The 60,948-nt window shown below is 38.6% G+C and overlaps 1 pseudogene; it reads left to right on the forward strand.

Moving 5' to 3' along the window:
* Window positions 1-38,097: 38,097 nt before the first annotated feature.
* Window positions 38,098-48,972, forward strand: LOC127129227 (auxin transporter-like protein 2; annotated as a pseudogene).
* The last annotated feature ends 11,976 nt before the right edge of the window (window positions 48,973-60,948 follow it).

Here is a 60,948-nt window from a genome sequence, read left to right on the forward strand (position 1 = left end):
GGTATCATCAGATACGTGTGAAAACTGAGGATATTCAGAAGACTGCTTTCAGAACAAGGTATGGACATTATGAGTATTCTGTAATGCCTTTTGGGGTGACTAATGCGCCTGGAGTATTTATGGAGTATATGAATAGGATTTTCCATCCGTACCTAGATAAGTTTGTTGTGGTGTTTATTGATGACATTTTGGTGTATTCGAAATCTGGAGAAGAGCATGCTGAGCATTTGAGAGTGGTTTTAGAAGTTCTCCGAGAAAAGAAGTTATTTGCTAAACTGTCTAAGTGTGAATTTTGGTTAGAGGAGGTTAGTTTTCTTGGTCATGTGATTTCAAGAGGTGGTGTTGGTGTTGATCCTTCTAAGATAGAAGCGGTGTCTAAGTGGGAAGCTCCGAAGTCTGTTGCTGAGATTCGAAGTTTTCTTGGTTTGGCTGGTTATTATAGGAAGTTCATTGAGGGATTTTCTAAGTTGGCGTTACCGTTGACGATGTTGACTAGAAAGGGGCAAGCGTTTGTTTGGGACTCGAAATGTGAAGAAGGTTTCCAAGAATTAAAGAGAAGGTTGACTACTGCTCCTATTCTGATATTACCGAGTTCGTCGGAACCATTTGAGGTTTACTGTGATGCTTCATTGTTGGGTTTGGGTGGTGTGTTGATGCAGAATAAGCAGGTTATAGCTTATGCTTCGAGACAACTGAGAGTTCATGAGAGGAACTATCCGACACACGATTTAGAGTTGGCAGCTGTGGTATTTGTTCTAAAGTTATGGAGGCATTACTTGTATGGATCAAGATTTGAAGTTTTCAGTGACCATAAAAGTTTGAAGTATTTGTTTGATCAGAAAGAACTGAATATGAGACAGAGGAGATGGTTAGAATTTCTGAAGGATTATGACTTTGGTTTGAATTACCATCCGGGTAAAGCAAACGTAGTGGCTGATGCATTGAGTCGGAAATCATTACATATGTCTATGTTAATGGTTAGGGAATTGGATTTAATTGAGCAGTTTAGAGATTTGAGTTTGGTGTGTGAGAGTACTCACAATAGTGTTAAATTGGGAATGTTGAAGTTAACGAGTGGTATTTTGGATGAGATTAGAGAGGGTCAGAAATCCGATATGCTTTTGGTTGATAAGTTGACTTTAGTGAATCAAGGTCAAGGTGGTGAATTCAGAGTTGATGAGAATGGTGTTTTGAAATTTGGTAATCGGGTGTGTATTCCGGATGTTACCGAACTTAAGAAGAGTATCCTTGAGGAAGGACATCGTAGTGGCTTGAGTATTCATCCTGGAGCTACAAAGATGTATCATGATTTGAAGAAGTTATTTTGGTGGCCGGGAATGAAAAGAGAAATTGCGAGTTTTGTTTATTCCTGTTTGACGTGTCAGAAGTCGAAGATTGAGCATCAGAAGCCGTCTGGGCTAATGCAACCGTTGGCTATTCCAGAGTGGAAGTGGGATAGTATCAGTATGGATTTTGTTTCTGGTTTACCGAGGACAAATAAGAATTTTGAAGCTATTTGGGTGATTGTCGATAGACTGACAAAATCGGCTCATTTCATTCCGATCAGAATGGATTATCCGTTAGAGAGACTAGCCGAGTTGTATATTGAGAAGATTGTAAGTTTGCATGGTATTCCGTCGAGTATTGTTTCGGACAGAGATCCTAGATTTACATCGAAGTTCTGGGAAGGTTTGCAGAAGGCTTTGGGAACTAAGCTGAAATTGAGTTCTGCATATCATCCGCAGACTGATGGTCAGACTGAGAGGACGATTCAATCACTAGAGGATCTTTTGAGGGCTTGTGTTTTGGAAAAAGGAGGTGCTTGGGATTGTTATTTTCCTTTGATTGAGTTTACCTACAACAATAGTTTTCATTCGAGCATTGGTATGGCACCGTTTGAAGCTTTGTATGGTAGGAGATGTCGGACACCGTTATGTTGGTATGAGTCCGGTGAGAGTGTTGTGGTTGGACCGGAGATTGTTCAACAAACTACGGAAAAGATTAAGATGATTCAGGAGAAGATGAGAATTGCTCAGAGTCGTCAGAAGAGTTATCACGACAAGAGGAGGAAGTCACTTGAGTTCCAAGAGGGAGATCATGTGTTTCTTCGTGTTACTCCGATAACTGGCGTTGGTCGAGCTTTGAAGTCAAAGAAGTTGACACCTCGATTTATTGGTCCTTATCAGATTTTGGAGAGGATAGGGGAGGTAGCCTATCGTATCGCTTTACCGCCATCACTTGCAAATTTGCATGAGGTTTTTCATGTGTCTCAGTTGAGGAGATACATTCATGATCCGTCGCATGTAGTCCAAGTAGATGATGTATAGGTGAGACATAACCTGACTGTTGAAACATCGCCTATGAGGATCGAGGATCGAGAATTGAAGCAGTTGCGGGGTAAAGAGATTGCCTTGGTGAAGGTAGCTTGGGGAGGACCAGCAGGTGGCAACGTGACTTGGGAACTGGAGAGTCAGATGAAGGAGTCTTATCCTGAGTTATTCGCTTGAGGTATGTTTTCGAGAACGAAAACTCTTTTAGTGGGGGAGAGTTGTAACACCCCGATAATAATAAAATAATTATTTAAATTGAGTTAATAATATATTTATTAATTTAATTAAATAATTGGAAATTTTATTATTATTATTATTTGGAAAATATATATATGTTGGAAATAAGAGGAAAGTCTCATTTTGGAAAAAGGTTTTCACGTGAAACAGAGAAACGATCGTGAAAGAGGAAAAGGGCACAGAGACAGAGCAAAGGCTGAAGGTTGAAGAGAGAAAAGCTTGGAGCTCAAAGATTTGCCGGATTAATCAGGTAAGGGGGGTTTATCGTCGTTTAATGGGTATTATGGGTTAGCATGTAATGGGTAGTGATAAACCGTGATTTGACCCTAATTGGGATTTTGAAATGATGAGAAATTTTGATGAATAAGTTGGGTTAGACTGTAATTGAATCTGTGTTTGGGTTAGTTGTGAAATTCCGAACGTATAGCTTTTTACGGAATCGGAATCGGAGGTCCGGAAGTCCTCCAACGGCGGAAAATGCGGAGAATTCTGCATTCTGCCTTGTGTTAGCGCAGGAACTGCTGTTTTGTCTGCGTTAACCGGTTAACCCAGGGTGTTAACCGGTTAACACTGTTACGAATTGAGAATTGGTGCTGTTTTGCCTGCGTTAACCGGTTAACCCAGGGCGTTAACCGGTTAACACTGTGAAGTTTTGGGCAGTGAGCGTGTTTTGCCTGCGTTAACCGGTTAACCCAGGGCGTTAACCGGTTAACACTGTTGCAGAGTGGAAATTTGGCTTTTTAATGTTGTGTACATAATTGAGAGTTGGCCTATGTTGGCGTATGATGTAATAGGGATTATTTCCCGCTGTTTTGAGCAGTATAGGTATTAGTAGAGTGTGCTAATACTGTGTTTAATTGATTGACATGATAATGATGTGTTGATACATGTGTTGATGATGTATGATGATATGCATAATGCTATGAATGTATATATTATGCATGTAATTGTGAATGGACTGTTGTATGGCTTAGAGTGTGAGCATGTGTCCATTGTGAATTGTTGTTGATGTTGCATTGCTAGATGATTAGTGTGCATAGCATAGCCTTTGGGGCTGTAGCTAATTCCCATGGTGAGGAATTAGTGAGTGAACCATTGTGAATTGTTGTTGATGTTTGCATGCTAGATGATTAGTGTGCATAGTCTAGCCTTCGGGGCTGTAGCTAATTCCCATGGTGAGGAATTAGTGAGTGAGTCACTAGGTCTCAAATGAGTGGGACTAGTGAGCTTAGTAGCCGTATCTGGAGGGATCGGTGAGCTTGAACTATATGTTCAAGAATAGTCGGTACCGCATGTGTGGAGTCTCATTGCATAAATTATGTATGGCGTATAATATGAATGGATGTATTCCAATGTTATACGTGTGTGGTGTTGCTAGTGAGTATGAATATGAGTTGTATTGGTGTTGAGTATGATGTTTGAGTTGGTGTGCCGTTACTGAATGTGTGAATACGATTAGGGTGATCAATGTGTTAAATTGCTTAACATGACATTATATTCTATAATGCTTATTATATTGATTGAGGAACTCACCCTTACAACTATTTTTCAGGTAACGAGAAATGAGTTGAGTAGAAGTGAATGCTTGGAGTCTAGTGTAGTCTCCTTAGTGGGTCGTGCTCTGATAGATGTAACATCGGGATGGGATGTTTTATGTTGTTGAATAATTTACATGTGAATGTTACATGTTTTACATGATTGAGGAGATCTCTATCCACTGCGTTTTATGCAAATGTTTATGTTTTGAATAAATAAAAGAGCATGACCGTTATATTGTTGAATGGTGTGAATAATTGTGTGACACCCTTGAATGGCATAATTACTCTGAATTGTTATATGTTTATTATTTTTAATTAAATATTTGGGGTATTTTAGAAGGGTGTTACAGTAACTGTCTAGCAAGTTCTCCAGGTACTTCACAATCTTCCTCGCTTCCATCCTCAGCTTGGTAGATCGGATTTTCAAAGTCATAATGAACAGTAGTAGAACTATTGTCAACAGGATCCAGAGTGGGTATGGATCTGCAATTCGTTACGTGAGTGTGTGTAAGAAAACATAGCCCGTTTGGAAGATGACAGAAAAGATAAAGAGCGCAATATTTGAATGCAAAAAGTCCATTGATTTATTGAATATGAATATGCTTATGAAGATGACAAAACCCTTAGCAAATTAGCTATTGTGCCCCGGGCATAGACACAACGCTTGGAGAAGTTCAATTGTAAAAAAACAAAAATTTGCAACACTAAAATAGACAATAACAATTACTCCTGACTAAAGGAAATCGGGATAGTGTCTTCAGCCTTCCAATTATTGAGTCCGTCACCAATTGTTGGGAAAATCCAGCTATCCAGGTCGCAATCGCTGTCAGCATCTTCTACAGCATTAATTTGACTCTTGTCAGAGCTGAACCCCAGGCCAAATTTGTCAGCCTTGTACGGTACGTCGATCAATTGACCCCAGCCAGTACGACCACCATCTTCAACCACGGCTTGAGCGTCCTTCAGAGAAATCATAGTAGGAGGAGCACGAATAACCTTGGGTACACAGGAAGTTGGCTTAAGGACAGGATTGGTCGGAGGAACTACTTCAAATAACTGACAAGAAGTCTCAATGAATTCACCATCCATCTCGACGTATCTGAAGGTATGCACACTACTGACAATGTACTCTTCTTCTCCACACACGGTGACAATTTTTCCCTTTGTGGGATACCTCAACTTTTGATGGAGAGACGAGGCTACAGCGCCTGCCCCATGAATCCAAGGGCGTCCCAGTAAGCAGGAATAGGCAGGACGAATGTTCATTATATGGAAGGTAGTATTGAAAACTTGAGGTCCTATCTTGATAGGGAGGACTACTTCGCCATGGACAACACTCTTCGCACCATCGTAAGCACGTACCACAATGTCACTAGGTTTCAGTTTGATGCTTTTACAGTCCAGCTTATCCAGCACAGCTGTTGGCAGCACATTCAAGGAAGAGCCATTATCGATCAACACATGAGACAAAGTGATTCCCCTACACTCAATGGAGATATGCAGGGCTTTATTGTGATTCTTTCCTGCTGGTGTCAGATCAGCGTCGGAAAAGCCTAGGCCATTGTCAACAGCCAAGTGAGCAACATAATGTTCGAACTGATCGACAGATGTCTCCTGAGGTACATGAGCGGTCTTCAAGAATTTTATCAATGCATTGGCATGAGGTTCAGAAGATAACAGTAAGGATAACATCGAGATCTTAGACGGGGTATGCCCCAACTGTTCTACAACATCAAAATCACTCTTGCGAATGATTTTCAGCACTTCTTCCATTTCTTGTTTGGCAACATCTTCGGGAGTAACTTCGACCGGTGTCTCTGACTGAGAAGGATTGACTGGTTCCTTTCCCCGAGTTTCAAGGACAGAAGGTGAGATTTCTGGAGAGTAGATCCTTCCGCTTCGAGTAATTTTACTAGTCCCAACAATGCCACTAGTATTAGCAGCATTATCCACTTGCTTCACGCCATGGACGTAAACATCACCGCCATAATTCCACGGAATAGCTTTGCTTGAGGAATACGGGATCGGGCCAGGTGCAGTGATGATTAGGGGAGCAACCCTGGGCTCAGCAGTAATCTTCACAGGCGCCCTGGTAGCGGTAATCTTCACTGGCACTTTGGACCTAGCAATCACAGATATTTCTTCAATGGGATTTTCCGCCTTAGGCATCCTTTCGAAGAGAACTGTACGATCATCCATCAGCCGTTGAATACCACTCTTCAACTCCCAACAATCATCTGGTTGGAGTATGCAGAGATTGCAATCTTCAGCACAACCTGGAAATAAACCAGCTTGCAATAAATTCCTCTTTATGATCTGGAGAGGAGACGTTAAGTCCGCCACATTGGAAACGTGATCGTCGTCATCCACAGCATTAACAGTCTTGTCATGGTTAGGCATAGGAGCAGTGATGACATAAGGAGTCTCCGGAGGCTCAAACTCAATTTCTCCAGCTTCGATCATATCCTGAATCTTATTCTTCAATGACCAGCAATCGTTTGTATCATGCCCGGGGCTATCGGAGTGATATGCACACCTGGCATTGGGATTATAACGAGAAGAGGTAGTGTTGGGATTTGTAGGAGGATCTCTAAGGGTGATCAAATTTGCCTTTAGCATTCCCTGCAGTGCCTGTGCCAAGGTCATATTGATCCTGGTGAACTGCCTTCTTGGCCTGTCTTGTTTGGGCTGGAAGTTTTGAGATGGTGGTGCTGCAATCGTAACTGCTCCAATGTCGTGGTCACGGTTTTTCTTGTTACGACCCTTTTGACCGTACACAGCATTTGATTCGTTCCTCCCCTGATAGGACCTTTTGGTGCTTGCAGAGGTAGCCGCCTGTATCTTTCCACTTCGGATGCCGCTTTCAACACGTTCACCTGTTAATATAAGTTCAGTGAAACCTGATGAAGAACTTCCTAGTAGATGGCTGTAGAATGGGCCGGTCAGTGTGCCCATGAACATGTCCACCAATTCTCTGTCAGTCATAGGGGGTTTGACTCTGCCAGCCAAATCTCTCCACTTTTGAGCATATTCTTTAAAGCTTTCTTTAGATCCCATAGTCATATTCTGCAACTGTAGCCGGGTAGGTGCTAGTTCAGAGTTATACTGGTACTGTTTATAGAAAGCTGTTGCTAAATCAGTCCAGGTGCGGATGTCAGAGCTCTCGAGCTGATAATACCATTCCAACTGTGTGCCAGACAGGCTCTCTTGGAAGAAATGGATCCATAGCTTCCTGTCAGTGGTATGCGGCTGAATCTTTCTCACATAAGCTCTCAGATGCATCTGAGGACAAGACGCACCATCGTACTTAGTGAAAGTGGGGATTTTGAATTTGCGAGGAATGGTCACATCGGAGACCAGACCCAAACTTTCGAAATCCAGACTGGGCGCCTTCTGACCCTCCATAGCTAGCATACGTTCTTCCAGCAACTTGTACTTATCATCTCTTGGAGAGTACTGTTCATTTTCATAATCTTCATCGTCATCCTCAGGGTTGGAGAAATCAGCATTCTCTTCCTCTGAATCATTCTCCGCCCCCTCTTCTGGACCATTCGGGATTCCAAACTTGACTCCTGCGGCCTGTCCTTTACGCCTTCTTCCCGGGTTAATGAAACTCACAGCTTTCTTGTCTTTCTTCTTTTCGAGCAAAAGAGCCTTCAGTTCCTCCTGCCCCTTGGATAAGCTTAGCATCATCTCCTTGAATTGAGCATTCTGAGTCTGGAGATCTTTGACAGTTTGTTCGAGATCCATTTTTCTGTTTGTAATGAAGACCGTGAGAACATTGAACTTGTAGAATACCTGTTATGCAGTGTTATGTTATGCTATGCAATGTATGAAATGTTTTCAAGGACTTTTGGAATTTAACTTTGCGTAAATCACCAACAAGAGAGACATGTTTATTGCTGATTTCTTTGATCAATGTTCATTACAAAAGGAATAATAATAAAAATACAATGAAAGCTCAAGTCTCCCAGGGGCGACTTCTTTTTGGGCGAAGATACGCATTGAGTCTTCGTTCCTCATTAAGCTGACTGGTAAGTTCTAGCACTTTCTTCCTTTCAGCACTGAACTGGGCTTCAAAAGTATCCCTTTCCTCTCTCAACTGAGTCCAGGATCTCTTCAATTCTTCAAGATCGGTAGGCATATCTGGATAAGGAATGATCTGAGGAGTACCTCCTTCAACTCCTGGTTCAACAATCAATGGTCTGACTGCAAGATATGGCATGACAAGTTCACGAGCTCTGGCGCGTACCCATCTGAGATAAGGTTCCATAGGAATAGGGTTTTTCTGTCTTAAAGTGCTTCTTTTCACCATGCCCCAAGCTCGTACAAACCTTTGACGGAGACCATGGGGATCGTTGTCATAGTCAAACACAATGCCTTGGATAATTATCTCATGTGGACCATCTCTTCGAGCATAACCAAATTGACGGAGGGCTAAAGCTGGGTTGTAAGTAATGCCTCCTCTTATCCCCAAGAGCGGTACATTAGAGAATTCTCCACAACGGTCGATTAGGAGAACATCTTCTTTGAGATGAGGACACCAACGGATGTCTGAATGGGAGAGCGACATTATCCTTTGAGACCACTTCACATTTTGATCATTCTTCAAGACTGATTGAGGAAGGTGCGAAATAAACCACCTAGCCAATAAAGGTACGCAGCACATGAGGGTCCCTTGTCTCTTCATAGTACGAGTGTGAAGGGAATGCAAAATGTCTGCAAGCAAGGTAGGCACAGGGTTACGAGTGAGAAATATCTTAATAGCATTCATGTCTATGAATTGGTCTGGATTAGGGAACAACACCAAGCCATAGATTAGTAATGCTAGGACATCTTCGAAAGCATGGACATCCATAACTTTTAAGAATTCTCGGGCTTTATTTATCAGAAATTTGGCAAGTAAACCCTTAACTCCACTTCTTGTTACCCAATTGGTCTCAATATCGGACTTCGTCATGTGTAAAGCTGCGGCAACTTCTTCAGACTTCGGAACCTTTTCTAAACCACTGAAAGGTATTTGATCAAGGATAGGTATCCCAAGCAGTCTGGAGAATTCTTCCAGTGTAGGTACCAACTGATAATCTGGGAATGTGAAGCAATGATGTTTAGGATCGAAGAACTGGAATAGAACTCTCATCATATCTTCTTTGGAACCAGTGGTAACCAGGCTGAGAAGAGAACCATGTTTCTTGATGAACTGAGCAGGATCAGGAAGTTCTGACACTAAATTCTTGAGTGGAGGAGAGATTGCTACAAGATTAATCCGGACGGTCTTCCTGGAAGCCATAACCTGTTTAACAGAGCAAAGCTAAATCCCTAAGTCCTTGAAATGGTTAGTACAATGTTATGATGTCATGATGTTATGATGTTATGATGTCATGATGTTATGATGTTATGATGTTATGATGTTAAGTAAATAACAAGCACAAGCAAGTCATACAACCATCATTCCTAGGTTTTAAGGCTTGCATGAGTTCCATAGGTAAGTACCCTCCCCACTGAAGTTTAGTTGGTTCAACCTGTCCTAGAATAGTAACCGGATTCTAAAAGGATCTCCAATCATTGACCTTCCTTCAAGTCCACTTCAGTACAACACCAAGTGGTTGACCGAAGCTTCCCTAAAGTCCAATCTCAAGGAGTGTAGTATCGAGTCTCAACCAACCCCAGTCGGAACCGAAGTCAGTTATCTCACTACTTTCTACTGGCTAGGATGAGTCAATTAGGGTTCTAAAGGTCTGATTAATGCTTTGATGACACCACGCGAACGCCAAATTTTTCCTCAAGTAAACATGAGGAACATCAGGACATCCAAAGTGTCACATTAACCGTAGCCATCACTTTAACCATTCCAGTATACGCCGGATAGTCGCGATGATCTATTGCTACTTACCTAAGGTACACTAGATCCGGGTGTAGGATCTTTCACTCAAAAATACCCAAGCAATCCCTTGAAAGTAAATCAGATAATTTGAATAAGTGATCTTGTTTTTAAGGCAACCTCTCTTTTTAAGTTTCCCCAGCAGAGTCGCCAGTTCTGTCATACGGTGAACTGACTTGGGGTATTTTGCTTTTTATTGCAATGTCGCGGATAGCAAGAGTCGCCACCGACTTTTCTTTTATCCAATAAGGAAAGGTGGAAAAGAACAGGAAAGACCTCAATAGATTTTGGGTTCGGGAGGTACATTATACAAAGGGAAGGTATTAGCACCCTTTGTATCCATGGTTATCCATGGGCTCTTAATTGCTGGATCACTTATATTTTTGTCTGAAAAGTGTTGGTGAATTGTTTAAAAATGTTTCGAAAAGAGAGTTTAACTTTGTAATGATTCTCGTATGAATGTATACAAAGTATTTATCTCGTTTGATTTTGAAAACGGTTTAGAAAAATGTAACTTGGTAATGATTCTAGTATGAATGTATACCAAGTGGTGATTTTCTAGGATTTGCAAAGTGTGAGGGGTGGGAAATGTTTTAGGTTATGATCCAGCAATTGAGAGTTATACCTTCCTAAGGTCGTTATGAACGTTTCCTATCCTTATGAGGGTAAAACTGTCCTTACTATTGAGAAGTAAGTAATTTTACCCTTTGGATGTTTAAGGGTCATCGTAGGGTCATCGATAGGTCATTGAAGGCAACAGTTGTAAGGATACCTTAGCATTCGAAGGGACGATCATCATTTAACCGTAGGCTACACCGAAGGGTCATCGAGGGACGAAATCATATATTCGAAGCAACATCCGAGGGACCATGATTTATTTTATGATGATTTAACCGAAGGGTCTTTGCTAAGTGTATCCCTACATTCGCGGGACATGACCGTTATACCGTAATACCGTAGGGCAGCAAAGAGGGGTCCAAAATCACATGTTTAAAGGTCATATTTTAAAGTCAATTAGGTGATTAGGATGAATCTCCACATTAAAATCAATACATTAAAATTAATACATTAAACTTAATACATTAAAATTAATTAAGCAATTTAGGGTGGATCTTCATAAGGGTATCCCACAAATAAAGTGGAAGGCCTAAACAGCACTCTTTTCCTGGGATATGTGAACCTTTACAACATTCAGCAAACAGGTTAGAATACCAATCAGGGTGCAATCGAGGATTACACCGCAAAAGAAAAACACAGCAGCATGAATGTCAGGCAAAACAGTGCATAATTAACATAGAATAGATCAGGTTACGCATGGGACATAACAAATATCAACGGCTGTCCCGTTCGTCTCTGCCTCGCCTAGCGAGGTCCTAGCGAATGCTCGCTACATGCTCGCTTAGCGATGTGCTAGCGAGCGGCTGCGGGTTTTGAATTTCAGAACAGTATGATCTCAGCATGCTGCATGCCTTATTGCATTCAATTACAGAAATAATATGGTCAAACACTCAGGATATTCAGGCGTACTGGAATTCACATGCAAAGTCTAATTACATATCCAAAAATTCAATCATGATGTATTATGTATTTAGAGATTTACAAATTGGAAGCATAAAACAATAATGATACACAAACCTGTTTGCAATGGAGTGGTAATGCTGAATTGGCAAGTCACTTTTGGTATCGGGTTGAGTTGGGCGGCGGTAACTTCGGTGCGGATGAGCGGCCGTCAGGGTTTCTTCACTCCGACTTCTCTGGGCTACTCTCCGGGGTTGCTATGCCAGGGTTTCCGACCGTCTCCGTCTCGGTTTTTCGTTCTCTTTTCGTTCTGGAGTTCGGGGTATTTATAATACTCCTTTGATGACCTAATGGGCTCAGAATGAAGCCCGAAATTTTCTGTTGTCTGTCAGCTTCGCTAGGCGAGCGTGTAGCGAACGTGTAGCGAACGTTCGCTAGGCGAGCGTGTAGCGAACATGCCAGTTTGGGCCATTTTCTGGATTGGGCCATTCGTGAGTTGGGCCTTTGTTCCTTTAAGATCAGTGTCATAAAAATGAGTCGGAATGCCCTGAAAAATGTCTTAAAATATTAATGGGCAAATTTTGGGGTATGACAGCTGCCCCTGTTCGATATTCTTGAACCGAGAGAGTCAGAATGGTATGTACGCCATTCATGGTCTGGAGGTGGAAGATTATTGAACACTTAGAACGCCCCAAAAATTTGCACTTGTCAATTAGTTAGTCTTGATGGAGATGAGTTTAAAGATGCTATCTAGGAAGTTTGATGATGAGAGCTTCAGAGTGCATCGTACGTTAGAAGATATCTGAAGTCATGGGTGTCACTGGGTCATATGCCAGATCGTATAGTGAGTCATTCATTAGGCCGTCGACTTCACTGGGGAGTTAGAATGGGTCATACGCCGCTGGGGATAACAGATCAGAATGGATCATACGCTAGATCGTATCTGAGTTGCAGAATGGGCCGTCTGTTAGGCTGTATCTGACGAAAAGTAGTCGTACGCTAGACTACACCTCAGGATGTACCGTACGCTAGGTAGTATCTGAGGAATGAAGATCCGAATGGGTCGTACGCTAGACCGTATTGTTGGAGGAGTAATATGCTGGGGATAAAGGATCAGAATGGATCGTACGCTAGATCGTATCTGAGTTGCAGAACGAGCCGTCCGTTAGGCTGTATCGTTACTGGGGGTGAAGGATCAGAATGGATCGTATGCTAGATCGTATCTGAGTTGTAGACTGAGCCGTCCGTTAGGCTGTACCTGGTGATGAAGGGGGGTAGTCATACACTAGACTACACTTCAGAAATGTACCGTACACTAGGCAGCATTTGAGGACTTGAAGGTCTAACTGGGTCGTACATTAGACTGTATTTGAGCAGAATGAGCCATCTGTTAGGCTGAATCTGATGAAAGGGGTAATCGTACGCTAGACTACACTTCAGAAATGTACCGTACGCTAGGTAGCATCTGAGGGATCGAAGGTCTAACTGGGTCGTATGTTAGACCGTATTGGAGTTGTTGAAGGCCAGAATGGACCGTACGTTAGATCGCATCTGAGTTGAAGGAGTCATATGTTGAGATGAATCAGGATGGACCGTATGCTAGGCGGTACCCTTAGGAGGATGTCAGAATGAATGTTGACATGGAGTATATCTGAAAGATGTAGTTGAATCATGAACGTAATCGATGAAGATGTCCGTCTGAATGACTCTCTATTTTGACTGTATCAGGAAGATAATTAACCTGAAAAATAAAATTAGCTTCATGCCATGTCATGATGCATGAGATGTTTTATGCTTCTGAAACTAAATGCGAACAATGTATGCATGCGTATGTTGTGAAATGATGTAATGAATGAATTATGCATCGGAAAAGTTCTTCCAGGGGACTCTACTGGGGAAAATAAATCTCAATCTTCTGGTTGGGAGATACTGGTATCGATGCCCCTTTCTTAGCCGGGGATGCTTGATTTCTGTCTGATGGAAGAGATGACCCATTTGTCTAGTAATGCCACTCTCTTCTGGAATGACTGGCTTTGCTGGGGGATAGGATTAGCAACGGATTCATTGGAAAGCATGATTAGACCTTCTCCTCGATCCTGAAGTCTAGTAGTAATCGCTATTTCTATTTTATGCACGCATTTTTGGTAAACATCGATCATATCCAAATGCATATATTAATTCGAATTAAATCAATGGACGTTTATGCAAACAAAACAGAGAAAGTAAAACAAGAGCATTTTTTTTTTGAAACTAAAATTATATTGATTTCGAAAGAGGGCCTATAAACAGGCAATTTGTGTACAAGGAGACAAAAATCCTAGTAAGAGGAAATTGTCAAGAAACAAAGAGAAAGCTATGCAGAAAAAGTCCTATCGATTCTAATTCCACTACTGTCATTATGTCTTCAAGCCTCTCATCTCCCGCTGTCGGATAGAAGTGATTAGCTTGTTCAGTCCTTTGAACTTGGATGAAGCTGTCTGAGAACGGGACATAGTCATACGCTTTAATCCCTAATTTTTGCCTGGACCGCCTTTTCAGGTTTTCAATCCACCAGGATACCCCTTTTTGCCCAAGCCGCCTTTTCAGGTTTTCGACTTGCCGGGTGCACATTTTTTATGTTTATCCCTAATTTTTGCCCGAACCTTTTTGGTTCGCTGGGATGCCCTTACTTTTGCCTAGGTACGTCGACCTAGCGGGTCTCTTTTATGCGTAGTATTTTTTTACTATGTCTGCGTTCACGGGATGTGGGAAGTCTTCGCCATCCATCGTAGCAAGTATCATGGCTCCACCGGAGAATACCTTCTTAACTACAAATGACCCTTCGTATGTGGGAGTCCATTTTCCCCTGGGATCACCTTGTGGTAGAATGATACGCTTGATCACCAAGTCACCAATTTGATACACCTGTGTCCTGACTCTTTTGTTAAATGCCTGGGTCATGCGCTTCTGATATATCTGTCCATGACAAACAGCCGCAAGTCTCTTCTCATCAATCAAGTTTATCTGATCGAGTCGAGTCTGAATCCATTCCTCTTCATCTAAGCCCGCCTCTTTCATGATTCTTAGAGAGGGAATCTGAACTTCCACTGGTAAAACGGCTTCCATTCCGTAGACTAAAGAGAAAGGAGTTGCTCCTGTCGAAGTGCGTACTGAAGTGCGATAACCGTGAAGAGCAAACGGTAACATCTCATGCCAGTCTTTGTACGTCACCGTCATCTTTTGTATGATCTTCTTGATATTCTTATTAGCAGCTTCTACAGCGCCATTCATCTTTGGTCGGTACGGAGAAGAGTTATGGTGCTTTACGTTGAACTGCGTGCAGAGTTCAGTAATCATTTTGTTGTTCAAATTAGTACCATTGTCGGTGATAATCCTTTCAGGGATGCCATACCGACAAATAAGACTATTCTTGATAAACCGTGCCACCACATTCTTGGTGACAGAAGCGAATGAGGCGGCCTCTACCCACTTTGTAAAGTAATCAATAGCAACGAGGATGAAACGATGCTCGTTAGAAGCAGTAGGTTTAATCTCCCCAATCATATCAATGCCCCACATTGCAAAGGGCCAAGGTGCTGTCAACACGTTCAATGGAGCAGGAGGCACATGTACTTTATCCTCATATATCTGGCACTTGTGACAGGTTCTGGAGTGATGATGGCAATCAGCTTCCATGGTAGACCAATAATACCCTGATCTCAGAATCTTCTTGGCCATCGTATGCCCACTAGAATGAGTCCCAAAAATACCCTCATGCATGTCTTCCATAATCTTTTCTGCTTCCTTTTTATCCACACAGCGAAGCAAAGTCGAATCATGATTACGTTTGTATAATAATCCATTACTCAAAAAGAATTTAGCGGAGAACTTCCTCAGAAATTTTCTGTCATTGATAGATGCCTCTTCAGGGTATTCCTGAGTTTCCAAATATCTTTTTACTTCGTGGAACCAAGGTTTCTCCTCTACTCCATCAGCGTTAAGTTCATAACAATACGCTGGTTCATCTAACCGTTCAATGGTGATCATGGGAGCTTCGCTGCCCCATCTGACTCTGAACATAGATGACATGGTAGCCAATGCGTCTGCCAACTGATTCTCTTCTCGTGGAATGTGTTCGAATGTAATCTCTTCGAAGTATGGGATTAATGTTAACACCCGCTCTCGATAAGGGATGAGATTTGGATGTTTAGTATCCCATTCTCCTTTGATCTGACTGATTACCAAGGCTGAATCTCCGTACACACTCAAAAACTTGATTCGCAGGTCTATAGCAGCCTTGAGTCCCAAAATACATGCTTCATACTCAGCCATATTATTGGTACAATGAAAACATAGTCTAGCAGTGAAAGGTGTATGGTAACCCCCGGGAGAAATAATTACAACCCCAACACCATGGCCCAATGCATTAGAAGATCCATCGAAAACCATAGTCCATCGGGGTCCAAGTTCTTCATGATTGGTAACAAACATGACATCTTCATCTGGAAACTCAAAATTCATAGATTGGTAATCATCCACCGCTTGATGAGCCAAATGATCAGCTAGCACGCTTCCTTTGATTGCTTTCTGAGTAGTATACTGGATGTCATACTCTGTTAAGATCATCTGCCATCTTGCTATTCTTCCGGAGAGAGCGGGTTTCTCAAATATGTATTTGATAGGATCCATCTTAGAAATCAATAAAGTGGTGTGATTCAACATATACTGTCTCAGTCGGCGAGCAGCCCAGGCCAAAGCACAACAAGTTTTCTCGAGCAGTGAGTATCTTGTTTCACAGTCGGTAAACTTTTTGCTAAGGTAGTATATGGCATGCTCTTTTCGACCAGACTCGTCATGTTGTCCCAACACGCACCCCATTGAATTTTCTAACACGGTTAAATACATGATTAGAGGTCTTCCTTCAACTGGTGGCATCAGAATTGGAGGTTCTTGAAGATACTTCTTGATTTTGTCAAAAGCTTCTTGACATTCCTCATTCCATATCATCTCTTGATTTTTCCTCAGTAGCTTGAAGAGGGGTTTGCAGGTGGCGGTCAAATGGGAGATAAATCGGGCAATGTAATTCAAGCGTCCCAAGAAACCTCTGACTTCTTTATCTGTACTGGGAACTGGCATTTCTTGAATAGCTCTCACCTTGGCCGGGTCAACCTCAATCCCTTTACCACTGACAATAAAGCCCAGGAGTTTGCCGGACCTTACCCCAAAGGTGCATTTGTTCGGGTTCAACCTCAACTTGTATTTCTTCAACCTCTCGAACAGTTTGTATAAATGATCGAGATGTTCCTCCTCAGTATGAGATCTGGCTATCATGTCATCCACGTATACTTCTATTTCATGATGGATCATATCATGGAACAAAACCACCATAGCACGCTGGTACGTTGCCCCTGCATTCTTTAAACCAAATGGCATTACTTTATAACAGAACGTGCCCCATTGCGTCACAAACGTAGTTTTCTCCATGTCCTCAGGCGCCATCTTAATCTGGTTGTAACCTGAGAATCCATCCATGAATGAGAACAACTTGTGTTGAGCGGTGTTATCTACCAGAACATCAATGTGCGGGAGTGGAAAGTCATCCTTGGGACTCGCTTTATTCAGGTCTCGGTAATCTACACACATTCGCACCTTACCATCCTTCTTTGGCACTGGTACCACATTAGCAACCCATTGAGGATAAGAAGTAACAGCCAGAAAACCTGCATCAAATTGTTTCATCACCTCGGCTTTGATCTTCTCAGACATTTCAGGACGCATGCGACGAACCTTTTGCTTAACAGGACGACATTCTTCCCTCGTTGGCAGTCGATGCACTACTATATTGGTATCCAGTCCTGGCATGTCTTCGTAAGACCAAGCAAAAATCTCTACATAGTCATGCAACATCTGAATCAACCTTCTCTTGACACTGTTTTCCAAGCCTGCTCCTATTTTGACTTCTTTCTTGTTTACTTCAGTACCCAGATTTACAGTCTCAACTGACTCCTCGTGTGGCTGTATAGTCCTTTCTTCCTGCAGTAACAGTCTGGCAAGTTCTCCAGGTACTTCACAATCTTCCTCGCTTCCATCCTCAGCTTGGTAGATCGGATTTACAAAGTCATAATGAACAGTAGTAGAACTATTGTCAACAGGATCCAGAGTGGGTATGGATCTGCAATTCGTTACGTGAGTGTGTGTAAGAAAACATAGCACGTTTGGAAGATGACAGAAAAGATAAAGAGCGCAATATTTGAATGCAAAAAGTCCATTGATTTATTGAATATGAATATGCTTATGAAGATGACAAAACCCTTAGCAAATTAGCTATTGTGCCCCGGGCATAGACACAACGCTTGGAGAAGTTCAATTGTAAAAAAACAAAAATTTGCAACACTAAAATAGACAATAACAATTACTCCTGACTAAAGGAAATCGGGATAGTGTCTTCAGCCTTCCAATTATTGAGTCCGTCACCAATTGTTGGGAAAATCCAGCTATCCAGGTCGCAATCGCTGTCAGCATCTTCTACAGCATTAATTTGACTCTTGTCAGAGCTGAACCCCAGGCCAAATTTGTCAGCCTTGTACGGTACGTCGATCAATTGACCCCAGCCAGTACGACCACCATCTTCAACCACGGCTTGAGCGTCCTTCAGAGAAATCATAGCAGGAGGAGCACGAATAACCTTGGGTACACAGGAAGTTGGCTTAAGGACAGGATTGGTCGGAGGAACTACTTCAAATGACTGACAAGGAGTCTCAATGAATTCACCATCCATCTCGACGTATCTGAAGGTATGCACACTACTGACAATGTACTCTTCTTCTCCACACACGGTGACAATTTTGCCCTTTGTAGGATACCTCAACTTTTGATGGAGAGACGAGGCTACAGCGCCTGCCCCATGAATCCAAGGGCGTCCCAGTAAGCAGGAATAGGCAGGACGAATGTTCATTATATGGAAGGTGGTATTGAAAACTTGAGGTCCTATCTTGATAGGGAGGACTACTTCGCCATGGACAACACTCTTCGCACCATCGTAAGCACGTACCACAATGTCACTAGGTTTCAGTTTGATGCTTTTACAGTCCAGCTTATCCAGCACAGTTGTTGGCAGCACATTCAAGGAAGAGCCATTATCGATCAACACATGAGACAAAGTGATTCCCCTACACTCAATGGAGATATGCAGGGCTTTATTGTGATTCTTTCCTGCTGGTGTCAGATCAGCGTCGGAAAAGCCTAGGCCATTGTCAACAGCCAAGTGAGCAACATAATGTTCGAACTGATCGACAGATGTCTCCTGAGGTACATGAGCGGTCTTCAAGAATTTTATCAATGCATTGGCATGAGGTTCAGAAGATAACAGTAAGGATAACATCGAGATCTTAGACGGGGTATGCCCCAACTGTTCTACAACATCAAAATCACTCTTGCGAATGATTTTCAGCACTTCTTCCATTTCTTGTTTGACAACATCTTCGGGAGTAACTTCGACCGATGTCTCTGACTGAGAAGGATTGACTGGTTCCTTTCCTCGAGTTTCAAGGACAGGAGGTGAGATTTCTGGAGAGAAGATCCTTCCGCTTCGAGTAATTTTACTAGTCCCAACAATGCCACTAGTATTAGCAGCATTATCCACTTGCTTCACGCCATGGACGTAAACATCACCGCCATAATTCCACGGAATAGCTTTGCTTGAGGAATACGGGATCGGGCCAGGTGCAGTGATGATTAGGGGAGCAACCCTGGGCTCAGCAGTAATCTTCACAGGCGCCCTGGTAGCGGTAATCTTCACTGGCACTTTGGACCTAGCAATCACAGATATTTCTTCAATGGGATTTTCCGCCTTAGGCATCCTTTCGAAGAGAATTGTACGATCATCCATCAGCCGTTGAATACCACTCTTCAACTCCCAACAATCATCTGGTTGGAGTATGCAGAGATTGCAATCTTCAGAAGGTATTTCATATTGCCTTTGGGTTCTGACTGCCTGAAGCTGAATTTCCACTGGCAACACTGCGTCGTGCCCATATACTAATCGAAATGGAGTTGTTCCAGTTGCTTCTTTTAGTAACGTTCGACACGCCCACAAAGCTTGATCTAATGTCTTATGCCAATTTCTTGGCTTCTTGCCTATATGTTTCTTTATTAGGCTGATGATCACCTTATTGGCAGCTTCGACTTGGCCATTTGCCTGTGCGTAGTAGGGGGTAGAAGTCAGTAATTTGATTCCCATTTCTTTTGCAAAATCTTGCACTTTTCGATCAGTAAAAACTAACCCCTGGTCGGTTGTGATTGTTTCTGGGATGCCAAATCTGCAGATGATATGACTTTGGACAAAATCTATCACAGCCTCTTGGTCTACATTTGTTAATGCCACGGCTTCGACCCATTTTATGAAATAGTCAATACCGACCAAAACATACCTTTGTTGTTTCGACGAGGCTGATTTTATTTCTCCGATAACATCCAGTTCCCACCCTCGAAAAGGCCAGGGCTTCATAATTGTATGCAACTCGCTTGCAGGCACATGCTGTATGCCCCCATGCAATTGGCATTCCTGACAGCTTTTAGCAAATTCAATGCAATCTTTCAACATTGAAGGCCAGTGAACTCCTGAGTGCATCAAGAGCCATTTCATCTTCAAACCCGCTTGATGCGCCCCACATGCTCCACTATGTACGCTGGACACAGCCACATATGCCTCGCTTTCTCCTAGGCATTTTAATAACACTCCCTCGACTGTCTTTTTGAATAGTTCATCATTCACCAAGACGTATCTAAGGGCCATATATTTTATCTTTCGATCTATCGACCCTACAGGATTACGTAAATAATCGACTAGCGGTTTACGCCAATCACTTTCCCCCTCGTCGTCGATGGTCAGAATTTCAAAATGATATTTATCTACAGCTCCCAACTTTATGATCGACAAATCTGATGGTGATAACAATGTCGCTCGTACTTTCTCTCTTACTTGGACCTCTTCGTCCTGGTCTTTTGACACTTTGTACCCTAAAGCCTCATGCGCCAAATCATTCACTCTCTGGTTCTCTTTCCGTGGTATATGCTGGAGGTTGACTTGCTCAAACCTCTTGAGTAATCTGATGGTAACCACAAAATACATGAATAAATTTTCTTTAACACACCTGTATTCTTTTGATACCTGCTTAATCACTAACTCAGAGTCTCCCATAATTACGACATTCCTTGCCCCCAATTCTAACAGTAGTTTAAGTCCTGTAATCAACGACTCATATTCTGCTTCATTATTTGTGCATACCCCTTCAATTCTGTATTTGAACTCTGCTGGAATTCCATCTAGAGAAATTATGATTCCTCCTATCCCAGATCCATGCTTATGTCTTGAACCGTCGAAATATAATCTCCATGGCACTATGTCTACGTAATTTTGCGCCATTTCGACCATTGAATGGTCGACAAGGAAATCTGCCACTACTTGCCCTTTCATTGCTTTCAAGGGTACGTATGTCAGAGAGTACTCCGTTAACGCCAAAGCCCATTTCCCAATTCGACTATGCAAAATTGGTTTAGATAACATGTGCTTAATAATATCAAAGTGAGAAGATACGTACACATCAACAGGCTTGATATATTGCTTTAGTTTCATACAAGAGAAATACAGGCATAGACATAGTTTTTCTATATCACTATACCTAGTTTCAGGATCATTAAGTATTCGACTAAGGTAATACACAGGTCTTTCGACACATTTTTCATCCTCTTGGACTAACATACTTCCTATAGTCGATTCTGAGGCTGCAATATACAACCTCATTGGCTTATTCCTAACATGAGGGGCCAGTACTGGAGGCCTAGTCAAATACTCTTTGATTTTGTCAAAAGCCTCTTGGTGCTCTTCTAGCCACTTAAAATCCTCATTCTTCAGTCGAAGTAGTGGGGAAAAGGCTTTTGTTTTCCCACTTAAATTTGATATAAATCTTCTAAGAAAATTTATTTTGCCCAACAAAGATTGTAGCTCCTTTTTGGTCGACGGAGGCTTGACGTGATTTTAGAGATCTAAATGCTGCTACCCCTAAAGATGAGTATGCCATGCCCGTAGCGGAAATGCTGGTCGATTCGGCCGCTGGTTTCAAATATTTAAGTAACTTAGATGGTTATGCTGGATATAACCAAATTTTTATTGCAGAGGACGATGTGCCGAAGACGGCGTTTCGATGCCCAGGAGCCTTCGGAACATATGAGTAGGTTGTCATGCCATTCGGCTTGAAAAATGCCGGAGCAACATATCAGAGGGTAATGAACTCAATGTTCCATGATTTTATTGAAGATTTCATGCAAGTATACATTGGTGATATTGTGATAAAATCAAATGGTCGACATACTCACGTCGAACATCTTCGAAAGGCCTTTTTAAGGATGATGAAATATGGATTGAAAATGAATCCATTAAAGTGTGCGTTTTGTGTGCAGGCAGGCGATTTCCTTGGCTTTGTGGTGCATAAAAAGGGTATTAAAGTAAACCAAAGCAAAACAAAAGCCATTATGGAATACATACTCTTAAAGACCCATTTTTCTTAATTACTGGCACAATATTTTCCAACCATTCGACATACCTTGCAGTTTGTATAAACTTGCTTTTCAGGAGTCTTTCTACTTCTGCTTTTATCTTTGCCATGATCTCTGGTGCGAAACGCCTAGGTGTCTGCTTTACTGGCTTTCTTCCAGTTTTTATTGGCAGCTTTAGCTCGACCAAATCTCTACTTAAACCAGGCATTTCGTTATAATCCCAAGCAAAACAATCTCTAAATTCTTTAAGTAAGGATATTACCTCAGATTTTAGTTCTTTGTCGATGTTGGCCCTGACGTATGTTGGTCTTTTCTCGCCATTTTCGCCAAGGTCGACCTCTTCCAAGGGATCCTTTGGTCGCATTTTCTCTGGTGCCTTTGGGTCTTTTTCAAACCCTAAAGGTTCATCGTCATAAATACAGTCCAAATGCTGCATGTCGACATTTCCTTTAGCCAAAACTGGCTTATCTGGAGGCTCTGACCCAATAGCCACATAACCCTCTTTCTTTAACACACAGGCTTCGACAACCACGTTTTCTTCAGCCTCTAGAGCCGATTTTATTTTGTTCTCGGCAACGTATGCCGAAATCCTTTTTAGAGCGTCTAGCTCAGTCATCATCAGTGACATCTCCCCAGCCTGTCAGTCGGATATCTGTATAGGGTGGATCATCCAAACGTTCCACATCCCAAATGAAACCATGAGTCTCGTGTAAAGTTATAGAAACAAAAGCCTCACTCAGATTAGCATATACATCCTCAACTGGAAAACAAGGAGAGATGTTGGCCAGCTTTCTCTCGAATTCCTTCTTGCCGATATTATTCACGTCAGCCATGAAGTACCCTTGGTTGGCTTCAATATTTTCGACCACTCCATCTTCTCTCCAAATCACTAATCTTTGATGTGCTGACGATGGTACGACTTCGACACCATGGAGCCATTCTCTGCCAAATAGCAAGTTGTAACTTGGCTTGGCATCTATCACCATAAACAGTGTCGGTCTAGTTATTGAGCCCACCGTGATGTTCACCATAATCACACCCATGGTGCTTTTCGTTTTCCCCCCGTAGTCCGACAAGACCACGTTGTTGGATCTGATGTCAGTATCATATTTGCTGATCTTCCTCAGAATATGGTGTGGCATAATGTTGACAGTGGCGCCACAATCGACCAAGACTTTGTTGATAGTTACGCCTTCCACTTTGGCCCTAATCAGCAATGGTTTCAAATGATTTTTCATAGTCATCGTGGGCCTTTCGAAAACTTCTTCTTGGCTTTCAGCAGAACCATCGTTCAACACAAAATAGCATCTTGGCTGGTGCAAAGCCATTTCTTCAGCGTCAGCATCGTCTACCGACTCCTCCACTTCAGTCACACAATTATATTCCGGTGGCAGAACTGACACCATGTTGACCAAGATGTCCAGACTTGCTTCAGACTCTGAATTGAAGTCATCAGTAACTTCATCGGAGCACTTCTTAGTTGGTCGACGAACATACTCTCTGATCCATTCTTTTGCTGCTGTGTCGACCTTCACAACAACTTTCTTTCCAGCATTCGCCCCACTGGCCATGCCTCTTCCAGCTATTCCTTTAGCAGCCTCTCTTTCGGACTGCTTACGCCTCTGGAAGCGTCTCCATTAAGTCCTCGACATGGGGTTCTTCCCCAAATAATTTTCAGAGACATGAGTCCTTTTTTCAGACTTGAACTCACACTTGTAATTAATTGCTAGACCTCCTCTAGCAGCAGCACCAACCCCTTGTGGGGTCTCTTGTTTTTCCTGAGGGTTGACCCAAGTGCCTCTAGGGACACTTGCCGATGGTACAAAGCTCCTAGGCCTTGCCTGAGCATTTTCCACAGCCTTTTTTGAGCCCCTTTCATTTTGGTGCTCTCTGATCGGCCCGTTTCTTTTGCTTTTGCCCAACTGTAACTTCTCGAAATTTTCCGCGGCTATTTTGTCGGTGATAGCACCACATCTAGGGCACAAGCAAACTTGTGAACCCTTGTTCTTGCAGCGATACAGGAAATCTACCAAGTCTTCATCAACCCTTGGGTAAACTTCAACTATGTCGATATCTGGGCTTTCACCAGTTTGCTCCAGCATGTCGGCCTCATCGTATTCGGTGATCTCGACCATGTTGATCTCGACTGGCTCCACGGATAGAGCTTCCTCCTGATGGAGCGGGTCAACGTCGATCTTCATTCTGCGGCCAGCAAATTTCAGCCTGCCTTCTTGAATCGCTTTCTGAACCAAATCCCTGAAAAGGTAACAATTAGAGGTATTATGACCAAGATAGTTATGATACTTACAAAAACCTCTTTTCTGTCTTTGTTCTAATGGTGGTATTTTAGTACCAGGTGGCACCACCATTTGACCATCTTTGACTAACAGATCCAAAATCTCCTCACACTTTGTCACATCAAAAGTATAAGTTTTTGAAGGGAATTTTGGATTGTTTTCGACAGGATTTTTTCCTTGCGCAGGAAGTAATTATCGACACTCGTAGGCAGATCCTGGCTTTAACTCAGCCACATCAATTTCTAATTCGGTCGATGAAGCATAATCCGCCTCATATATTGGATCTGTCGCATCGTAATCAACAAACGATACTTTTTCTTTCTTAGCCTTATTGTGTCTAACTTTTTCTAACCTTAGCCATTCGAGCTGTCGAACTCTATCAGCCAATTGTGACATACTTTTCACAAAATTTGGATCTGTTTTCTTCCTAATGGAATAATCTAACCCCCCTGAGGCCATCTGAACAAGTTCATGTTCTGGTACTTATGTAAAGCACCTGGCCTTTAATGATCTAAATCGATTCAAATAATCGTCGATGCTCTCAGCAAACCTTCTCTTGATACTAGACAATTCTGCCAACCTAATTTTGGAGTGTCCTTCGTAAAATTGTTCATGGAACTTCTTTTCTAATTTGGCCCACGAATCGATTGAACTTGGGGCCAAAGAAGTGAACCATGTGAAGGTAGCCTTAGTCAGAGAGGAGGGAAAGTTCTTTACTCTCAAACACTCATTATGAGCTAAATCTCCTGACTCTGTTAGATATCTGGCAACATGCTCTATTGTCAATTCACCAGATTCTCCCCCAAACTTAGTGTATTTGGGCACTTTCATTCCCCTAGGTGCCTCAGTTTGGAGAATAAATTCGGCCAGCGATGAGGCGTATAGTGGCCTTTGCAATGTGGCACCCATACCATTTCTAGCCATAATCCTTTCGACAATAGTTGTCAAATTATTTTCTACTTCTAAATCTTCTTGTCAATGTTGATCGACAATTTGAGCAGCATCTTGGTGTCAGTTAACCAACACCATCTGGTTACGTCCTGCGACTCCTGATTCGATGCCTTGATTTCGTTGGGGTCTAAGGATTTGTCCCTCATGGACTGTCTCATCTTCTACTGCCCCTATCTCCATCTGAACAGGAATAGTTTGCCTGACCACTTGTGCCATCTGTCGAGTCGGTGCCCCCAGAAAATTACACAAGCGCGTCAACTAATTCGCCACCTGCCTATTTGTTTCAGCAGATTCCTGTATAACTGGATTAAAAATTATACCCATTTGATTGGTTAACATATTAACTAACTCATGGTTACTATCATCCATTTGCTGCCTCAACACTGCTATTGAAGTGTTCGACAGCGGCATGGTTCTGTTCTGAGTATTATTCCTAATGTTGCCCCCTTGCGCTGATCCTTGCAAGGATGGATTTGTGTTTTGGGCGTTGTCTGAAAACAATGTTGCACTTGATGTCGACTGATATCCTGGCATTAAGGAATACGACATTCCATAAAGAGGATCTGTGGTGCCAAAGCGAGGCACATAAGGTCTGAACATCGTTATCGTTGACCCTGAACCCCCCCGGTGGAGGTAGAGAAATTGATGTTCCAACCGCACCCGTAGTCGACACCGTTGAGGCGACACTTGTCATCGGCGGCAAAATGGCAACCTGTGAAATTACTATTTCCATAGTGGATAAAGTTCCTCGTGGTACTTCATCCGTATTGGAATCTGACATTTTCAAAGTTTCTCGTGGCTTACTATACAGTTTGCCACTTTTAAGTTTCATGCAATTTCGCAACTGCGCTAGCACCGTCCCACTGGGCATGCCATTTTGTTTACTGTGGAAATTGGTAAACAACCGCTGGTCCTCCCTAGGCCTTGAGACTAAGGGTTACTTGCAGGATCGACCAGTTGATCCTAGGACATGTGCTAGTGCAAATGTGGCTTATTCAATTCAACGGAACAACTTTGCGAGGAACGGCTCCTGACAAAGTATTGAACAAGCGCAGGTTTTTCCACACGAACAGTTTAAACGACGCTATAGCGTATGGGTGACTCGTGACCGACAACGCTACATCATTCAAAAGACGTACACGACGAACACGCTTTTGGTGAAATCTATTATCGTAATAGAATCAGTGTCGACAGCGTAGATGACAACGTAAAGTGATAACTCAAAAGTAAATGAAATTAAAATAAAATGTTCAACGAGAACAATTGAAAAGTAAGGAAGTTGCATTGAAATAACTGTGGTGATTCACGTACATAGCACTCTTGAAACTCTTGCTTCCTCGCGCTGGGAATGAGAAGTTTCTTACAAGTGATATTTAGTACAAGGTGAACACCCCGAGCCCCTCGTGGGATATCCTATTTATACTAAACTAAAGAAAACTGCATACAGGCTAAAAACTCCTAAAAACGAGCAGACGTCGTGCCACACGATCTGCAAACCGCTCTACCCACGTTTTGCAAACTGCTCTATATTCTGGCGCTTTTATTCTTCTTGTAACTGCTAGTCACTTTCCAATTTCAAATTTCTTCCGCCCAAATATTTAGGGCGACACTGTCTTCTATGTGTTTGGCACGATCCAAAATTCTTTAAGTCCCAAGCTTCATTTTAGTCGACGGAATGGCCTGTCGACCAAACGTGCTTCTTCTGTCGGCTTCATCCCTTGATGACTTACGTTTTTCTCAACTCTTGCTTATCTCAGGCACATATCCACCCTTTGATGGGGTATAAACCCCAAATTCACAAGACCCTTTCATCAATTACGCCTTAACATGCCTTAGAGATTTCTCGTGGTAACACTCACACTTTTTTCGAGTGCTCAGTTTTTCAGGTATTTGGAGTTACATATGTATAGGTTTCCTCTTATTTATAGGTTTCCTTCCCCCCTTGTCTGACTCTCCATATCCTTCATAAGTTTTTCTATCAATAATGTATGTCACCCTTTATATTCTCTTTTTAACGGACGCCTCTTCAATAATTATAACTCCTTTCCATAATGTATCATATTGTAATCGTCTCTTGTGACCCTTCAAATGAGATATGGGCCTTGTCATCAGGTTCGACTTGTACTAATGGGATCATTCTCGGTTTATAGAAGGTCGGATCCGTTATGCCTATCATGATGTCCCAATCGGATTCCGATTAGTAGATCTGATGTCCTACCCAGTTTCAACTGGTAATGGTAGCATGACTATCTGGTAGGTTGACCTCACGATACTCGGTTACCACGCCAATCTGGCCTTAAATATATCAAATGCTCAAGTTAGCTTCGTCGTCCTCCTAGTTGGGTTGGTCAACTAATTTTTCTGGATGTGCATAAGCCCCCCGAGTATGAGATCTAAAAGGTTGAAATGCTCAGACAAAAGAAGCCCATAAATTTCTTTTTATACCTGATCCACTTGTGCCATGATGTTCGTTTATGGTGATGTGTCCTTAATCATGACAATGTGTCCTTATAAGATTCTCCCCTTACTAAGTAATAATGATTTCTTATGGGGATTTTCTCCTTCCTTATGATTTGAAACGCTTCATATTGTTTCAGTATTTTTATCAAGATTTTCTCCTAATTAAAATTTCCTCTCTGTCTTCCAATTTACCATTCGTTGGGAGGAGTCTTTTCCTCTTCTAAGCACATTTTCAGAGCTCTCATTCATCTTCTCAGACAAGGTACATTTTCTTTTCGTTTCTTCCTTCTTTTATTCCATGGTTATTATTGATGCATGTGACGAGAATGTCAAAACATTGAGAACCTTGAGCTAGTAGATCAATGGAGATGTCTCCAAACTCACAAAAAGAAAAAGAAGCAGAAATTAAAACTAAAAACTCACAAATTCATTATTTAACTTCTAATCATTACAAAACAAAATTACAAATTCTCAAATTAAATTACAATTTTTAAGGAGAAAACTTGTCATATAGATTACAATCAAAGTAAAATATAAAAACAGAAGAAATTCAGAACTATACAAAAATAAATCAATCAAAAAACTTGTCATATAGATTACAATCAAAGTAAAAATTTGATTTTAACTCAGGAGATTAATAAAACTGTGTAGTGAAAGAAGTATATAAGACGATAGTAGAAGATGATCTAGTCAATCATGGGCCAAAATTTAGAATAAGGCTATACCCACAAAAGCTTCTTACTTGGCTTGGAGAGTGCTACAATAAAAGATAATTTAGTCAAAAGGGCAGTTCTAGCACAAGGAAATATAGGGTGTGTTAGGGAGTGTGGGAGAGAGAAGTTGTTATCTCATATTTTTTTTCGAGTGATCAGTTTTTTTTCCAGGTATTTGGAGTTACATATGTAATTGGATATGTGTTATTACAACCCTTTATAATGGGGGATTGCAACACTTAGACAATTTTAAATTATGAAAGGAATAGGAAGATCTCTAACTATGAAATTAAGAGTCATATGGGTCGCTTGTGTTTGGTATTAGATTTAATTATTAGATTTAATTCATATTTAAGTTTGTTAGATATTAGATTTAAATATTAGATTTGATTCATATTTAAGTTTGTTAGATATTAGATTTAAATATTAGATTTGATTCATATTTAAGTTTGTTAGAGGCTTATAAATAGGGTGTCAATCATTGTAACTTTTAATCATGTTTTGTAGCCGTCATTCTTAATAGAATATTCATCTTTTATTCTACCTTTGCACCAACAATTGGTATCTAGAGCTCCGGTTCGGATTCATTGGGAAACACGGGAAACACGAGTGAACGTGAGGTCTTGTGTGTTTGATTTTGATTCTTAGATTCGTGTTGAATCTTGAACAAAATCTGATCAGAATTTTAATTCTGTGGGTTGGGAAACACTGTGTGAGAAATCTGAGTGTATTGTGCAAGGTAGAAAGATGAACGGAAACGGCAACATGAACACCAAACTTCCAGTATTTGACGGTAAAAACTGGAATCGTTGGATGATCCAAATGCGTGTACTGTTCGGTGCTCAAGATGTTCTAGATCTTGTCACTGATGGTTATATTCCGGTAGCAGCAGATGCAACGGATGAACAGAAAAACGCGCAGAAGGAAGTAAGGAAGAAGGATCAGAAAGCATTGTTCTTCATTCATCAATGTGTTGATGTAAATGTGTTTGAGAAGATTGCAGATTCAACGACAGCAAAGGCTGCGTGGGACACACTGGTTAGATGTTATGGTGGTGACGCATCAGTGAAGAAGGTGAAGCTTCAGTCCTTGAGAAAGCAATATGAAAATCTCAACATGAAGAATAATGAGAAAGTTTCTGAATACATCTCCAGAGTGATTCTGATCACTAATGAGATGAAAGCGTGTGGAGAAACTCTTTCTGAAGAAACAATCATGGAGAAGGTATTGAGATCCCTTACCTGTCAATTTGATTACATTGTGGTAGCAATAGAACATTCCAAAGATCTGAGCACCATGAGAATTGAAGAGCTGCAGAGCAGTCTAGAAGCGCAAGAGTTGCGTTTAACTGAGAGAACTTCTGAAAGGGAAGTAGAGCAGCAGGCTCTGAAAGCAACTTCTGATAGGAGGTATCAGAAGCAGTCAGAAGCCAGGAGAAGATCTGATGGTGGTCAGAAGTCAGAAAGCTCAACCTCTGATAGACAAAAGAATGCTCAGAAGGGAAAAGAGAAGTATGACAAGAAGAAAATCCAATGTTACTGCTGTAAGAAGTTCGGTCATTTTGCTAGAGATTGTTGGTCAAACAAGGAGAGAAAATCAGAAGAAGCAAATATAGCCAGAAGTTCTGATGACGAATCTGTGCTATTGATGGCCTCTGAATCTGATGATATGGATCTGATAGACTGGTGGTATATGGACACTGGCTGTTCAAATCATCTTACTGGAAACAAGAAATGGCTGGTTGACTTTGACTCTGAAAAGAGAACAAAGATCAGATGTGCTGATGACAAATATCTTAATGCAGAAGGTATGGGAAATGTCAGAGTGATTCTGAACAATGGGAAAACAGCATTGATTCAGAACGTGTGGTATGTACCTGGCATCAGAAGCAATCTGATGAGTGTGGGACAATTAATTGAGAAAGGTTTCTCAGTTACCATGAAGGACAATCTTCTGAAGCTGTATGACTGCAATCAGAAGTTGATTATGGAGTCAGAACAGGGAAGGAATAGAACATTCAAGGTGAATGTCAGAACTGCAGACTCAGAATGTCTTAGTGCAACAAGTGCTGAAAAGGAGAGTGAGCTGTGGCACAGAAGATTTGGTCACTTGAATTTCAGAAGCTTAAAACATCTGAATTCAAAGAAGTTGGTACATGGAATTCCTGTAATTAAGAAGCCTGAAAAGTCATGCAAAGTTTGCATGGAAGGAAAACAACCACGATTGCCATTTGCGTCAGAAACTGCTCCAAGAGCAAAACATGCCTTGGGAGTTGTACATTCTGATGTGTGTGGTCCATTTCCAGTAGCATCGATTGGAGGGAATAAATACTTTGTGTTATTTGTTGATGAATTCACAAGAATGACATGGGTATCCCTTATTAAGTTTAAACACGAGGTGTTTGATGAATTCAAGAAGTTCAGAATGAAGGCTGAGAATCAGAGTGGTCAGAAGTTGAAGATTCTTAGAACTGACGGTGGAGGTGAGTATAACTCCAAAGAGTTCCAGAAGTTCTGTGAGGAGAATGGAATTGAGCATGAGGTTACTGCTCCTTATACCCCTCAACACAATGGTCTTGCTGAAAGAAGAAACCGCACTTTGCTTGATATGGTGAGAAGCATGCTAAAGGAGAAGAAGCTTCCTCAGAAGCTCTGGGGAGAAGCTGTTGCCACTGCAACGTATGTACTCAACCGATGTCCTACGAAGAAGTTGAAGGAAATAGTTCCAATACAGAAGTGGACTGGAGATAAGCAAAGTGTTAGTCATCTGAAGGTGTTTGGTTCTGTTTGCTATAAACATGTTCCAGAAGCCAGAAGACAGAAGCTGGATGATAGAAGCAAAGTGATGATTCTGATAGGGTACCACAGTACAGGTGCATACAAGCTCTATTGTCCAGAAACCAATAAAATTGAATTCAGCAGAGATGTGATTGTGAAGGAATCAGAAGTTTGGAATTGGGAAAAGTCTCAATCTGATTCTGATGTTAGAACTTCTGAAGAAAGGTCAGAGTTCAGAATTTCTGAGGTTGGAGTAAACTCTGACGTTGATTCTGACTCTGATAGTGATCCAGAATCTGATGTTCCAGACTCTGATGTTCCAGACTCTGATGTTTCAGACTCTGATGATCCAGACTCTGATGACCCAGACTCTGATGGTAATCCAGATTCTAGTGGCAATTCAGACTCTGGAAATATGCCAGCCCCTGAAGATGGTCAAAGCTCTGGAGGAAGTCAACCATCTGAAGGTAGAAACTCTGAAGTTGAAGACTCTGAACAAGTTCAGAGACCACAAAGAGTCAGAAACATCCCCAGAAGATATGCAGAATTTGACATGCTGCAAGACACTGAAGTAGACTCTGAAGGAGAAGTTATTCAGTGTGCCATGTTAGTAGACTCTGAACCCATAAGTACAGAAGAGGCTCTTAAGCAGAAGCTCTGGTTGAAGGCCATGAAAGAAGAACTTGATGCTATAGAGAGAAACAAGACTTGGAAGCTGACAGAACTTCCAAAAGACAAGAAAGCCATCAGCGTCAGATGGGTTTTCAAGCAGAAGTTAAAGCCAGATGGTTCAATTGGCAAACATAAAGCAAGGTTGGTAGCCAGAGGATTTCTACAGAAACCTGGGCTGGATTACTCTGAAGTGTTTGCACCTGTAGCAAGACATGAAACAATCAGAATGGTGATTGCAATAGCTGCTAACAGGAATTGGCCTCTGATGCATTTAGATGTAAAATCTGCATTTCTGAATGGTCCATTAGAAGAAGAAGTTTACGTGTCACAACCTCCTGGATTTGTGAAAAAGAATCAGGAAGGGATGGTGTACAGATTATACAAAGCTCTATATGGATTGAAACAAGCGCCCAGAGCTTGGAATAAGAAGATTGATTCTTTTTTCAAGAAGCAAGGCTTTCAGAAATGTGAGATGGAGTACGGTGTCTATGTTCAGCATACTTCTGAAGGAAATATGACTCTGGTATGTTTATATGTTGATGATATACTGCTGACTGGAAGTTCTGAACAGGAGATAGCCAAGTTCAAGAAAGTTCTGATGAATGAATTCGAAATGACTGATCTAGGCAAAATGACATACTTTCTAGGGATGGAATTCAGATACTCTGAGAAAGGTATTATTTTGCATCAGCTCAAGTATGAATTAGAACTTCTGAAGAGATTTGAATTGAAGAATTGTAAGATTGCTGTCACACCATCTGATACAAATCAGAAACTGGATTCTGACTCTGATGGAAAGGATGTGGACGCTACAACCTTCAAACAGTTGGTTGGTTCTCTGAGGTATTTGTGCAATACCAGACCTGATATTTGCTATTCAGTTGGGATGGTTAGTAGGTTCATGAGTAAACCTAAGTGGTCCCATTACCAAGCTGCTGTCAGGATTCTGAGGTATATCAAGGGAACTCTGAAGTATGGAGTATTATTTCCTTCTGGAAGAAAGGATGAGTCAGAACTTCTGAGTTATTCAGATTCTGATTGGTGTGGAGACAGAGTTGACAGAAGAAGTACGTCTGGGTACTTATTCAAATTTCTGGGAGGTCCCATTTCTTGGTGTTCCAAGAAGCAACCTGTTGTGGCGTTGTCAACTTGTGAAGCTGAATATATTGCAGGTGCTGTTACTGCATGCCAAGCTGTGTGGATTCTGAATCTATTGCAGGATCTGAAGATTAAAGTAAACAAACCTCTGAAGTTGATGATTGACAACAAGTCTGCAATCAATCTTGCCAGAAACCCAGTGTTGCATGGGAGAAGCAAGCACATTGAGACCAAGTATCATTTTCTGAGACATCAAGTTCAGAGGGGAGTGTTAGAAGTTGTACACTGCAGCACTCAGAAGCAGTTGGCAGATGTTCTGACGAAAGCTATCAAGACTGATCAATTTCTCAGATTAAGGGATGGAATTGGTGTTACAAGTTTTGATGGAATATGAATTAAGGGATGGTATTAGATTTAATTATTAGATTTAATTCATATTTAAGTTTGTTAGATATTAGATTTAAATATTAGATTTGATTCATATTTAAATTTGTTAGATATTAGATTTAAATATTAGATTTGATTCATATTTAAGTTTGTTAGAGGCTTATAAATAGGGTGTCAATCATTGTAACTTTTAATCATGTTTTGTAGCCGTCATTCTTAATAGAATATTCATCTTTTATTCTACCTTTGCACCAACAATTGGTTCATTTGGAAACATAGGAATGACAAACTCTTCTGAAATGAGGATATACAAATTGAGAAATTGGTAGAGGACGGAAATATTTTTGCTTGGAGTTGGCTTAGAATAAAGTCAAATTTAATTTCCAATGACATTGTCATGTGGTGCAAGAATGCAAAGACATGCCTAGGCATCCTTGAGGGTTGAGATGTCTTGGTGTTTGTATCCGTACTTGGCAATTTTTTTATATGTTGTTGTGATCGATTGCTGGTGTTGTAGAGTTGTAGTAGTAATGATGTTATGGTAGGAAATGCTCAATCTAGTTTTAGAGATTTGCTGTTTTTTATGCGTAGGAGGTTTTGTTTCTGTCTAATGTGGCTGTTCGAAATCAGTGTATCAGTGTAATCAAACTAATATGCAATTTTTTTTATGCTTTTTGCTTTCTGCTTCATATAAGTGCTGACTCAGAGATTGGTTTGGATGCTTCTTTGATGGATTTATTTAGTCCAGTGGTTTTAGCCTTTTCTTATGGAAGTGTGTTGGAGGACTGATTCATATTAAATTACTCCATCTGTCCTATAATAATAAGAGATTAAATTCATCATTTCACACGAATTAAGAAAAAAGAATAATTGAAAGAGAGAATGATATTTTTACAAAAGTATTCTTATCAGTATAATATTAATTAGATACTAAAATTAAAAAAAATCCATTGAAAATTAAAATAAGTCATTTATTTTGAGACACTCTTTTATTTCAAATGGGTCGGTCAATATAGAACGCAGTGAATATCATTTTCACCGGGGAATATCATTTTCCTCGGGGAATATTTCTTCATTAAGATGCATCCTATCCTAGCTTGCCACATTATCCATTAAATCATATCTTAAGACAATTTTTAACTATTCAAATTTCAACATTCAGCCTAATAATTCCAACCTCATAATGTTAATTAAATTAACTTCATTTGTTTTTGACTTATTCTTAGCATATTTCCCCATTTTTCTCATGTAGTTTAATATTGAATTAAAATTAATGATTTTTTAAATTAATCAATTAAGTAATCATTGGAATGTACAATTCATACACAAGAGATTCGTATTTTGTAAACTTAAAAGAGTATATATATATTTTATAAATGTATTTGAAAAAAACTATAAAAACTATAAGACAAATATTTATCATTGATTATAATAAATCAAATATACTTGACATAAACCTAAGAAAATAGTAAACAGTTAGTTGCATTAATAAGTATTAAAAAAACACGGTAAATATTTGTCAATAATACATAAAAAAAACTTTAAGAAAATTTTATTTTATTAGTTAATGTAAAAAACAAACAAAATTTGACAATAATACATGAGACACATTATTGTAATCGTAACATAAAACACGACAAATTTTAAAAAAAAACATAAAAACAAAATTTCATATACTTGATTAATATAAAAAAAACGTAAAACAAAATTTTCTATAAGTAACAATTAAAAAAAATACAAAATAAATATTTGTCAAGGACCAATTATAAAAAAGCATAAGACACGGATTTATTTATTTTTGTAAATATTTTTAAAAAAAGACTAAAGAAAATAAGGATATTAGATCCTCCTAAAGTATACACAAGTTAATTCTCACCATTTAAAATTAAACTATAATTTTTATAATTATTTCATTTAATTACGTTAGATATGTCTAGCTATTTCGCAAAAAATAAATATTTTATTAATTATCTTGTTTAATTGCAATTATAATATATAAATCTTTTATAATTAATTAAATTTGATATTTATTATATATTTTAATAACACTTAATATAACAATACTATCTAAAATAAACTCGTGTAACACACTAAAAAATATACGGGTATTTATCTAATTAAAAAATATAAGTCCCAAAAAAAATGGTCTATTCATTATTGTATGTAAGATATCTTTGTTTTTCCTTTAATATAATTAGGTAAAAGAAAACTCCGTGCATTGCACAAATTTTAGTAGAAAGCATTTAAAAAAATTTCTTGTGTGATAAATTAATTATTTTGGTTAGTTTTTCACAATTTGTTTTTTGATAAATAGTTTTATATGGTTTGAATATGATCTTCTTTTATTTTAACTAGAACAATGTTCGGAATGTATATTTGTAAAAATTTACTTTATTGTTTGTTTGAGAAGTTAAAATAAAAATTATGGTATGATAAAAAATATACATACTCTTTTAGAATTTAATTCAATTTTGATATCTATGTTCAAGGGTTTATGATGTCAAAAGAACGGAGACAAATGATGCCAATAGTGGTCTTCTTTTCTATGGATTAGAAAGAAAAAAATTATTCTTTTAAAATGATTTTTTTTTCAATATTATGAATATGTTAATTGATTTAGTCAAATATAACACCATGCATTAAATGTCAAAATATAATACGGCATCAAATGTATCAAAAATAAATATCATGGTTAACTCTTAATATAAGATAAATTTAAACATAAACAAAAAACGAGAATACATTCGGTCAATCTGAATAAACATCAAATACATAAAAGATAACACGGACCCAACTAGCAAGGTAGCCTTTCTTTTGACCTTATCCTTTTTCTTGACATGCTTATCTGAAAATAATCAATAAATAAGGGACGAGACTATGTTCACAGAATTCCACCAGACTGACTAGCTAATTGCTTAGGATTTAACATGAATACTATGATTATAAATCTCATAGCTAACTACATTATATATCTATCTCTTTGAACCGTAAGATGTCTAATGCTTTAATTTAGCCCCTAGCCACTATTTATCTAATCCTGACACCTAGTGTAGTTCTATGCTCTAATATAAGGTTATATAAAATATAACTAGCCTAGGATATGAACTATGGTAGTTCGCATACTTGATTCACCTCAACTTCCTCCTAGCTTAGTTCTAGGACTTTGGAAGGTTAGAACAAATAGGGAGATATAGTAGCCCATCCCGTTCACTATCATACCACTTGAATTAGTACTAAAGATTGACTTATACTAGTCATAATCCATCTAGACTTACATTGCAGTAATTATCTTTTCGTTATGTTATTTTTATGCGACATACTTTCGCGCGCGCACACACACACACATACTCACACACATCTCGTGTCATAGTCAATCTTGCAGACGTGGGTGAATCCAACAAAATTCTACTTCACCATAGTCAAATGTAAACTGACGTCCCAATTATTCGACTATATTTCCCTCCTGAATTTATAAATTAAAACCTCTTCCATTCTTTAATATTATGATATGTAATTAATATCATGATCTTTATACATATACATATAATTATAAAAATGCATATTCATATAACTCTACTACTCTTTCTTTCTATACATGCTTTAGTATCTCCTTATTCGGACATTGTAACTAATGTCTTAACATCATCATTCTAGAGACTATTAAACTCTTAATCAAGACATACTTCTTACACTCACTATAATTTTATGGCTCATGAAACGATGCTTCGTAGCTCAAGTTATGATAATTATAAGCTAACCCTATTTTCACGTAGTCAGTATTACGGACTGGCTGTAATGATACATTACGACCATAACAACTTCAGGATTTTTCCTCACTTAAGGTAGGGAGAATTATGGATAATCCATAATATGAGATTAAAATCGTAATTCTCCCTGTAATTCTCACAACCTACATTTCCCCACTATTACAACCAATTTTCAACACACAAGACCTCACCCATAACTCTTATCATCACTAATCATACTAAACATTATCGTAAGAGCAAAAACACATACGCTTGACATGCAAAGAATTCATTCTACATTCCATCCTCAATCTAACTTTAACTATTGATTCAACCATTGATTCTACAAATTAAGGGGGATATAATTAGGGTTTTAAGTCTCCTACCGAACTATCTTACCCGTGCATAAAAGGGTGGTGAAGGAACTCACCTGAATAAATGGTAATTTGTGGGGTTGATCAAGAGGAGGATGCTTATTTTTCAAGTTCTTGACTTCCTACTTCCAATTCTTCAATCTCTAACCTTGACATTTTATTATCTCTCCAAATGTTTGATCGATATATCTAATCGATTAGACAATTTTAAAAAGTCTCATAACATATTGAACAATTTTCCAATCAACTAGCTAGGCTCTAAAAACATTTTTTGGTTGTTTTAAGCAAAACGTGTGAGGGTTCTCTATGTTTTAAGTAAGTTTATATGATTTATCCATACTACTTCCATAAATTCCTTGTGTCTTTATAATACATTAATCACTCAAATGGACACAATCATACAAGTTTTCATACTTCCTCTCTTTCACACTCTGAAGCTTTCAAGTTCCTCTTCCAAATATACCAATCACATAAGAACTTCATTTGAACCTTTAATATTTTATTTCCGTTTAGTTTTTGCTTGTCTCAGTGCCAATTGGTGCTTTTTTTTAAGTTAGATTTTTGTGATGACCGAAAAAAAAAATAATGGTGTCTCAGAAACATGCAGATGAAGCAGTAAATAGTAGCAATTTCAATGATACAAATCAACAAGGAGTAGTTGGAAAGGAAGAAGATCATTCATTCAGTGTCAAGGATTTACTTTGGCATGGTGGTTCTGATTATGATGCATGGTTCACATGTGCTTCAAATCAAGCATAAACATAAAAAAAATCTTTTTTTTCTTTTCTCTTTTATTCTGACACCTCAATGAAAAACATGTTTGTATCCGTGTCAGACATTTGTGGTTATGGGTTAGTGTCGATGTTTGAGTTCTGTAGCTTTTATTAAATCTTCATTATAACTCATTTTGATGGGTTTATTTAGGTGACTCAAGTGTTGTTGACACTGCCATATTCATTCTCTCAACTTGGCATGTTATCTGGAATCTTGCTTCAAATATTCTATGGAATTCTTGGAAGTTGGACTGCTTATCTTATTAGTGTTCTCTATATGGAGTATCGAACAAGAAAAGAAAAAGAAAATGTTAAATTCAAGAACCATGTCATTCAAGTATGTTTGTTTTCTGTTTCATGAAAAGGGTCTTTTTGCATATAGCATTACATAGTATAACTTTTGCTATGTCATTCAGTTTACAGTTATTCTATCAAACTAATACACCAAAACACAACATTAAAGCGTTGTATTATGTAGTCAAAATTTTTTATCAATTCTTTTATAATTTAAAAAAAAAAATTAAAGAAGAAGATAATATTAAGAAAATAAATTTTCTTATACACAATTATATAATTAGTGCCACCAAGCTTAAATGACTTTAGAATTTAAATTTACAGTGCACTTTCTAATAGTAAAAAAATAATACAACTTTTATTTGAATTAAAAATTGCTCAATATAATTATATTAATTTACGAAATGATTATATAAATAATGAGGCAATATATGAATTAACTATTATTATTATTGTAAATTCAACAATTTAGTATTTGCCAAAAGAATAAAAAAAAAATGACCAAAAAATAAACTGGTTTAATTATAGTTTTGGTCTCCAATTTCACATATTATTATTAATCCCCTTATTTTTAAATCGAAACAATTTTGTTCTCTCTCCTACTTTTACATTTAAAGTTAACTGACATTTTTTAATTTTTAAATGATAAATTTTTTTTGAAACATGACAAATTATCGTATATAAATATATTGTAGAATTATATAAATTAAAAAATATTTCATAGATTTTCTAAAAAAAAATCTGAGATAAAATGGATTTGTTTGACGAAATAAGATAAAATGGAATTTTCAAAATTATGATTTAGAGAAATACTTTATAATCAAATCATTTTAATATCAATTTAATAGAAGAGTAATTAACATTAATATTGCTACTTTCACAAATATATATTTTTTATTCTAATCTTATTTAAGATTAGTATATTATTTTAATTAAGATCAAATATTCAAAAAATTTATAAAATAATTCTAGTTCTTTAAATCATGAATATATATTTAAAATCAACCAAATATTTTTGAATGAAATATAAAAGAAAATTGACAAATCAAGAAATGGAATCGAATTAATTTGACATAGAATAAAGCTCAATTCCTTTAAATGATACATTGGGGAGAATAAAGAATACAAAATTAACACATCAATACAGAATATGCACACAACTTGCCATTATAATCATTATATTATTATCATTAGAACTGCATACTTTTATAAAGAAAAGTATCTAAACAAATGTAAATTATATTCTAAAAGATATAAATTATGTTCTAACTTTAAGTAAAATAAATTACAATAACAGAATCAATTATACTTTATAAGAATTAAACATATAACAGACAGTAAATCAATTCTACATCTAACATACAATAACTTCAAGTTTATTCTAATTCAAATAACAAATTATGACTGAATTGAAACTAATTGTAATGGTTTTCAGTGGTTTGAAATTCTTGATGGATTGCTGGATCCATTTTGGAAAGCATTGGGACTAGCTTTCAATTGTACTTTCCTTATCTTTGCATCTGTGATTCAGCTTATAGCTTGTGCAAGGTTAGCTCTTCTTTTTCTTCATTTCTTCAACAAATTTTTCGACAAAATTCATTGTCAATTTAAATATGTACTGGTTTATTTCATTGATCATTACAACAATTTTTACATTTTGTTTGTTCATACAACATGTTATAAAGTCTAAATATTGCGATGTTACCGATATTTATAATTGTTTTATTTTTTTATTTTATTAATACGAGGTTCGTCAAACAAATCTATTTGATTTAGATTTTGTATTTTTTTTTTATCATACTGTCACTTTGTGAAAAATATTATATTAAATTATAATCGTTCTATATTATTAGTGAATCATTAAAGCTATCATATAGTATATAGTTTATATTTGTGTAGTTATTATTTTTCTTTTATTTATCTTTTTTATATCATTATGAAGGTTAATTTTGTAAATGTCCTTGTGATTTTGTATTTTTTAAGTAGAAAAGGTGGGCCAAAGGTTAGAAATTGAAAAACACTAGGCAGCAAGTCTCATAGAAGATTCAATACAATTATTGGCCAATGACTTAACTCTAACAGACAAATATCAAACTAGGTGTGGTTATTTAAACTAGGTAAATTAAGTTTGCTAAAAATATCAGCACTCTTTATAAATATGCTTAAAATTGCACATCCTCAAATTTCTTAGTGAGAAGAAGAATACGTCTTGCCAAAGACAAACCTTGTCTAAGAATTAGGTTTAACACGTCAAGAGAATCGACAACAACCTTGTTATTCACTTGAACAATAACTTTCTTGAATTTTTTCTTCCAAGAAAACTCCAAACCAATAAACACTCCCAATAGGTTATTGCAATTGTCTATGCTCTTACTAGAAACCACCAAGCCATCAGCCTTGACTATCTCTAAAAAGGTCCTCATAGTTAGCAAATAACCTGCCATTGATAGCCCCATCAGAGTTTAGACAAGTCCAACTCATATGAGGAGAGCTCTACTGCATAATAATCAAACTTTTATGCAAGGCTTGGACTCTGAGATGAAGGCTCTTGCTGATACGATAAAGAGAGGCACTCTTACGAATATTATTCTTCAAATTTTGAGGCATATCAAATGAGGGTCATGGAAATTTTTATTCCTCCTTCCTCCCAAAAGCCCAGAATGCAACCCAATCGAAAACAAAGTGATGTAATTGTTGAAAAACATTTAACTCTAACCAATCAGGTAAGGTGGCGGAGAAAAAATGAGACTCGTCGTCATGGCTCACAAAATGGCTCCAAATTCTTTTGGGAATAATGCAATCACCAAATGACCACCTTTTATACAACAACAATTCATTTTCTTAATATTTGTGAAATCCACCAAATGACTTATAGTAAAAAAAATAAAAAGTAGCATGTATTTAAGCTAATCTTAATATTATAATCCCAATTTTAAAATTATTAAGTTATTTTTTATACAATATCAGAACTCTCAATTTTTAAGGGCTTGCTTCCTCATAAACTTTAGTAGTCATCCCTGCATTTTTCTGCTTTCATCCTTCATTGCGTTCATTCTAAATTTGTGATGCATTATTTTTCCACATTATGGGTACATTTGCTTTGATATTATATCTTTAAGTTTGGCACAAAATAAATCGAAGTGGACCATACCATTAGAATTGCCACAAAAATCCGAGTCAACAAACAAAAACAACATTATATATAACCTTGACACACACCTCAATGTGCGTCTATATTACTAGGGTGTGTGACTCATTCACAATGTCATCTCTAGTGGGCATGTGCCACACGCCGCCTTCCATAACACATCATATTTTAAACTATTTTACTTTTTGTGTGTTGGAGTGAATAGTAAACCCTATTGATGCATAAGAAGAATAAGAAAATGAACATTGAGAGAGAGAGAGAGAGAGAGAGAGAGAGAGAGAGATTATGTAACTAAGTCTGAGTGATGCAGTGAGCAACCTCAAGTACTCTATTATAAACTTGATTGCGCTGAAAATGAAACTTTATGTCAATGTGCTTGCTTCTTCTATGCAGAAATGGATTCTTGACAAGACTTATGGCTGGTTTATTGTCAATCATCAACCTTACTGGTTTGCTCACCTTGAACTTCAGTTCCTACATCAAATTCAAAAGCCAAACAACATGGCAAGCAGATAAAGCACTATAGTACTCCTTATGTCCACTATGTTACCATGCTAGTCTGAGTTTGAATAGTATATCAACTCAGCATCATCTGACACTCAATATGAAAACATAATTCCATGCCTCAGAGTTCCCTTTACATACCTAAGTATCCTGATTGCAGGTTGGTAATGTGACCATTTTGGATTACTCATAAATCTACTTACCATTCCAACTATATAACATATGTCAGCTCTGGTTTTACGCATGTATCTCAGAGAGCTAACCAATTGTTTGAAAGTTGTAGCATCTACTTCCACACCATCAGCATCATAATCCATTTTATAGTTTATATCTGCAGGTGTGAATGCAGACTTGCAATTCATCAACTCAAATATCTTTAACAACTCAAGCTCATACTTCAGTTGGTGCGTAATGATTCCCTTATTAGTGTGTAAAATCCTCATCCCTAGAAAATATATCATCTTTCCAAGGTCAGTCATATCAAATGCCTTCATCAGCACCTTTTTGAACTTGTATACCTCTGAAGTACAACTCCTTGTCAGTAGTATGTCATCTATATAAAGACACGCTAAAATTACATTGCCATTAGAGGCATGCTGCACATACACACCATACTCCATTTCACATTTTTGAATCTCTGATGCTTGAAAAATGAATCAATTTCTAGATTTCAAGCCCTTGGAGCGTGTTTAAGCACGTACAAGGCTTTGTGCAGCTTGTACACCATCCCTTATTTATTATCTATCACAAATTCATGAGGTTGTAACCCATAAGATTCTTCTTACAATGGACAGGTTAGAAAAGCTGATTTTACATCTATATCAAAGGCCAATTCCTATTTGCAGTTATAATAATAACCAATCTTATGGTTTTATGTTTAACTACACGTGTAAATACTTCAAAGTACTCTAAACCAGACATTTGTAGGAATCCTCTAGCTACTAACCTTGCTTTATGCTTAGCAACTGAACCATATGATTTCATCTTTACCTTGAAAACCCATCTCACACTGATTGCTTTCTTTTTATTAGGTAGAACAATCAATTCCCATATCTTGTTTCTTTCGATTGCCTAAAGTTTTTCCTTCACGACCTTCATTCACACTTTCTTCTGAAGTGCCTCATTGACACTGACAGGTTTAGAGTCCACCATCATGGAACACTATATGACTTCCCCTTCAAAGTCAATTTCAATATCATACAGCAACTCGAAGTCTAAAAGTCTACTTGGTATCCGTCTAATTCCCCACTACCTCAAAAATTGCACAAGTTTACCTTCAAAGACAGGTCCACCATCATAGAAAGAGCCACCTTCAGAAGGTCCACCTTTAGAGGCTGGATTTCAGAGGAAGGATCACCTTTAGAATCAGACTCACCTTCAGAGTCAGAGTCACCTTCAGAGTCAGAATTACCTTCAGAGTCAGAGTCACCTTCAGAGTCAGGCTCACCTTCAAAGTTAGAGTCACCTTCAGAGGCAGACTCACTTTTAGAGGAAAAATCTCCTTCAGAGCGTAACTCTGGTGTTGACACTGCACTAGAGTTGGATTGAGACTTATTCCAATCCCATATTTATGATTATTTCATTATGACATCTCCGTTGACAGCGATTCTGTTGGTGAGTGGGAAATATATCTTATAAGCACATGTACATTGGTAGCCTATAAGCAACATGACGTGGCTTCTGTCATCTAATTTTCTTCTAGTAGCATCTGGCACATGTTTGTAAGATACATAACAAAACACCTTGAAATGGCTTACACTTTTCTTTCTTCCAGTCTACTTCTCTAGAGGAACTACTTCCTTTAACTTCTTTGTTGGATATCTGTTGAGCACATATGTTGATGTGGCAATTGCTTCACGCCACAATATGTGAGGTAGATTCTTTTCTTTTAGCATTACCCTTGTCATGTCAATCAAAGTTCTATTTCTTCTTTCACCGATACCATTATGTTATGGAGTGTATGGAGCATTCACCTCATTCTCAATTCCATGCTCCTCACAAAACTTCTTGAAATCTATTGAATTGAACTCACATCCATAATCGGTTATGAGGATCTTCAACCTTTGTCCACTTTGATTTTCATCATTCACTTTGAACTTCTTGAACTTATAAAATACCATATGTTTGAACTTTATGAGTGCTACCCATGCCATTCTTGTGAGCTCATCCACAAATGACAAAAAGTACTTATCTCATCCAAGTGAAGGTACCTCAAATGACCCACATACATCATAATGCACCACACTTAAAGCATGAGTTTCTCTTGGGGGCATTTCTGATGTGAATGGCAATCTTGGTTATTTTCCTCGCTTATATTTATCACATGATTTCTCTGGTGCCACAATATTTGGAATTCCGTGTACCAGATTCTTTGAACTCAGATGCCCTAAACTTCTGAAGTTCATATGTCCTAATCTCTTGGGCCATAATTCACTTTCCCTTACAACAGTAATTACACTAAGATATTCAGTGTATGTTGTTTCAACATTCACCTTGAATGTCCTATTTCTTCCTAGTATAGACTGAATAATCAACTTTTGGTCACATTCATACAACTTCAAGAGATTATCCTTTGTGGTTACTGAAAACCATTTTTCAAGCAGTTGAACTACACTCATCAGATTGTTATCCATTCCAGGAACATACCATACATCCTTGATCAATATAAATTTTCCATTCTTCAATTTTACTTTGACATTTCCCATTCCTTCAACATTCAGATACTCATCATCAACACATTTGATCTTGGTCTTTCTACCATAGTCAAAACCAACCAACCATTGCTTGTTTCCAGTTAGGTGATTTAAGCAGCCAATGTCCATATATCACCAATCCACCATTTTTTACCTTCATTCTTAGATGCCATTAATAACACGGGTTCATCCTCAGAATCTCCTCTAGCTATGTTTGCTTCTCCAACCTTGCATCCCTTGTTTAACCAGCAATCATCAACAAAATGGCCAAACCTATTGCAATTGTAGTACTAAACCTTTTCTCTTATGAAACTTCTCTTTTCCCTTCTAAACATTCTTATGTTTCTTCTCATTTTCATTGGAGAGTTCTGACTTCTGAGCACCACCACCATAATTTTTTCGATTCTCTAAGCATGCTTACTTCTTGTTCTCTAGCCATGCATACTTCTTGTTACTTTTCTTGTTCTCTAGCCCGTTCTGTTTCCCTTTCAGAGTTTTTTTCAGTCAGACGTAATTCTTGTGCATATAAACTACTATGCTACTCTTTAATTCTGATGGTGTTGGTGCCTTTCGAGTGTTCTTTGGCTACAACTATGTAATCAAACTAAGAAGTAAGTGATCTTAGTACCTTTTCAATGATTACTTGTTCATATAGCATTTCTCCACAAGACTTCATCTTATTCGTAACCACAATCACTTTGGAGATATAACCAGACATCTTCTCATTGTTCTTCATGCTGACATTCTCGTATTGCTAGTATATGGATTGCAACTTTACTTTCTTCATTGATGTGTCACCACCATAATACCACACAAGTGTATCTTATGCCACCTTCGCCGTCGTCGATTCGACAATCTTCTCAAACACCTGCGTATCCATACACTGATGGATATAGAATAATGTCTTCTGATCTTTTTTCCTCGTTTCACGTTGCATATTTTTTTGCGCTTCTGTTGCATTTTCTGCAACTGGCATGTAACCATCATTAATGAGATCAAGAACACCTTGAGCACCAAACAACACACACATCTAAATCGTCCACTGATTTCAATTCTTTCCGTCAAATACTGGAAGCTTTATATTCAAGCTACCGTTTCCGCCGTTCATCTTCGTTCTTGTGAAAATCGCTCAATTCTCACCAACACTCGTGTTTCCTAATCCTTGAGAATCAAGATTGTGACGCTCTTCGATTTCGATATATATTTCAATGTGAATTTGAGGAACAAAATCAATCACACACCTCACATAAACTCGTGTTTCCCTGTGAATCAACTAGAGTTCGGATACCAATTGTTGGAGTTAACAACGAAACTTCATTGATGCACAAGAAGAAGAAGAAGAATGTTGAAAGAACTGGAGAGAGAGAGAGAGAGAGAGAGAGAGAGAGAGAGAGAGAGAGAGAGAGAGAGAGAGAGAGAGAGAGAGAGAGAGTAACTAGAGTAGAATTTTCAATCTCAACAAACTCAATTTCTCTCTTTTTTCAAATGAAACTAACTTTCAGTTTACATACACTAACCCAAACCCAAATACAAATCAAATGAAACTGAAACTAAGCAACTTGAATTTGAATTACATTTAACATTGTATGGAAATCTTGTTTTTTATAGGAGTATGTGTTAGGTTATCAATATTGGGGTCAACATGAGGGAGCATTTACATTGGACTATTTCTTACACACTTCGTGAGAGAAATACCACATACTCACCCAAAACCTATGGTAACAAACGTGTGAGTTTTTTCACTTATAAATAATCAAACTTCTACTTTTCTAATCAATCTAAGACTTTCTCAAACTTGTTTCTCAATACTTCCGACTCACACCTATTTTTCTCAACAGTATTAAGTAAAGTGTAGTTGTTCAATCAAATACACAATTTAGAATTATGACACTTAAAATTTGTAAACTATTGTGAATGAATTATGTGCTAGATATTTATACGGTATAAATTTCATATGAAGTTTTTTTTTCCGGTTAAATGGTCATTAATATTATACATAATCATATAGCTTACGAGTTAGATAATAAATTGACAAATACTACTTACATAGTTTATCAACAAAACTATTCAATCCATTTACTTACAAGTTTTAAATAATTTATATTTGTTCATCAATTTGAGAGTGAGTGTTATTCATCAATTTGAAAGTAAGTGTTATAAATATTATTCTCTAAATAGTAAGATTTATAATTATTTTATTGTTTACTTTATTAATATGATGTCTATTAAATAAAGTCCACTAAATTTTAATTTATCTCTATTTAAACAAAATAATCATATTATTGTAATCTTAACTTTAACATATACTAAAATACCTTTTCTACATAGCAACGTCTATTACGTAAGTGACAACTTGGACAAAAGAACTTGGACTTACATATTTGGAGCATGTTGTGCGACAACTGTGTTCATTCCATCCTTCCAAAATTATCGTATTTGGTCTTTTCTTGGAGTTGGAATGACAACTTACACTGCTTGGTATCTCACTATAGCAGCTATTGTTCATGGACAGGTATATCAATAAAATTCTAACATATTTGTTATTCAAACCATTATTTTATATATATATATATATATATATATATATATATATATATATATATATATATATATATATATATATATATATATATATATATATATATATATATATATGTATATATATATATATATATATATATATATATATATATATATATATATATATATATATATATATATATATATATATATTAAGATATGAATTTTGCAGGCAGTGTAAGTTTTTAGAATATTTTTTTAGCTTTTGTAGAAGTTTCAACGTGCTTAATTATTGCGATTATCTAAATAAATAAAAATGCAGAGAGACTATGCATGCCATGTGGAAACCACAAAAGTTCAAGCACATATATTTGTTGGCAACTTTATATGTTTTCACATTAACGATTCCTTCTGCTTCGGTTGTTTATTGGGCATTTGGCGATCAACTTCTTAATCATTCCAATGCTTTCTCTCTTCTTCCCGAAACCCGTTTTCGTGATGCTGCTGTTATTCTTATGATCATTCACCAGGTAATAAACCATTGAAAAAAAATTGAATTGGCTCAAAAATATGCACGAAAAAATTATTCTAATATTTACTACTAATAAATGTATGCAGTTCATCACATTTGGTTTTGTTTGTACTCCATTGTACTTTGCATGGGAGAAAGTAATTGGAATGCATGATACAAGAAGCATTTGTCTAAGGGCTTTAGCAAGGTTACCAGTGGTGATACCTATTTGGTTTTTGGCCATTATTTTTCCCTTCTTTGGACCCATTAACTCTGCTGTTGGATCTCTTCTTGTTAGCTTCAATGTCTACATCATTCCTTCAATAGCCTATATGATCACCTTTAGAAACGCGTCCGCAAGACAGGTACATCGTTCGTGTATTTCAAATTTTTAACTTCAATTTGGTTTGGTTTGCAAAATATGCATTTTTATAGGATATTGTATGTTTGATATTATTATTGGTATTGACGTGTTGGTATCAGTATGGGGAATATACTACTATAGTGCGTTTGATATGTGTTTGTATAATAGTTAATGATTTAATTTACATTACTGTTATTTTGTAGAATGCTGTTGAAAAGCCTCCATTTTTCATACCAAGTTGGACAGCAATGTATATTGTTAATACATTTATTGTGGTATGGGTTTTGGTGGTTGGGTTTGGGTTTGGAGGATGGGCTAGTATGGCAAACATCATTGGACAAATTGACACATTTGGGCTTTTTGCTAAATGTTACCAATGCGACCCTCCAGCATCACCCATGGTTGCAGGTCCACCTCCTCATGCCCCTCATCATTGAAGTTACACCTCACTCACCTCAAAATCATACAAGAATTCAGCCTTTTATAACTCTCATGGGTCCCTTAATATTTTGTAGCATACATGGAGGGATATAGATATAGTACTCAACCCACTTCATTAGGTGCTTGTTGCCTCTGTGTTGTGCAAGTTTTTCAATTCATGTTTTATTGTTTAGTTTTTTCTTCTTCTACTCTTTTAAGATTTGTTGATAAAGAATAATGGGGAAAGAATTGTTATGATTCCTTTGCTATAAATGCATAGGCTAATTAAACTACACGTGTTTTGGTATCCTCCTTTTATGTTTTGGTATTTTACTTTCTTTTATACCATGTTTGAGATGGTATGAAAATTTTGCATGCCTTTCTTTTGGTGATTTTAGATTTATTTTTCTTCTCATCTCATATTAATCACATGCACCGCATATTAATTCAAAAGGTAATTCGCAATTTAGAGCTATCATCATAGGTGTAATGACAAAAAAAAATTCTTTATAAGCATAACAGAGTCTAGAAAATCGATATTAGATGTAAACTTATTTTCATATATTAACAAATTACATAGAGATTAAACAATTTTGAAAAATCTTATATACATCTCTTCAAAAATCAGCACGTCTTAAAAAAGTTCCTATCCCCCTTACATTTATCGGAGGTGGAAAATTATTCATTACATAATTCTTAGCTTGATCTACTTCAATGCATTTTGAAGAAATTTTGTTCCCTTATAAAATCCCTCTGGTTATCATAAAATAACATTTTTCCAATTTAAAACAAGATTTGTCTCAATGCATCTTCTTAATATATAGTATTCCAAATTTTCGGATATAAATTAAAAGTCTTGTTGAACATAGAAAAATCATCCACTTACCTTTATTGATTTTTCAATCATATAAGTAAAAATGAAAAGCATGCACCTTTAAAATGAGAGAAAAGCGTTGCAAAGGTCAAACGACATCATTTTGTATGCAAAAGACTCCAAATGGGCATGTGAAAGCTATTTTGTTTGTCGTCTGGATCTACAACAATGTTATTATACCTTGAGTAACTATCAAGAAAAAAAAATTAAAAAGTCTTATCTGATAACTTTTCGAGCTTCTGGTCCATTAAATTTAATGGAAAGTGGTCATTTCTAGTACCCAAATTCAGCCTCCTACAATCAATACACATTTTCCATCCAATATTCGTGTGCGATGGAATTAGCTCGTTTTCATGTTTCGTATAACTACCATTCTTTCATTTTATTGACTATATGAACGCAACTTAACCATGCATTATCAAAAATCACTACTATGGAAAACACATTTAATGACGGTTGTGAACACATATAATGACGGTTTCAAGTTCGTTGTTAGGTAGCGTGTGATTGTATGTACAATGGTTTCCACAATGGACGTGTGACCATGGTTATAAGCTAGGTGGCGCACTACGTATCACAATTATTATATTAACCAACCGTTGTGATATATATTAAGGTCATGGGTTCGAAACCCAGCAACAACAACAATTTATTTGGAATATAATTAACATTTCACCACGGTTACTGAAGATAATCGTTGTGAAAAGTATCTTGAGTTTATTATAAAATATGTAGATTGCTTGTTTTTCCTTACACCTCACTAAACATATACAACCATTAAAATTGATGTAGAAGATAATAATTTGAAAATTTTAATTATTCTTGAAAAACAACTTAAACGAACCACTATTTTTCAAATTGCATTCATACCGCAATTCATCTCTTGCTTCTTAACACATAGTATTTGATTCAATGCCTCAAATTCTTCAAAGCAACTGCTCATTCCTAGTTTATGTTGAAACGCATCAATATGTTGACTAATTCTGAATCATCAACATCGTTATCATCATCATTATTTTAATCAATGATGAAGATGATTATGATGATATCAATGAAGATGATTTAATTTCTCAACACATTTGATGTTTGTTGAGACAGTTTTTAAGTGTCGGGTTTTTGTTATCGTATCCACAGAGATTGTAAGATATCACTGCCGTTCAATGGTTGAATTAATCTTAGCTTAATGTAACAATAGGGTTTTGGTTTTAATCAAGTTATCTTGCATACAAAGTAATTAATTGCGGAAAAAGTTATGTTTTGATTAATTGAGAAATATTGTCAAAGTTAGGTTTCAATGATTACATTTGCTTTGCATGTATTTGCTCGGTCAACAATCTTATAAACTCCTTTAGATGATAAATTATTTCACAAGGTCCTCTCAATGCGTTTCTCTCGAACACCCATTGTGAGTTTTTCCATTTTGATCCATTGTTTCTCTCGAACACAATCTATCAAAATGACAACTTTTTGGTTCAACCTTATGGTGAACAAAATCATTCGTTACTATCTCTAGCTAACAAACAAGTTTGGATGAAAACCTAGGTCAAGAATCGGTAAACATCTCTCGATCAAATACCAACACAAAGAGTTTTAAATAGAAACAAAGTTTTCATCATATATTTACCGTTAAAGAGTTTACATATGAGGATCCTTACATTTACACACAAAGCTAGAAATCACCTACATCTAACCTTGACAAATGGAAGACTTAGCTACTCATTTTCATGGTAGCTTGATCGGCAAGTAAGGAAAGAAGGTTGATCAACATCCAAGTCAGATAATCGAAGTTGGATGGGAATCCACCTTCTTTTTGTGGAAGATGGTTGCTAGATGAAGAGAAATGAAATTAGGGCATAAAAGCTCCTCCAAAACAATGCTGTAAAATATCTAGCAGAAAGTACAAAAAATGGAAAAGTTGGTAAAAATGAGGTATGGTGCCCAAAAGTGGCACCTGCTACTTATAGACAAGTGCAGAACTGTCATGTTCGCTAGGCGAGCAGAATGGCTCGCCTAGCGAAGGTCAAATATGAGCACAAAAAGCCCCTGCGCCCAGAGCAAACAGGGCCTGCTGAACTGTCATGTTCGCCTAGCGAACATACCTTCGCCTAGCGAAGGGCACGCTTCAACCTTCGCCCCAGCGAGGTTGAGAGGTTTTGCTACTGGAATGCTCGCTGGGGACTCGCTAGAGCCTCGCCTAGCGAGTGAGTGTTGGCTGCACTTTTCACCAAAACAGAATGAATTCGCTGCAAACTTCGCCCTGAGCTCGCCTAGCGAATTAATTTGCTAATTTACTGGAGCTGTTCGCCAGGAGCTCGCCTAGCGAACCCATTCTTCGCCGCAGCCTCGCCTAGCGAGCAGGCAGATGAAATGCACCTATTCTTTGGTTCCTTTGCCAATTCTTGTGTGTCTTTATTATCAATTAATTCATGCCTTTCCTGCACAATAACACACACATCAAAGGCACCAAGCTTGTTTATCAATGTAACGCATTCCATGTAAAACAAATGTGATTTTGACAATTAGAGCAAGGAAAAAGAGTGAAAGATGCCCACATATGATAGCTCAAATAAGCACTTTTGGGCATCTAACAACTCTCCCCAACTAGATTCTTGCTTGTCCTCAAGCAAAGTATGCCTCTTGAAGGACAAGAGGATTTGCTTTAAGAAACGGTTTCTCCGAAGTTGGATAAACGGCTCAAACACAAGCGAAATTCGCATATACAAGTTCCCAACGGTTCAAATAAAATAATACCTAGGAACTTAAACTTAAATAGCAATGCAAAATATTTATCTATCTACAACAATACTATTCTGAATGAATCATCCTATCTCTCCTCTTCGAATAAGGAATGAAGATTTTGCACGTTTGCAACCGCGGGACTAATCTCACTCTCTAACAAATAATGAAGAAATCAAATAGATTCATACAATGTCTAACAATTAAAAATGGTACTGTGGAAGCATAAAGATCACTAAGGGCTTTTCGGTTGAAGCTTGGTTAGGTTAACAAACAAGGGTCATTTCTAAGGCCATTGAAACGAAAGTGCCGATGCAAAAGAGACATTCACAGTATTATTCACACTACTCGACTTTGTTTCATTTGTTTCTTATTTGTAACCTTCACAACACATATTCCACAACTCCATTTTTATTTTTCACTATTTTTCTTCCGAGCAAGCATTTTTTCATTCTTTCTATTTTTGTTCTTTTCTTTCACATCAAATATACAAAACAGATGTTTCTTTTCTATATTTTCTATACATATATTTTTCTATGCTTGCTCGGGGTTTTTTTTTTATCTTTTTCAAGAGTTGTGGTACTTACCAATTCTGTTTCGTTCTCCCCAACTTATTTCTTCCACACCCTAAGTGAATGCTCTTAACTTTTTACGGCAAAAGAACAATAATCAAGATTTTCCGGGTTGTGTAAAAAAAGATTTTTTTGAGATCTCGCTTTATTTCAAGCCGAGATTCAAATGTTTAGGCTCAAAGGGGTTAACAAATACTCTCTCTGCTCACAGGTAAGTTGTTTTTGGATGTAGTTGTGCTCAAAAGAAAACAAGTGCCTTGATCATTTCTAATTGCTTCCACAATTTCACAATAATAAAAGACAAATAATGAATCACATGAATCAACAAAACTTATTAGAATCCAGCATTTAAGTGAACAATGGAGGTTTCCTCACAATTTGTGGTTTTAAGTTCTAGATGAAGCATTCATTCAATTATGTTGCAAAAAGACAATATTCAATTTACCAAAAAGAGTAAAGTTCCTAATGCATTCTAAAATTCTAGCCGTCGGTAACCATGTACCTTAGCTTCATTCACTTGTTTATTCTTATCATTGCCATCCAAGCTCGGATGCACCTTCATTGGGTACTTCTTGAGGAGCAACCAATCTAGAAGGGTTTGCCACTCATTCAACCAAAAATTTATTAAACACACAAAATTAAAAACAAAAATAAATAACATTAACTGAAAATAAAAATTTGTTCGTGGGGGACAAAACACCCCAATAGTACACACCATAGTCAAAATACAAAATCCGAAGATACAAAAAGAAATAACATAAAAACTGAAAACACACAAAAACTTAACCCACAAAGGGCTCAGGACTCCTCTTCGCTACCGGCCTCAGAACCGGTAGCCTCATCATCAACATCATCATCATCAGCAGCCTCAGCGTCCACCCCCTCACCATAGACTGGCCTGTCCACAGGCCAATTAGCGTTAAGCATAAACTGCTCACGCGCTAACAATGCACGAGCACCGGAGGGGTCATTACCTTGCAGCTCCAACCTCTGCATACTGCTGTGCATATCAATCATAGCTCGTTGGGATGCTGCCATCCACTCAAAACTGTAGTCACAAACAGCCCACAGGTACGGATAAAGTCCGGGAGAAGAAGCACTAGGACCATCAGCAGCCCGAGTACTTCCTGAGGCTGCACTGCCACCAGTAGTCTTAGCTCTACAATACTTAGCCACATACCTATCATCGATAGGTGCCGGGATTCGAACCTGCCCACGAGACGGAAGTCTCACCCTAGCCTGAACACATAAGCTCATAATCAAACACGGGAAAGCCAAGGGGCAATTAACACGAGCCCCAGACTTAAGCCCGCTCTCAACCACGGTCTTCAGCTCATTGGCGATTATCCTCGCGACATCTATCTCGACATTAGTGAGGATGGAATGGACTAAATGTACCACTGGGATCGGCACAGTAGAGGTGTGTGATTTGGGCTGGATGTTGGTCAAAACCAAGAGTAGGATCAGCTGAGCCATGGGAGTCATGTCCTCCCGGTGATATCTCACAGGAACCCCAGATGGGTTCGGCTCAACCGATTTCCCAGGTAAAATCAGGTCGGCGGTAATGGCAGGGACATCTCTGTGAAGCCTGAGGTCGGTGTGGTACTGGTCTCTCTGATCAGCTCCCAGCTGGAGCGGTTCCCCTAGGATTCGGTTGATAGCATCCCTGTCAAATGGAATTGCACGCCCGGCAACTCTAGAAACCCAAGTGAAGGGCTCGTCGTCGTCGGGCAGTGCGTTAGCATAAAACTCCCGCACCGTAGCAATGTCGTAATGTTCTAAGGGACTTATCAACCTATCCCACTTCTTGGCGTCTATCAACCCGGCGAAAGTTCTGTAAGTGCCCTGTGGGTTGATCAGAAAACGCTTTTCAGGAAGTATTTTTCGCTTCTCCAAAGCTATGTACCGTGCAGCCTGTTTCGGGCCGACAAACTTGTCTTGGTCGAATTGAATCGGCACGGTCCTGGAAGTAGTTGCAGCTCCCTTTCTTTTCTTACTAGCTCCAGATCTAGACTCCATCTGCAAAAGATACAAAGAAACAACACACACCAACACACAGATTAGCCATTAAAACATAAATCAAAATACTGTCATGTTCGCTGCTGCTTCGCCTAGCGAAGTTGCAGCGAACTCTCGCCCCAGGTCGCCTAGCGAGCTGCTAGCGAACCTTACGGGTTTTGGGATTTTCTGCATTTTCAAAGAATTTTCCCCAAATTTCCATATATAAATGGTTCCCACATCAGAACCTAATGATTTCTTAAACAAATACTCGTTCTATGCTATTCGGGATTGGCTAATTGCATGCAAAACCTAAAGTAATCCTAAATCCCCAATTTGAAAACCTAAATCCAAACATTGCAAACTCCACAATATCACATGCAACCTCAATGTTTCCCATACTACACTTATCCTATTTGCTATTCATATTTGGAATTTAAGAGTAAACAAAAAGAAAATGAAGTAGGGCAAACTTTAATTGCACGGATTCGGAAATGTAAGATGAAGAGAGTTTGCAATCGATAGGAAGGAGCGAGGGTTGATGATAGCGATGCGAATGCGAGAGTTTGAGAAGCTTCGCAAAAAATCCTCAGCAGAGCCGTTCAGAAAATTTTTTGAGGGTTTGGGCAAAATGGCCCTGCTGAGATTTAAATAGCAAACAGTACTGCAGCGCTCGCTGCTGCCTCGCCTAGCGAGCAGCTAGCGAGCATGCTCGCTTCTGCCTCGCCTAGCGAGCTGCAAGCGAGCATGACAGCAAGTGCATTGGCAAATGCTGCACTTGCAATTCATCCAGCATGGGTTCAGCACAGTGTACTCAATACAACAGAAAACATAAAACAGGAAATACTTACAATGTTGGGGTGCCTCCCAACTAGCGCTTGTTTAACGTCGGCTAAGCTCGACGGTGCGATGCTCACAGAGGAGCATCGAGCGGCTGAGCACAACTCTCACGATCCACATGACCGCCGAGATACACTTTCAATCGTTGGCCATTCACGGTCCAACTATCTTTCTCGTCCATGTCTTCAATGATAATGGCCCCGTACTCTTTTACTTCTTTCACCCGAAATGGCCCGGACCATTTTGATTTCAACTTCCCGGGAAACAACTTCAACCGGGAGTTGAACAATAAGACCAATTGTCCGGGCATGAATTCTTTGTTACGGATCTTCTTGTCGTGATACTTCTTTGCTTTTTCCTTGTACAACCAACTTGAGTGGTATGCGGCATTGCGCATCTCCTCCAACTCAAGTAGTTGTACTTTCCTTTTTTCACCGGCCGCCTCATTTTCAAAATTTAAAAACTTTAGGGCCCACAAGGCCTTGTGCTCCAATTCAACCGGCAAATGGCAAGTTTTACCAAATACCAATTGAAACGGAGTTAGGCCAATTGGAGCTTTAAAGGCCGTACGGTAGGCCCATAATGCTTCGTCCAATTTTTGGGACCACTCTTTTTTAGAATTGGACACGGTTTTTTCTAGGATTCTCTTAATCTCTCGATTAGAGACCTCCGCTTGCCCGTTAGCCTGAGGGTGGTACGGAGTTGTCACCCTATGCGACACACCATAATGTTTTAGAATTGTTTCCAAAGGTGCATTGCAAAAGTGTGACCCTCCGTCACTTATCAACACTCGGGGGGTTCCAAAACGGGAAAAGATGTTTTTCTTTAAAAAATTTATCACCGTTTTGGCATCCGCCCGAGGTGAGGCAATCGCCTCAACCCACTTGGAGACATAATCAACAGCTACAAGCATGTACTCATTCCCGTAAGAGGGTGGGAAAGGTCCTACGAAATCTATGCCCCAACAATCGAACACTTCCACTTCTTGGATATTTTGGAGAGGCATCTCATCTCTTTTACCTATCCCACCACTTCTTTGGCAACTGTCACAACTTTGCGCATGGGTATGTGCGTCTTTGAAAATAGTTGGCCAATAAAATCCAGATTGAAGAATTTTAGTGGCCGTTCTTACCCCATTATAATGTCCGCCATAAGGCGAGTTGTGACAATGCCAAAGGATGCTCTGGGCTTCATCACCAGTTACGCATCTCCTTAACAGGTTATCGCTACCCAACTTAAACAAGTATGGGTCATCCCAAACATAATACTTCGCATCCGAAAGGAACTTCCTCTTTTGGTTCGAAGTTAGGTCGGCAGGTACAAAACCACTAGCCTTGTGGTTTGCAAAGTCTGCAAACCACGGCCTAACTTGAACCTTAAACAATTTTTCATCAGGAAATTCTTCCCGGATTTCCTTTTCAGATGCGGTAACCTCGACATTCACTAAGCGGGATAAATGATCCGCTACCAAGTTTTCCGACCCCTTCTTGTCTTTGATTTCGACATCGAATTCTTGTAACAAGAGGATCCAACGGATGAGCCTTTGCTTCGAATCCGGCTTGGTTAGCAGATATTTAATCGCCGCGTGGTCGGTATACACAACGACTTTCGACCCTATAAGATAGGACCTAAACTTTTCTAGCGCATACACTATTGCGAGTAGTTCTTTTTCCGTTGTGGCGTAATTTATTTGAGCCTCGTTAAGAACCTTACTCGCATAATGTATAGCATGAAAAGTTTTGTCTTTTCTTTGGCCAAGTACCGCTCCAACAGCATAGTCACTCGCGTCACACATTAGTTCAAAATTTTCATTCCAATCGGGAGCGACTATTATTGGAGCGGTAACCAATTTTTCTTTTAAAACCTCAAAAGCTTGCAAACAATCTTCGGTGAAGAGAAATACCTGATCTTTGGCGAGCAAATTGCTCAAAGGCTTAGCCACCTTTGAGAAGTCCTTGATGAAGCGCCGGTAAAACCCCGCGTGCCCCAAAAAACTACGGATGCCCTTCACATTCACCGGAGGGGGTAATTTTTCAATTACTTCAACCTTAGCTCTATCCACTTCAAGCCCCCTTTTAGAGACTTTGTGGCCTAGCACGATCCCCTCGGTCACCATGAAGTGACACTTTTCCCAATTTAGCACCAAATTGGTCTTCACACACCTTTCCAACACCGTCTTCAAATTTGCCAAGCATAGACTAAACGTCCCACCAAATACGGAGAAGTCATCCATGAAGACTTCCATTGTTTTCTCTATTAGATCGGCAAAAATAGCTTGGACACATCGTTGGAATGTCGCCGGTGCATTGCACAGCCCAAAGGGCATTTTTCTGTATGCGAACACTCCAAACGGACACGTGAAAGCCGTCTTCTCATGATCAACCGGGTCAACCGCAATTTGGTTGTACCCGGAGTAGCCGTTCAAAAAACAATAGTATTGTTGGCCCGATAGTCTTTCAAGCATTTGATCCATAAATGGGAGTGGGAAATGGTCCTTACGAGTCGCGGTATTCAACCGTCTATAATCTATACACATTCTCCACCCCGTGGCAACTTTAGTCGGGATCAATTCGTCTTTGTCATTTCGGATTACGGTCATTCCACCCTTCTTCGGAACTGTAACACCCCGATGAAATTAAGATAATTGTTTAAATTAAGTTAATATTTTATTTATTAATTTAATTAAATAATTAGAAAATTATTGGATTATTAATATTATTATTGGGATAATATTATTGGGTTTTATTATTCGAGTATATAAGTTGGAATAATAAAAAGTCCTAATTTTTGGAAAAGGGTTTTCACGTGAAAAAGAAAAAAGAGAAGCGGCTGAAAGGGAAAGGGCAAAGAGGCAGAGCAAGAGAAGAGGAAAAGCTTGAAGCTAACGGAATTGCCGGATTAACTCAGGTAAGGGGGGTTTATCATCGTTTGATGGGTCTTATGGGATAGCATGTAATGGGTAGTGATGAACCTCTGAATTTGACTCTGATTGAAATGATATGTGATGAATTTGTGAAATATTGATGAACGAAATTGGATGATAATTGATGAAATTGTAGGAATTAGATGTAGTAAGGTTAGCGATTTGAGAAGTTGAATGTATCTGAGTTGTAATTGATAAAACGAACGAACGTGTATGAAAAACTGGACTGTGAGAGGTTGGATCTGAAGGATCTCGTAGCAGAGAAAACCCATAGCAGATCTGGAAAACTGGATTCTGGTCATACGCGTATGGCACTAGGCAATACGCGTATGGGATGGCTTGAAAATGGGGGTTTTGGCGCTGGTACGCGCCATACGCGTGTGATACGCGTATCCCTGGAGTGGTACGCGTATGGTGTATGCTATACGCGTATGAGTGAAAGAGATGATGTTTTGAACGTGAAAGCGTCTCTGTTGGTACGCGTATGAGGATGTGGTACGCGTAGCATACGCGTATGGGCGTGGGCGATACGCGTATGGGATGGGCGAGGAAATGCGCCATACGCGTATGGGCATAGGCGATACGCGTATGGGCAAACTTGTGGTTTTTCTGAACAGTTGTGGTGCAGTTTTTTGTTGTTTAGGCTGAGTGTTGTAACTTAGCTGATGTATGACATAGTGGGGATTATTTCCCGTTGTTTTGAGTAGTATAGGTATTAGTAGAGTGTGCTAATACTGTGTTTGATGATGAGGTATGATATGATATGCCTTGTGATAAAATGTGTTGATGATGCTGTGAATGTATTAGTTATGTATGCATTTGTGAATAGACTGCTTTATGGCTTAGAGTGTGAGCATATGTCTATTCTTGAGTTGTTGTTGTTGTTGCATTGCTAGGTGATTAGCATGCATATTGTGGCCCAATTGGGGTGGTAGCTAATTCCCATGGTGAGGGATTAGTGAGTAAATCATTTTGATTGTTGTTGATGTTTGCATGCTAGGTGATTAGCGTGCATAGCATGGCCCATTTGGGGTGGTAGCTAATTCCCATGGTGAGGAATTAGTGAGTGAGTCACTATGTCTCAAATGAGTGGGACTAGTGAGCTTGGTAGCCGTGCCTGGATTTGGACGGTGAGGTTGAACTATATGTTCACAAATAGTCGGTACCGCATGCATGGAGTCTCATTGCATAATATATGTATGGCGTGTAATATGAATGGATGTATTCCAATATTACACGTGTATTTGTGTTGGTATTGTTGTGTGGTTATTGAGTATGATATTGAATTAATATGTTGTTCCTGGATGTGTGTTTTGATTAGGGTGATGAAGTGTGTTGAATCACTTAACATAACATGATATTTTATAATACTCATTATATTGATTGAGGAACTCACCCTTACAACTATTTTTCAGGTAACGAGAAATGAGTTGAGTAGAAGCTAATTATTGGAGTCTAGTGTAGTCTCCGTAGTGGGTCGTGCTCTGATAGATGTAACATCGGGATGGGTTGTCTTAACTTGTTTCGAATGTTTTATTGTTGGTTGAGAACCATTGTCCATGTAATGTTTTACATGATTGATGAAATTATATCCGCTGTGTTTTATGCAATTGTTTAAGTTTGAAATTAATAAAAGAGCATGACCGTTACATTGTTGAAAAATGTGGAAGATTGTGTGACACCCTTAATGGGCATAATTACTCTGATGTTATATTTTGATATTTAATTAAACAATTGGGGTATTTTAGAAGGGTGTTACATTAGTGGTATCAGAGCATAGTCGGTCGAGTCGAGTCGTAATTATTCTGTTTCCCCTGTACGGGATAGGTGTTGTGTAACCCTATCAGTACTTATTGTCTTAGCTTGTTGGGTTTTCAGAGTAGAGATGGCTGGAAGAGGTAGAGATGATGCTGCGATTGCTGAGGCTCTGGGTATGCTGGCTGGAGTACTTGGAGGGAATGCGAATGTTGTGGGATTGGGAGCTGCTCGCCAACTGAGTGAGTTCCAGAGGAATAATCCTCCAATGTTCAAGGGAGCATACGATCCAGATGGCGCTCAGAAGTGGTTGAAGGAAATCGAGAGGATCTTCCGAGTAACTGAGTGCGCCGATAGCCAAAGGGTCAGGTTCGGTACGCATATGCTGTCTGAGGAAGCAGATGATTGGTGGGTTGCTACCCGCACTGAGTTGGAAGCTGCTGGGAATGCTGAGATCACTTGGGCTGTATTCAGAGAGAGATTTCTGAGGAAGTACTTTCCAGAGGATGTT

This window comes from Lathyrus oleraceus, chromosome 3 (genome assembly GCF_024323335.1).
Source record: "Lathyrus oleraceus cultivar Zhongwan6 chromosome 3, CAAS_Psat_ZW6_1.0, whole genome shotgun sequence".
NCBI lineage: Eukaryota > Viridiplantae > Streptophyta > Magnoliopsida > Fabales > Fabaceae > Lathyrus > Lathyrus oleraceus.